This window comes from Rosa chinensis, chromosome 5 (genome assembly GCF_002994745.2).
Source record: "Rosa chinensis cultivar Old Blush chromosome 5, RchiOBHm-V2, whole genome shotgun sequence".
In the NCBI taxonomy this organism is placed as follows: domain Eukaryota; kingdom Viridiplantae; phylum Streptophyta; class Magnoliopsida; order Rosales; family Rosaceae; genus Rosa; species Rosa chinensis.
This window is the reverse complement of record NC_037092.1, coordinates 42,794,196-42,846,061: the sequence shown is the minus strand read 5'-3', so window position 1 is coordinate 42,846,061 and position 51,866 is coordinate 42,794,196. Positions and strand designations below refer to the sequence as shown.

General features: G+C 38.6%; 2 protein-coding genes across 2 annotated transcripts; one reads left to right on the top strand and one right to left on the bottom strand.

Moving 5' to 3' along the window:
• Positions 1–11,680: 11,680 nt before the first annotated feature.
• Positions 11,681–18,010, bottom strand: LOC112165804 (ABC transporter C family member 3). The gene is made up of 10 exons (XM_024302470.2): positions 15,402–18,010; positions 15,142–15,228; positions 14,394–15,041; positions 14,067–14,231; positions 13,383–13,677; positions 13,054–13,271; positions 12,652–12,957; positions 12,480–12,543; positions 12,126–12,365; positions 11,681–12,031 (listed from the first exon to the last, which is right to left on the bottom strand). The coding sequence occupies exons 1-10, from the start codon at positions 17,799–17,801 to the stop codon at positions 11,925–11,927; spliced, it is 4,530 nt and encodes a 1,509-aa protein (XP_024158238.1). The 5' UTR covers positions 17,802–18,010; the 3' UTR covers positions 11,681–11,924.
• Positions 18,011–43,821: 25,811 nt separating this feature from the next.
• LOC112166033 (protein WHAT'S THIS FACTOR 1 homolog, chloroplastic) lies at positions 43,822–46,593 on the top strand. Its single transcript, XM_024302783.2, has 2 exons — positions 43,822–44,053; positions 44,595–46,593. The coding sequence occupies exon 2, from the start codon at positions 44,601–44,603 to the stop codon at positions 46,164–46,166; it is 1,566 nt and encodes a 521-aa protein (XP_024158551.1). The 5' UTR covers positions 43,822–44,053; positions 44,595–44,600; the 3' UTR covers positions 46,167–46,593.
• Positions 46,594–51,866: the final 5,273 nt, after the last annotated feature.

Sequence of the window (51,866 nt, the reverse complement as noted above, 5' to 3'; positions counted from 1 at the left end):
TTGTTGTAATCCCTTGAATTTCTCCATGATAAGTTCAAAACGTCACCTTCTTGAATCTTCTTTTATTTTCATGGAAAATCATGTATTTATCCCCGAAAACTACTCCTTTTACCTCCAAGAGCCCTATAATATCTAGGGTTCTTCATTTTGCCAAAAATACTCAAGTATTCTAGAAGAATCTTGAGTTTTTAGACATTTGAAGCCACATGGTCTCCCAAGGCCCTCAAGTTTCCTAAGCTCATCAGGATTCCTAGTCAAACAAGGACTCTTCACATGAAATGTTCTTGAACCTTATGGAATCTTCTTTTGCTTTCCTAGTTCAACTGAGATTCCTTGTGTCTTGCTTTTGTCATCTCCAACGTCTCACATCCTTCTCATGTGTCTTTCAGCTCATTTCCTTGTCATTTTCTCCGATGTAAAGGAAATAACTACGCAAAATATAGGGAGTTAAATATTAAAACGTCGCATTAAAATGCTCCTATCACTCTCTCTCTCTATACCATTTTGATTGCTTTCAATTTTTCTCTTTTTTAAAAAAAAAAAAACTAAATTAACTAATACGAGCCTACCTTCCATTGTTTTGATTGCTTAAATTTTGAGCAGATTCATCTTGATTATCTTGAAGCTGGTGCAGATATCATAATCACAACTTCATATTAGGTAAGGCTAGTTTACTATTGATGATCATTCTTCATTTCCATTATTTGTGAGATTGAGCATATTGATTTTTGGTTCAAGCAACTATTCAAGGTTTTGAGGCCAAAGGGTTTTCAACTGAAGAGAGTTAATCATTGCTTAGGAAGAGTGTGGAGATTGATCGTACAACAGTGGCAGTGACAGAGCTAGCCAGGCAGTGGCTCGTCTCTTGGAGGTCGGTCCAATTTAGGCCTCATCTCCTCTCTGGTTTTTTTTTTTTTTGGGTAAAACGGGTGCAGAAGGCCTAGAAGGAAAGAAAAAAAAAGTTTTATTGTCTCCTAATAAAATATTTATTAGCGAGAAAAAACGTTTATTACCCCTAATAAATTTTTTGAATTGATGTGATTTTCTTGTTTCTTTTTCCTTGATCAAAGTTTTATTTGTCTAAATTTAGGGAGATTAGTTCACATTCCGGCGACCTAAAGGTTTATTGGGGGGTAATAAAGGTTCATTGGGGAGTAATAAACCTCTCTGGCAACCTATGAGATTTTCAACGACCTCTTTTGGGACCTCCGACGAGGTTTCATAAACTTTTGTTGCCCCCAATAAATTTCTTTTTGGGGGTAGTAAACCTCTCCAACAATCTATGAGATTTCCGACGACCACTTTGGGGACTACCTAAGAGGTTTTCAGAGAAGTCCGGAGGCCGGAAATCGGACTGGATTCTGGTGATAGATGATCGGAGTCTTGCAGCCGATGACCTAATTCGGGTGACCAGTGACTTGAGTCCAGCGTCTAGTGACCAAACTTCTGCGAAGTCTCCTATGGCTTCTCTCTCTTCCATTTTCTATGTGACAAAGGGGTGAGGGAAAAATAGTCTAAAAAAACAAAAACAAAAAAACTTAATTGGGCATTAAGGAAGAACTTATTACTTACTAGAGTCATTATGGGTTAATGGGAAAAAAAAAATAAGTGAGTGGTGTAAGGGGGAAAAAGTCCATAGAATTAGGGTAAATGGTCAAAACCCCTAATTTGTATTTTAATTTTATATAGTAAGTAGACGCTATAAAAAAATAATTTATAAAGTGTTGGCGAGAAAGCAGATTTCTAGTGTTGACGGCAACTTTCATCGCCAAGTGTAGCGTCAATCACGTGTGGGGCTGGCACGGGTTTTCAGATCATAGACTGCAAGGCTTTGCGGAGTGAGAGCATGTGGTTTTGGTGGTATGCAGCAGATTGGTGATTGACCTTAGTCAGGCTGCGTTAATTGATTTAGGATCAAGAATCTTGATCGGTGATCGTATGGTATCGACGCCGGTGGGTTTTGGATCAGCATTCCTTTCCTTCAGCAAGCGGGGTACATGTTGCAGCGCGATCAAGGAGGAATTTGCGGGTTTATATTGAGGCTTGTGCTAATTGCGTTTGTAGAAGACAGGCAGCAGAACTACAAATTTTCAGCCTTAAAGCGATGCTGGAGAGGTCCGCCACTGGCGGCAGCAACGATTGGCAAGAGGTACAGGGACATTGTCCTCCTGCTAGCTCTGGTTTTGTTTGGGACTGGGACTTTGGCCTTTGTCTCCAGCTTGGGCACCTGGGGTTTTTTGAGTTTGTTGTAGTGCTTTTTTAACAAGCCTTATTTAAGTAGGAATAATTTCTATCGGCTTTTCTCACATGTTTTTAGTTTTTATCTATAGTTCTATACCACAATGGTTTGCGGTGTTTTTGTGCAAGCTTTTGCTGTGTTGATATATTACCCTTGGAGCAGACTTAATTGCTGCTCTGGCCCGTAGCTCCAAAGAAGCTTGAATTCTTTGAAGTATATAAAGGAGAGGAAGAACCACTGGCGTCACATATAGGATTCTGCAATGAGCCATAAATATGATGAGGGAGAGGAATAAGAAGAGAAGAAACTGCCATCATGAAATTGTAATTCATACATTTGTTTTAGTGAAATCTGTTTAACCTGCAATATAGGAATGCTGATACAAATTTTGTGATATGAGTGATAGAAGCATTTTAATGCGACGTTTTGAATATTATTTCCTCATATTTACTTAGTTATTCTCTTAATTAAATCGAATTTTAATAAAAGTTTCCATTTTTAGGAATTGTAATAAAAGTTTCTATTTTTAGGTCCCATGGAGCATATGGAGCTTAAATGAGCTTAAAGGAGAAAAAGAAGCTCGAAAACGTTGGAAATGGCTAAGGCAAGGCGCAAGGGTTGCAAATGAGCTGAAAAGAAGAAATGAAGTTTTCCTGGTCCAGTCAGGAAATCTTGATTCAACCAGGAAATCCTGTTCAAAATAGGAAACTTTGTCAAAGCAAGACTCCTGAGTTAACTAGGAAGCATGGTCGAAAAAATGAAGAAAAATGGCGAAATGAGAAAAGTCCTGAAGGCACTAGGAGACCACATGGCTTGAAGATGACGCAAGAAAGCTCAAGATTCTTCGAGAATAATTGTGATTTTCGGCAAAAAGGAAGAGACCTAAGTATACTAGGGTTTCTTGGATGCAAAAGGAGTGAATTTTAAGTGAAATAATTTTTTTTTCCCTGAGATATATAAGGGGGTATAAAAAGTGACGTTTTGGGACTAAAAATATGTCCAGATACATTCCTGTTCCGTGAGATATATAAGGGGGTATAAAAAGTGACATTTTGGGACTAAAAATATGTCCAGATACATTCCTGGAGAATTTTAAGGGATTGCAATAAGCATAAAGGTCCAAAACAAGTCCAGATTCTTTGTCTACATTCATTCCTATTTCTTTGCCTGAAAATGAAAAGAAAAATCAGAAAAATCCCTATATATTTCGGCAATAATATATTTAAAGGATTATGGACTTTATTTTGTAGATTTTTGATTGGTTGGATGACACAACAGAGTTTACATGGCATTATGTGATTGGTCGAAGCTGTGTGGAGCATCCAGATAATTCTTGGGAAAAGTTAAAAGAAGATTCATGAAGCCTTGTCATCCCCTACATATACCCCCACACCCTTGGACGTTTTACACACCTTCTCCCCGTCGGAAAAATTCCAATGTCCAAACTCTCTCTCTCTCCATCCTCTACTTTCAAGTCTCTGCGTCTTTAAGTAAAGAGAAGAAGAGAAGAAGAAGCCGTGAAGCCTCCTAGCCGCCATCATCCACCTTGTGTCGTGAAGTTTTGAAGCCTTGCTTTCGAGATTCTAGAGTCCAACGTCTCAAGCTCTCCATCACCATCTCCATTCATGGTGTAATTCCATCTTATTCCTTGTAACCTTTTAGATTTTCTTTGTTTTGAATTCGTATGAACTTGATTTCTAGTTGACATAAACATTTAGGGCAAAGTTTAAGCCTGTTCTTATGTTTGAATAAAATTTTGATTCTTATAAGTTGTGATTCTAAGTTGCTTTTGTGAGTTTGTTCAATTGGTTTTGCTTGATTGATATCTTTTACATGTTTATCTTATTTGGGTCGACACTTATAGGATTTGCATGTAATTGATTTAGGTAAACAATTCACCTAATAGTTTTATAAACCTAAATCATAAGTAGTAAAGGTTTTGGACAAAAGTGTAAACCAATTGAAGAGGATTGCAAGTTGATGAACTTATTCATACTAGGTTGTGCACTCAAATTGACATCCTTTCTTTGTTCTTAATGCGTTGAACATGTTTTGATTAGCTAACTTTTTAGACTTTGATTGCATGTTTGATAGGATTAATTTAGGTGCTTTTACTTAGATTAATTAAATAAGGAAAGTAAAATATGGGTGTTGAGAGAAAATTGCACACAGTGAGCGAAAATGTCACCCAACATAATTTCACTTGTATTCATTTAGTGAATAGAGTTTTTATTATTTTGGGTTCGACCCATTCAAAACAGAATGTGTCTTTTAATTACAATCCCTTGTTATAGGGAAACACCATTTGATTCCATTTATTAAGAAACCAATTGATAGGATGTGTGTTTATTTGTTTTTGCGGCTGCACCCAGATATTTAAATGGGTTGCCTACGTACCCTTGGAGAGGAATCAAGCCACTCGTAGTTCAAGAGTTCCAATGGGGGAATGACTCATTGGAGGGCTTTTTTTTTTGGAATGAGAGTAGTGCTTGGGACGAATTTGGTTTAAGTGGACCAAGGATTCGATCTTGTGTTTAGGACGCGGTTGCATCTAGATAAATTTGGTTCTAGATTGCCTACATACCCTTTGTGTGATCAAACCACATGTAGTTCCGGCATTTGAGATTTCAATGGGTAGATGATCCATTTATTTTGGATTTGTGTTTGGGAGATTTGAAAGGTTTAGAGCCTTTGAATTTTGTGTCATTTGGGAATGATTTGATTTTCTGGTGCTGGGAGAATTTGACTGGATTCAGTGATCCATTTGGGATTGGTCGAATTTGACTGGAGGAAGAATCTGAAGAAGAATCTAAAGGATCAACATCTCCACCACCACAATCATATTATGAAGAAAAAGAAGACGAGGAAATGGGTGTAAATGCAAATCAATCCATTAGGGAACTATCTTCATCCGTGGTTCAAGGAGGACTCCCTACAAGTATTGTGTACCCTGTTGCTGCTGAAGGGAGGTCTGCGGACTTTGAACTTAAGAGTGGACTATTGCATAGGCTCCCTGTGTTTCATGGCCTTACTATGGAGGACGCTAACAAGCATCTCCAAGAGTTTCAGTTCGTATGTACAAGCATGATTCCACAAGGAGCTGATGAAAATATCCTTAAGTTGAAGGCTTTTCCCTTCTCCCTAGTTGACAGAGCCAAGGACTGGCTATATGAGCTTCCTTCTGGGCACATTACATCATGGGACGCCATGATGAAGGCTTTCTTGGAGAAATATTTCCCAACATCAAAGGTTATCATGCTCAGAAAGAAGATCAGTGGTATTGAGCATGCACAAGATGAGTCCTATGCCGCCTACTATGAGAGGTTCAAGTCCCTACTCGCCCAATGTCCTAAACACCAAATGAAGGACGAGAACCTACTCACGAGCTTCTATAAAGGACTCCTGCCTTTGGAATGACAAATGTTTGATGCTGCAGCTGGAGGACCTTTTGTGGACAAATCACCTGCTGTTTGGAAGGAATTGACTGCGAATCGTGCCTTAAATGCCCAACAGTATGATGGTGTGAGACAAACAACTCGTAGGGTAAATGAGGTAAGCACTAGTCCTGTTATTGAGGATAAACTGAATAAACTCACCCTTCTTGTGAATCAGGTTGTGAGCACTAACGGACAAGGAGGAGCCCCTGCTTGTGGGGTATGCTCTAACCAAGGACACCCTACGGATCAATGTCCTCAGCTAATTGAGAATGGTGGGTGGGAGTGTGTGAATACCATAGGAAGATACCAAGGAAGTCAAGGGGCGCCCCAATGTCCAAGATATGACCCATATTCGAACACCTATAACCTTGGATAGAAGGATCACCCCAACTTCAAGTGGACCAATAATGACAACATTCAGAACCCTCTTGGTGGCAGTTTCCAACATCCTCAAGGCTTCTTTCAGAGGCCTCAGGGTTCCTCAAAACTTTGCTTCTAATTCAAATAATTTTTCCAATCCTAATTATGATAAGATTATTGAGGCACTAACTAATTCCACTCAAGCCTTAGTTCAAGGACAACAGAACCATACCAAGGAAATTGTAGACCTCAAGAAGCAAATGGGACAAGTGGTGGACTTCATGACCAAGTTTCACGAAACTGGTAAGCTTTCGAGCAACACAATTCCAAACCCGAACGGAGGCTTTGAAGGCTCAACCAACTGAGGACAAGAGGAAACCCCGTTTAAGCTGAGAAGACGTTAAACCCAAGCGCTACTTGGGAGGCAACCTAATTCAGAAGTAGTTGTGAAGGAGTTTACAAACGTAGATTTGTTTTTCTTTCCCTATTTCTTTCTCTCCTTTGTTTTAAACTTGATTTTCGTAAATTCCATTCCTATATGCTTAATTGTTTCATTGCATGCTTATGATTGATTACATTGAGGACAATGCGAAAAATGTCAAAAATTAAAAAAAAATTTGTTGCTTTTATTTATTGAGTCAAAATGATTTTTTGGTGAAATACTTCAAACTAGGCTCATCTTATTAAGATGTGATGTCTAAGGTTTGGTTTGGATTCGAGGAGTGCTAGCAAAGGGTCTCGTCCCCTGCTAATCAAGTGAGCTGAGCTCCGCCAAAATTGGTCCCCTCCTCACCTAGTCATGTACCAAAGGAGTTACCGAAAGGAGAAATGAAATAGCCCTAGTCCAAAACCTTTTTGGTTTCTGTCTTAGTCCTTTGTTTTTATTTTTGAGTCATAGAATGCCCTTTCAACTGTCTAGGATGAGTCTATATCTCTGAAATTATGGCTAAAAGAGGATCACAATATTGAGATGATTTTAAATGGTATTTTTTGGTTAATTGAGATATATGGAAAGCATGTGCATATGTAGTGGATATGGATCTCGTGACCTTGGTACTGAATATGAGCATGTTAGGATGAGTTTTGATTCATAAAAGCTCATGTGAGATATTTGAGCCATGTCCCTTTTTCTTGGAGTGAAATATTAAAAATATATTCTTATTTTCTTGGCAATGTTTTGATGATCTCATTATTCTTTCATCTGATTGATTGCTTGCCATAGATTAAGTTTAATGGACTAGAGAATGCTAGAATTCACTCATGTGCTTGTTGAGACTTTTATGAATACATGTCCCTGATTCTGAAAATGATAGAGGTACCCTAGGAATTACCACCATTGCCAAATAAGCCTGTGTCCCTAATTGTGTGCACAAGATGTACACCTCCCTAGATAAACCCTTTGAGCCTACATTAAGCCTTTTCTTTCATCACCCTTAAAATCCTTAACCCTGAACCTTAGTATAGTTACAATCCTATCCTTTGTTCTAAAAACTTAGTGGAGCTGCCTTTTGAGACTTACTACATGGATTTGGCGTTAGGGATGAAGATTTAGAAGAGGTGAAAGTTCGAGTAAGGGGGTAGACTTGTCCATGAAAAGAAAAAAAAATTATGTGAAAACCGTGAAAAAGAAAATGAAAAAATGTGTACGGCAAAAGAAAAGAAAAAGGAAGAAAAAAAAAATGTTTATGGATTTTAGCCCCCCATACTTGGTGAGTTTGGAGATTGTTTTGAATTGAAGGCCCGTTACAGAAAATTTGGTCTTTATCCAATTCACAAGAGTTCAAAGGAAGTTCAGAATGAAGTTTGGGCCCAACATGAAAACATTAGGCCTTTTTAGTTTGCCTCTATGGGGATGATGTTATGTAAGTTTTGGTAGATCTCTAGAAGTCTCTCTGCATCTACATGAGCTCTACTAGGTTTTTAGGATACTTTGTGAAATTCCTTATCCCTTTGTTTCTTAAAACCTTACAACCTTAGCCCCATTTCAACCTTTGATGGGACAGTCTTTGATCTGTGGAGATGAGTTATAAGAGTTGAAATGACTTGGGTTCATTTGTTCAACTAGTTGATATCTTTCATGAGATCTTTTGAAAAAAATATATATATATTCACAAAATGCTTTTCATTTTTTATATAAGTGAGCTGTTTGATTGCCTCAAAATATTTTCTCTCACATATAATTGAGTGATTATAAGGTTTTAAGCATCGCCCTGATCTGAGAGAAGAAAGAGTGGATATACCTTGTGAGGATATGAATCATACTTATTTGAAACATGCTGAGCTCCACCCCATCACCATTGTTACAACCAATTCCTACTTGTGTATATATGGATTATTTGTTTGAATTAACTCTCGAATATCTAAATATTGATTCTTGGTTGAGTGTTAATCTTGATGTTGTGAAAGTAAGAGATTTCTGAGACAAAATGTTGAAAGGCAATAGAGTTATTGTATGTGTAGTGTCAGTGTTTTTCTTTCTTTTAGTTTTTGTTATTGTGTCTTTGTTTTGATTTTGCTAAGGGACTAGCAAAAGCTAAGTGTGGGGGAATCTAATAGGATCATTTAATGCGACGTTTTGAATGTTATTTCCTCATATTTACTTAGTTATTCCTATTAATTAAATCGAATTTTAATAAAAGTTTCAATTTTTAGGAATTGTAATACAAAAATTTAGGTCCCATGGAGCATATGGAGCTTAAATTAGTTTAAAGGAGAAAGAGAAGCTAGAAAATGTTGGAAATGGTCAAGGCAGGGCACAAGGGTTGCAAAAATGAGCTAAAAAGAAGAAATGAAGTTTTCCTGGTCCAGCCAAGAAATCCTTATTCAACCAAGAAATCCTGTTCAAAATAGGAAACTTTGTTAAAGCAAGACTCCTGAGTTAACTAGCAAGCATGGTCGAAAAAATGAAGAAAAATGGCGAAATGAGAAGAGTCCTGAAGGGACTAGGAGACTACATGGCTTGAAGATGACACAAGAAAGCTCAAGATTCTTCCAGAATAATTGTGATTTTCGGCAAAAAGGAAGAGACCTAAGTATACTAGGGTTTCTTGGACGCAAAAGAAGTGAATTTTAAGTGAAATAATTGTTTTTGCCGTGAGATATATAAGGAGGCATAAAAAGTGACGTTTTGGGACTAAAAATATGTCTAGATACATTCCTGGAGAATTTCAAGAGATTGCAACAAGCAAAAAAGTCCAAAACAAGTCTAGATTCATTCCTATTTCTTTGGCTGAAAATGAAGAGAAAAATCAGAAAAAATCCCTATATATTTTGGCAATAATATATTTAAAGGATTATGGACTTTATTTTGGAGATTTTTGATTGGTTGGATGACACAACAGGGCTTACATAGCATTATGTGATTGGTCGAAGCTGTGTGGAACATCCAGATAATTCTTGGGAAAATTAAAAGAAGATTCATGAAGCCTTGCCATCCCCTATATATACCCCCTCACCCTTGGACGTTTTACACACCTTCTCCCCCTCAGAAAAATTCCAATGTCCAAATTCTCTCTCTCTCTCCATCCTCTAGTTTCAAGTCTCTGTGTCTTCAAGCAAAGAGAAGAAGAGAAGAAGAAGCCGTGAAACCTCCTAGCCGCCATCATCCACCTTGTGTCGTGAAGCTTTGAAGCCTTGCTTTCAAGATGCAAGAGTCCTACATCTCAAGCTCTCCATCACCATCTCCATTCACGATGTAATTCCATCTTATTCCTTGTAACCTTTTAGGTTTTCTTTGTTTTGAATTCATATGAACTTGATTTCTAGTTGACATAAACATTTAGGGCAAAGTTTAAGCCCGTTCTTATGTTTGAATAAAATTTCGATTCTTATAAGTTGTGATTCTAAGTTGCTTTTGTGAGTTTGTTCAATTGGTTTTGCTTGATTGATATCTTTTACATGTTTATCTTATTTGGGTCGACACTTATAGGATTTGCATGTAATTGATTTAGGTAAACAATTCACCTAATAGTTTTGTAAACTTAAATCATAAGTAGTAAAGGCTTTGGACAAAAGTCGAAACAAATTGAAGAGGATTGCAAGTAAATGAACTTATTCATAATAGGTTGTGCACTCAAGTTGACATCCTTTCTTTGTTCTTAATGTGTTGAACTGTTTTGATTAGCTAACTTTTTAGACTTTGATTGCATATTTGGTAGGATTAATTTAGGTGTTTTCACTTAGATTAATTAAATAAGGAAAGTAAAATATGGGAAATCGTTTGCTTTTAACGTTTCACATGGTCAACTTCTCGCTCATGACTTAGATGATCAACTATAGGACTTGTAATTAAATTTGATCATATGAATTTGGTTTTAATCTTTGTACCTAACGTCCACCCTATCTTGTATATGTATTTTATATTTTTATTTTATTTCTTTTCAATTTTCAAACTCCTAATCCTAAAACCCCCTTTGTTGCGTTTTCTTGTACATATTCTTTATTTTATTTTTGTAAATTACAATTTATACTTTTATTAATTATTTATTTGTTTTACAATTACATGTGTACCCTCAATTCTCGGTTAGAACGATCTCTATTTACCATATACTAACTATGACATTTTTGAGGGTTAAATTGCGCGCTTACTTTTAGCGTATCAATGAGTGGACCAGTATTCACGTAGTCTTGCTTAGTAAAACAGCGTAATTAAAAGAAGAGATATCTAGAAGTTGCAGGAGCTCCATTATTGAGACATGTAGTCAGCTAGTCAGGGAATGGCTTCAACTACTCTTCTCATTCCTACTGTCCGAAAATTGCAGGCACATTTCTATCTTCTATAGGCTTACCAATTCAAAATTCATTAATTGATAATAGGATGGTAAATACAGATAATGGCTCACCTAAGATCAAAGACTTTTTTTTTATGCCATGGCTAGTTACTGAGCAAGTGAGCAATGAGCAGCGTGCTGCAACTCTTAAATTTTTTTTTTTTAAATGAATAATAATAATAATAATAATAATAAATTCAAGCATATTGATTTTGGAATGCGGCAAGCTGATCGAGGAATAGATTTTTAGAACTCGGAGTTGGTCACCGTCGAATTTTAAGTGCAAAATCCCAAGTTCCCAACTCCCAAGACAATATGATCTTTCGTCTATTTATCTGGAAATGCAGGTGCAAGCTGATACTTGATACTGATTCTAGTGTCAACTCAAGTGTCGTCAAATAGACCTCAGATTGTTTGGAAACTACCAAATATGTCTCATAGAATCATTTATTGAAGTTGATTGTGCAAATGTAGGGGATATTGTAGTGAGTACTGATTTTGTTTCACTTGAGTATTCACAGGAAGCTCAACATGGCTGCGGATTTGTTTGAGGGAATCATTGGTGGTACAGCTCCAGGTTTTTGTTGTTAGTTAGTCATTACAGCCGGAAAAAAAAAAGAACATAAAAACGTTCCAAATCATTTCAGGAAAGAACAGGACTGGATCAAGCAAATAGGGAGCATGTCATAGTAAGTTATTACGCCACTCACTATAATTTAACCTATTGACATTAGTCATTCATTTGTAGCTGAGACTAATTGTTGTATGGTAAAAGACAAGATTAATCTTTTTTTTTTTTTTGTTGGTTAGAAATGATTTATTTGCTTCATATGAATCATGACATAAGCAAGAAGCATTATCCCAGTAAACTACAGTAAAGAAACTGAATGCTGGTGAGTTACAACCAGACATTTAGACTCCATTATTTCAACCATTAAATATCACGGCTTGATGAAATTCACATGATCATCAAATTTCTTGAATGTACTAAAGCATCAAACATTCAAACATATTCCCTAAAATACAGTACAAACTGCAGCTTCTGTGGCTGTGGTTAAGCACAAGCCTGAATAAGAATATAGTCACCACTACTTTTCGTAATCATCGTCTGTCAAATTACTAAAGAGTGGAATTCGATCTCACTGTGTACTCCGCTACAAGTTGGGCAAAAGCTGATGACTTGTTTTCTAGCAATCTTGCAGGAGAATCACATTCCTCAAGAAGCCCTGAAACAGAAACAAGGACAAATTTGAAAAAAAAAATGAGTGTCAATGGTAACTATTAGGAAGTCAAAAGGATTGATCATATGGCAATACTAACCATTACTTAGAAGAAGAACCATGTCACTGTCAAGAACAGAAGATATTCTGTGCGCAATAGTAATGACGGTACAGTCTGAGAAGTGATGCCGAAGGGTCTGCTGAATCAGATTATCTGTAGCAGTATCAACAGATGCTGTAGCTTCATCAAGCACCAGGACCTTACTTTTCTTGAGGAGCACACGGCCCAGGCAAACGAGCTGCCTCTGACCCATACTCCAGTTCTCTCCATTTTCGCCAACTGCAGCAACCACATGAACATGAACAAAAGCATTTCTATTACCTAAGTTTTGGAATCAAATGCATCATATATTGCCTCTATGTTGGAATAGAGCCATAGAAGTATAGAACTAACCTGCAGAATCCAGCTTCCCTTCTTTCTTCCTAACTTCATCTCCAAGTTGGCACTTATCCAAGGCCTAAAAAAATTAACAGATATTTTTAGGTACTAGTGCCACGAGGTACCAGTATGAACAACATATAAAAAGAAGCAGCTTCCTATCATCCTCGTCCGAAAATCAACTGACCTCCCAAATTTGTTCATCTTTGTACTCTTCAAGTGGGTCCAGATTGCTTCTTACAGTTCCCTCAAACATGGTTGGGTCCTGAGGGATAATGCTTAGATTAGACCGCAGATCATGCAATCCAATAGAAGAGATATCGATGCCATCTATCAAAATCCGGCCAGCATCAGGATCGACGATTCGGAAAAGAGTTTGTATAAGAGTTGACTTTCCACTGCCAGTTCTCCCCACAATCCCAGTTTTCATTCCTCCAGGAATGGTACATGTGAGACCCCGCAACACAAGTGGCAAGTGTGGAGCATACCGCACCTATGTACATAAACATGGCATAAGATTCAGACATGAACGACTCTATATTTATTTCAAGAATATGGCCTGAATCTAGTAAACAAGAATATCAAGTACCTGCAGATCATGCATATCAACTTTTCCTCGTGATGGCCAGGAATGATCTGGTCTATTAGATTCAATTACCAGAGGAGGCTCACTTGGTATACTAGTAGTATATTGTAGTATTCTCTCCACTGATATTATCTTGTTCTCCATATTGCAAAGATTCCATATAAGCATAGTTTGTAAAGTGTTTAGGGTAAGTCCATATGTGACGGCTAAACCCGCAATGCCTTCATGGTAAAGAAAAATGCAAAACAAATAAGAGGTGGAGAATGTCTAGATGTCTTATACAATAGTATCCAAACTAAAAATTAATAATAATCCAGATGGTTATCACTTGCCTGGATCTATCACTCCTTCTGGAACAGACATCAAGAAAACTAAAAACAATGCAAATGTAATGGATGACAAAATATCCAAGCGAAAGCATAGCCATTGCATTGCACAAATAGTGTAGAAATTTGGCCGACCATATCCATCTATCAGTTCCATGTTGATATCTTGGAATCTAGATCCTTGGTCAAAGCTCCTAATAGTAGTTGATCCTGAAATTGTTTCGGCACAATGTTGTATCACAGGAGCTTTGCGTACTCCAATCAATCTTGATAGTTCTCGTGCTGAAGGTAGATAATATTGCTGCAGGAATATAAGTTTGTGAGGGTTTTTTTTTTTTTTTTTCATAATTAATACAATTACTAAATCTTCCAGGTTGCAGTTGCAGTTAAATGGAATTTTGATGGGATAAAAATTGACAATATTCTCTCTGTTCAGTCATTTAAGTAGCTCTCAAGAGAGGGAGGAAGTTTCCGATATTATTAATTTATCAAACAGAACATTTCAGTTGCTAAGGCAGCCAGCTAGGGAATGTCTAGGCCTGAACTGAGAATTAGGGAGCATGTACAAACCATGAACAATGATAATGCAGCCCTAACTTGAGATTATTAGTTCCATATTAGATTTCATGTGACATATAAATCAGCAGGACACACAAAGTAACAGAATTCTGACAAAGTCAGAAGTATTACCTGATACCAAACACAGGCTGTAATCACAGGTATAAATATGATGGAAACCTGCCATGCCACCTGAGACATCACTGCAATAATTCCTAAAAGCCGTATCATTGTGAAGGCAAAGGAGGCAACTTGATTTGATATGTTCATATCCAATGCATTTTGGTCTGTAGAAGCCTGCAAGAAAATTGTAACAGTCAGTATAGTCATCAGAAGGGCATGGAAACAGGATTAAAAAAAATAAAATAAAAATGTATATAAAAATTAATAAAAAGCAGAACACAAGGTTCATCTGATTCCTTTTTGCATCAGCCAATATTGTAAATATCTTTTGCTTACTCTGTTTAAGATTCTTCCACTTGGAGTGGCATCGAAGAATGACATGGGAGCACGGAAAATGCACAAGTGCATTTTATGGAAGAGTATAGTGGCTGTCTTGTACCCTGCCGTTACAAGAAGCAGAGCTCTGAAAAGGACACATAAAGAACTTCCAACAGCCAAAGCCACATAGACAAGTATAAGCATAGAGCTTGTAACAGGAGGTTTCACGTCCGCTGACACAGGAGTAGCCCAAGCCATCCAGTAATTGCTTCCAATTTGAAGAAGTTGAAAAAGAGTATGCGCAAGCAATATAAAAGGCACAAAAGCACCTCTGTACGCTGTGGTAATGTATTTCCAGTACACTGAGAACCCAACCTTACCTTTCTCTCTCTCTTCTTCTTGAACAAGCTGCCCTTTTGGCACACCTAAATCATCTATTTTACAATCCTCAACATCGTTGTTGTCAACTTCTTTGACAGCCCCATTAGTACTAGTCGAATTGTTGTCTTCCTCGCTGATGCTTGTTTTTTCACCTGGCCCTACCCCAACAGAATCAAGCACTGACAAAGCTTCATTGTGTGCTCCCACAAGATCTTTAAAATCAGTTCCTGAATACATAATGTCATTGAACTTTCCGGCTTGAGTGATCCTTCCATCTTTCATGACCTAATAACAAGGAATAAGTTTGAGTAGACAGAAACCGAACAGAGAATAACACATCTAATTACCAGTTGAAATCCCAACAAAAAACTAGAAAATTTCTCACCAAGATAATATCAGCAGCAGGTAAGAACTCCACTTGATGAGTGACATAGATTACTGTTTTGGAACTCAAGAGGGCCATCAAACATTCCTGCAATGCAAATAGCAAGTAAATTTTTCATTGTGAAGGTCCAACTCTTTCAAATTTTTTAAAGAAGCATTTATAGCTTGAGCTGCATAAGTCAGTAGTTCTAGGGAGTGAACAATTTTGAAGGCTCAATTTAGATTGAATGTAATGGCACTAGAATAGACAAAGTGAAATACCTTGAAAAGGTGGGATCCTGTATGAGCATCAACAGCACTAAAAGGATCATCAAACAGATAGATATCAGCATCTTGGTACAGAGCTCGCGCAATTTGTATTCTTTGCTTCTGCCCTCCACTTAAATTGATTCCCCTCTCCCCTATAATGGTCTGGTCACCAAATGGTAGAATTTCCAGGTCCTTCTTCAACGAACATGCTTCGAGAACCCCCTCATACCTTTCTCTGTCCATCACTTTACCAAACAATATGTTTTCTTCTATCTTGCCACTCTGTATCCACGGTGACTGAGAAACATAAGCCTTTGTCCCACACAACTTAAGAAGACCAGATATCTTGGGCACTTCTCCCAGAATACAAGAAAGTAAGGTTGACTTGCCTGAGCCAACAGTACCACAAACAGCAACCCTCATACCATGGCTAATTTTGAGATTTATATCCTTCAATGTGGGGTTAGGTGAAGATATATCCCAAGAGAAATTTGCATCTACTATCTCAATTGCAGTATCAGAACTACCTCTAGGAAGGTTCTCTATAACATCAGGCTTCAACTCATCAAGAGAAAGGAATGATGAAATTCTTTCAAGGGATACCTTTGTCTGTGCTATCATTGATATTGTTTGCGGAAGAGAGTAGATGGGCTCTTGAAGAATTCTGAAAGTTGCAAGCACAGATAAGATCTTCCCCGATTCCAGAGGGATCTCGAAAAAAAGCATGCAAGCAACAAAGGTGACCACAGACACAAATGTAGGGGCAGCCCAGAAGACAAATGAGGTCATGGCCGACGTGTAAAGAAACTTTTGTAACCATTCTGTCTCAATCTTCCTGAGGTCATTAATTTTAGACAAAAACTTCATCTCCCATGCTTGAAGCTTGAGAATCCGCATGTTCCTTAAAATCTCAGATGTCGCCTTCATCCTTCCATCCTTTGACTCCATTAGTTTCTTTTGAAACTTCTCTTGCCATTTTCGGAAAGGAACATTTGCCAACATAACCATTACAGTTGCAACAAAAGTTGCAATTGCACCAAGACCAAGATTTTTATACAAAATAAAAAGGGCCAAAGCAACTTGTAGAATGATGGTCCATGGTTCATGCATGTACCAAGTGAATTCACCAACCCTCTCAGCATCAACAGTCATAAAATTGATAATCTCACCACTAGTGTGGCACTGCTTGGACTGGCAGGACAGGTTTAAACCCTTATTATAGATCATGGCAACCAGTACAGCTCTTATTCTTACTCCTATCTGCTGCCCCCTGAAGAGCCAGTGCCTGTGACAGAGGCACTCCACAACCTTCGCCCCCAAAAATGCAGAAACTAAAGCATAGCCCTCATTTCTGAACTCACGTCGCCCATAGAGGTATTGCACAAAGGTGTCGATTAGATATGGGCCGACATAAGAAGCCATTGTGGAAAGCAGTGCAAACAAAGCTGTCCAAAGAATCTCTCTCCAGGCCAAGACGATTAATGCCTTCACCAGATGAAGTGTGGTAACTCTGCTAAGAGTACCACACTCTGACTCCAGCTTATTTCTAAAAATTGGAAGGGACCCAACTACACTATCAACCTTGTCTAGTCCAGGAACATCTTCAAGGTTTAATGTTTTCTTGTTGCCAACAGCGATTAAAGGACTCATCCAAGAAAAAGTGAGGATGCTGAAAAATCCAGCATTTGAATAAGGGGTTTTCACAGTTTCAACCCCTTTGGACTTATTTGATTCTGCAGTGTTACCTATACTAGAATTTGTTGTGCCACTCAAAAGGGGTTCCTCAAGAAGGGTATCTCTACCCTCTTTCGTCCCAATAAACCCCACATATATAAAGAACAAAGCAGAGATAAGGAAGGCAGCATCAGAAACTAAGGATTGAACGGGTAACGAAACGTGTTTTTGGTAAAGAAAAATGTCTACGAAAAAGCAATAGCATGAAAGAGAGAAGTAGAAACCCCACCAGACTCTGAGTAAGTATGGGAACTTTGATTCACCAGAATTAGAGAATTGGGTATGCAAGTAAACAAAAACTGCACCCCAACTAAGTGTTCTAATTGCTAAATCAAAAAGGGTCACTAGCTTTTCTTCAGACCAACCATATCTAGACCAGGAAAAGTAGTTGAATAAACAAAAGCCAACACTAACTGCAGAAACACCAAGACAACAGATTAAAGTGGGCTTAAAGTGCAAAGGTTCAGTTTTCCTAAAACCCTCTTTTGGGTCACCTCCTCCATCACCCCCCTTGAATTTCTTCCACACCCAGGAGATAAGCAACACAAATAACAGAAGCAGATGTAATGAGCCAGAAAACCCACGAATGAAAATGGGTTTAAGAAGGAAATCGGTACCTGAATACATGAATGAGAAAAAGGCAGAGACGGCGTGCATTGATGGATCTAACAGCTCCATGGTTTGTGTTCAAAATGAATGATTAGTGTGGCTTTTATAAGTGAACTGAGCGATGACTACGAGAGAGAGTGTTGACTAAGGGCGTTTGTGTAGTCCAAAAGTCTCTTGCTGTTTCCTCTTTTCCTTGGATAACGTAGTGCGCAAGATTCTAATGACGACCGTAAATCTACTCCAATGGCGTCAATCCAGGGAAAACGTGAAGTCAATCATACTGATGCACTGTTTTTAATTTTTATCTTGTATTTGATACAGTTTATCCAAGGAGATGTTCTATTTTAATTTTATAGAGTTAGTAAATTTTTTTTCTCCTCCATTAAATTTGATTCCAATTCATATATAGTTATCTTATTTGATTCTGATAATAGGTTGTCCTATTGCAAAATCCTGGTAATCGACACATAAGCCCTTCCCTCCTCCTAGTTGGCAGGCAATTGGATGAAAGTTTTCAATCACATTGGATGAAAGTTTCCAATCACATGTTTTGACTAAGATCTGAATAGTGTAGCCGAAAGATCTCACTTGGCCGCCAAACAAGAACCGAACATATCCTTTTCTTTTTTTGTTTTTGAGAAGGGAAAATACATTAAAGCTTAAAACCTCTTACAACACCATTACCACTAATGTCAAAAACAAAAATAGAAGAGACCGAAATAGGGAGCTCATTTTGCCAAATAAGCAGCTCAGGATGCCCTCTGAAGTATAATTGCATCTGCAAGAAAATTCACTTCACGAGGGATGTGGGTGAAGGAAATAGACTCAAAAGAATCAGCAAGACGCTGAATGTCTTTAACCAACATCTTGATTTTCCAAAGAGGGTCGCAAAGCTTGTTGATACAATCAATAACAAGCTTGGAATCGCCTTCCACCAACAATCTATTACAATTGCATTGTAGTGCATGGATTAAACCATATTTGAGGGCACTACATTCTGCAACTATAATGGTACGGTAGTCTTCCCAAGCCTTTTAGCTCCAGCAATGATTGGATACCGAACATGTCTTCCATCTTCCAACAATCACAAGATACTTGATGTGTTGGCATCCCTATACAAAGCACTAAAGAAGCCTACAAAGTTCATCAAAACTGATCTTGAAGAATTTCAGGTAATTGCATATCATGCATAATCACGGGATTGCAACATGTGTTGCAATCCCCGAGTCAATCCTAGTCAACCCTACGTTTTTCAGAGTCCAATTTTGGAAAGTATCTTTTGGCTTTTAGATTTTATTTTACAAAGATATTTTTCAACTTATAAAATCGTGCTTTTTTAGTCCTAGGTGATTTAGGATTTGTTTATTTTAATTGGATATCTTATATTAAAAGATCTTTCCTAATAGGAGTCCAATTAGGGTTAAGTCTTAATTGTTGAGAATTTATTTTCTCCTCAATATATTCAGAAAAGTAGTGTTGGTTGTGTAGGGATTTTGATGCAAGAATTATTGTGTGTCTTGCTTGCTTAGAAAGAGTTCCATAGGAGTGCATGAAACACTTGTTCCGTGTCTAAGTGTTTCATTGTTCATTCATCACTATGCCAATAAAGCCTTCAGACGACAGATGATATCTGTCGTTTGATATGTAAATTATCTGTTATGTATCCAGCTGCAGTCTCTTACGGCATCAGACAACAGATATCCTCTGTCGTCTCTTCTCACTCAGACAACAGAAGTTTCACAAGGCTCTGTCGTCTGAACAACCCAACACTGAAGGATTGGGGACTTTCTGTCGTTAATAATCACATACAATGACAAATTAATGTTGTTCAAATGAACTACAAACTACAGTTTTAATAAAATTGTTGTTGTCTGACATGCAATAAGAACACATTTATATGTCGTCTGAAGTTACCAAAATAAAGGCTTGTTTAACAATCTGTTGTCTGAATGCATTTTCAAAGACATTTAATTGTTGTTTGAAAATATCTTATAACTGGTTAAATTATGCTCATCTGTCGTCTAAATAGTTTTAAGACTTTATTTTTATGTCTTTTATCTTGTATTCCAACCACAGTTTTAAGTATTTATGTTGTCTGATAGACAATATAACTATATGTAATCATGTAGTTCTGTAGTTTGATTGAGGTCGAAAACTCACTCTTCTGTTGTGTGATAATTAAATGAACTACGCGTTTCTGTTGTTTGTTTGAAGAACTTCAGTTGTTTGATAATGAATTGAACTTCAGTTTTATGTTGTATGTTAGAAGTATTTCTATTGTTTGATAGTGAATTGAACTTCAGTTTTCTGTTGTCTGGTAAAAGTATTCTGTTGTTTGATAATGAATTAAACTTCACTTTTCTGTTGTTTGATAGTGAAATAAACTTCAGTTTTCTGTTGTTACAAGCATGAAGGAACAACAGAGAGATATTCTTTTATGTTGTTACTGTATTTGTGATACAACATATCATAAACCTGCATTTGTTGGATTTGAACCATATAGCAAACCTCATTATGTACACTAGTCATCAAAAAGGCATATTATAAGATCTGAAATCAGCAAATTCCTCATTGCATCTATTAACCCACAAAAATACATTCCCATCAGTAGCATAATACTAATTAAACTAGCTAGCATGCTAGCCTTTACATTAACCCCTGCCATTGTTGCATGGATCCTAATCTAACTAAGACAAAAACCTAGTAGCATCCATATAGTAGTTACAGCAACTGCATGCATTATATTGTTCAACACTTTCCATCAGTTCTATCAAAATGCACAAAAGCAGTTCCTCGACACTACTACTGCAAGTTATCAAGCTACCAGAAACAAAAGCAGATATATAGGTTGATACTTAATTTTCTGGAAACTTCAAAACATGCTTAGCCCATTCCGCTTGGATCTCATCAATATCCTTGTCTGTGTAAACCAAATTTGACTTCGTTGCCCACTGCAATAAGGAAATGCAGCAAATTAAATATGAAAGTTATATGCACAAAGCATGCACTATATCATTAAACAATAAAGTCCATAGGTAAGCAGTTGATCAATTTTACCTTAATACTAAAATCCAAGTTCTTGTCCTCCACAATTTCTTTCATGTAACCATCAGGTGCTTTTTCATTTCTACAAGAAATTACTGCAGCACCGACATTGAGAAACTTTCCCTTGGAACTGGACCATTTTGTCTCTCCTGCATGTGAGTAGGGGTCGTATGGGAATCATCTATGGACCCGTGAATAGGCTTGGTGCAACAAACATTGCAGTTGGCACAGCATATCACTTTTTTAGATTTATTTGAGCTCCAAAATGGTCGCTTGCGACCACCAAGATCATCTTTCTCAGATGTTGAATCTCGTTCTTCTGATTTGACATCTAAATATGCTATTTCTGCCTGATAGGACCTGAACAATACAGAAATATCATAAAGTTAGACAAGCTAATGATGAGCAAAACTAAAAGTAACAAAAAAGAAAAATCTTATTGAGCTATTTCATCTTAGAACTGCACTAAATATGAGCTCCTCCCTGCATGCCAAACATAATAGCTTATTATACACAACTAAAAGGCATTATGGAAGCATAGTTCTGTAAGAACAATATAAACAAAAATATTACATGAGCACAAGTGATGATATCAGATCCCACCTAGTTGGCTGTTATCCTCCTCAGTCCTAAGAAATTGCAACTGAACAATCACATTAATTGTTTTCTCCTACAACAATCATAAAACAAACAAAAGAGTGAAATAACATGGAAAATAGAGTAATTGCTAAAGGCATAGATTAATCCATGTACAGGGCTAACGTGTTTGTGCATAGGCCTTCAGGCAAACCCATCAACTTTTCATGTCCAAACAACCAAATTAATGCTCATTATAGAACAAATTAGAGTAGCTAATGCATGAAATCAATAACAAATCTTGCAATAGGTAGCCTATAACTCATACATTTCATTGAGAAGGCCACTAATGTCATGCCCCTGATTTTTACACAAATAAAAATCGATATATATATATATATAACCCCATAATTATATATGCGTGAATGTTCAGTCATCAATACAAATACCTGGAACATCTTTCCCTTAAAACAAGTACATACTGATGCCCTGAACCAATCCAAGTTAATATACACTCGCTCAACATGAGTTATATATTACATAAGCTTACGAATTAAATTGCCATCACAAAATAAAACGTAAATACTCCTCAGAATTCACTACAAAGCGGAAGTCATAACAATGGCAAAGCCAGATCAAATTTGCTTCCTACCAGTTCTGCTGCCAACAAGATACCTCAGCTTCAGCCACGATTTCCCTGACCTGCAAGGTTAACCCCTACACCGTTTGAATAGTGCACCGGGTTGTCACACAACAAACCCGGTAAGCTTTTGCAAGCCCGTATGAGTAACTCAAAATAACTCACACCAAATTACGGGATAAAAGCCCGCACAACTCACGCCAACACGAGGAAAACCTTTCGACTTGAGAATAAGGAAAACATATCATGCTTCCCAAAACAATACTCTTTTCCAAAAAGGAAATCACAAAAGTCACACCGTGACAAAATCATATAAATCGTTAACATAACAATTCAAATATGATTAATCGATCCAACCTGGATAAAACACATACGCACATCAATCATACCTATCGTTAACCTAACAAATAGCATATGATTCTTAGTCCAACCTGGACAAAATACGTACCCAGGAGTCATAAGTAACCTACTTAGATCCATGAGGTACCATGGCAGACATACTAGCGCTCTAGCGTATCGTAACCACTAGCCCGGCTAACTGCGTGATTCCTTATTTCTTGCCTTGGTCACTATCAGCGACCTGTCACCATCTGTGACATATGATCTTCAGACCCCATCAAATCTCGGAATCAACCACTGGTCACCATCTGCGACCTATCACCATCTGTGACATATGATCTTCAGACCCCATCTGGTTTCAGATCAACCATTAGTCACCATCTGTGACATATAGAATATGATTCACAAGTCCTCCCAGGACATTTAAAAGAAAGAATTCCCGAAACTCTCTTTTAAAAACACGTACTCATGAGCATCAGATAGCTCCCCACTAACCCCATGATGTACCAACAACAAATCAGCCCAACGTAGACACACAACACATCAACACAGATTCACCACGGAGCCACTAATACATGAATACGTATGTGTATATATATAAATATATATATATATCCCATAATATATGTGATGCCCCGGAAATTCGTAATTATTTTCCGAGGATTTTCCGGAATTAATTTTATAACTATTGGACGGTTTCGTGGCTCGTGGATGGAGCGGAAGTGTTTCGGGCGAATAATTAATTGAAGAATATGGTATTAGGGGGTTGCCAAAGGTTGACTTTTTATTCGTAGGGATTCTCCGAAAACTTCCTTCACGAAAGTTGTAGAGCGCGTCGATACGAGTTCGTGGACATGTGGAACGCGAGAATCGGAATTCGTATGAGGAAGTTATGGCCATTGGAAGGAATTTCCATTTTTGTATAAATAGAAGTTTCCCAAGTTGGAAACTTACTATTTTTCATTATTTCCGTTTCCGGAAATCCCTTCTCTCTCTCTTCTCTCTCGTTCGCACCTTCAGATTCGAAATTATCCGACTGACCCGACCCGGACCCGGTCGATCCGACCAGACTTTTCCGGCGGACTGCGGCTGTCTCCGGCGACGAAACTTTCCAGATAGCATCGTCTCCTCCGTCTGGTCGTCCCTCTGGTGTCCTCTAGCGCCGATTCTCCTCCACAGCGGCGCTACAAGGCGGTGCAGGTTGGTGTTTTCGGACCCGGCCGGAAAACACAACTCCGACGTCGGCAAGGCTTTGAGTTTCCTTAGTTGAGTTCAGAACAAGCTCGCCGATCGATCCTTGGTGGTTGTTTGGATCGATTCACGTGAAACTTCGATCAACTCAGTTGGGATCACTGTTCACGGCTTGTGAGGTAGTTTTCGATCCCTTAGGCTTGTTTTCTGACTTCGATCCTGTTATGAAAGTTCACAAGCATGCTTAGATGAAGCTTTTTGATGTTGGGAGTTTTGTGAAATAATGAGTTTTTGGCCGGCGGCGGTGCACCACCGTCTGTGGCGGTGTTCCGGCGGTGTTCCGGCCACTTAAGGAATTGGTTTTGGTATTATATATGTTCTACTCGTTGATACGAGCGTTTCGATATATAATATGCAAATTTTGGAGTTCGTATGGAATTGTTATGATTTTTGCAGTTTCATACCGATCGATTTATTCGATCCTTGAGGATTTGAGCGTCCGATCGACTTGTGGTTTGGTCACATTGATCGTGGACGTATTCCGAGGACTTTGGGAGGTCTCGGATGTGGTTTTGCCTCGATTGGCGCCACTTTGGGGGATTTTAGTTCAAAACAGGGGTTTCGGACTTAAAATTGGTTATGAATCGTTACTGATTTGAGATCATTGGTGAATAGGTGCTTCTAGAAGGTGAATTGGACGAGTTGTTGGTGATAGTGTACTAGTTCGGTTCTGTATAGAAGACGCAGCGGGATTCTGAGGTGAGTAATCTCACGAAGTTCATATCACGAACGGGTTGACCCTATTTCTTTGAGAGTTATTTAGTTAACTGCAAACTATGGATGGTGTTAGTGACATTTCTGAGTAGATGACTATGTGTGTATATATATATATTATGGGATGTATATATATGCATACGTATTCATGTATTAGTTGTGGATTTGTGGAACAATATGCATGAGTGATGCTTTTTATTGTTTTGGGTTGTGGCTTTTGGAAAACAATTGGTGGGAAATGGTATTTCTATTGTTTTGAAAAGTGTTTGAGGATTTGAGAGTCACAGGTTGTGATTTCTCCTTTTGAATTGATTTAACATGTTGATCTGACGACCGGTGGTCTGAGGATTTGAGAGTCACAGGTTGTGATTTCTCCTTTTGAATTGATTTAACGTGTTGATCTGACGACCGGTGGTCTGAGGATTTGAGAGTCACAGGTTGTGATTTCTCCTTTTGAATTGATTTAACGTTTTGATCTGACGACCGGTGGTCGGAGGATTTGAGAGTCACAGGTTGTGATTTCTCCTTTTGATTTGATTTGACGTTTTGATCTGAGGGTCAGGTTGGCCTAAGGATCCGGGGTTGCAGGTTGCATCCTCATGGCAATATTATATCGTAAGATTGAACCTTGGCCGGGTGACAGGTTACGATTCAGTTAGAGCTCTAGTCTGTCTGCCATCGTACTTTAAGGATCTAAGTAGGTTACTTAAGACTCCTGGGTACATGTTTTGTCCAGGTTGGACCGATTTGTTGTTTTGTCAAGGTTGGACCGATTTGTTGTTTTATCCAGGTTGGATCGATTTATCATATTCTACTTGTTAGGTTAACAATGGGTATGATTTATTTGTGTTGATGTTTTGTCCAGGTTGGACCTATTTGCCGTTCTGTCCAGGTTGGACCTAATTATTGTTTTATCCAGGTTGGATCGATTTATCATATTTGAATTGTTAGGTTAACGATTTATATGATTTTGTCACGGTGTGACTTTCGTTGTTTCTTTTGGGAAAAGAGTATTGTTTTTGGAAGCATGGTATGTTTTCCTTATTCGCGAGTTGAAAGGTTTTCCTCGTTTTTGGCGTGAGTTGTGCATGTGTGGTTTGAGTTACTCATACGGGCTTGCAAAAGCTTACCGGGTTTGTTGTGTGGCAACCCGGTGCACCATTCCAACGGTGTAGGGGTTAATCCTGCAGGTTAGGATAATCGCGCTGAAGCTGAGGTAGCGCCTTTGCAGCTTTACGGTAGGAAGCCAATTTTGTGACTTTACCGTTATAAGGACTTCCGTTGTATAGTTACTCTGAGTAGCCTTTACGTTTTATTTTGTTGTTGACAATTTAATTCGTAAGCTTGTGTAATATATAACTCTTTGGAGCGAGTGTATATTAACTTTGGGGGTTCAGGGCATCAATATGTGTGTAAGTTAAGGGAAAAAGATTTCAGGTATTTCGTATTGATGACTGGACGTTCACGCATATATAATTATGGGGTTATATATATCGATTTTCATGTGTGTAAAATCAGGGGCGTGACAGTTTGGTATCAGAGCGTAAGGTGCATATTTGGTGACAATCAATACTCCTCGAGTGATGGCCCGTCTGCAGCGGATCCCCATCTGATGCTCTTCGGTATTGATATAGTCATTGGGTATGCAATGAGCGGTGGATTGTGAGTTTTCAGGGTAGTGTTGGCTCGGTGAACGAAGTGTAGGAGCTTAAGGTAGCTTCTAGGAGTTTTAGTCTTTTGAGGAATGAGGGCCTTTAGATTTAACTCGAGATTTACGTAGGGGATAGAATTGTATCTTCCGACGTTGTGTGTGGTTGATTTAGTCATAACGTTGACTTTTACTTGTAGTTGGAAGTTGTACAAGTATTAATCACAGGTTGCTATGCTCTTTAGGTGATGGATTCACAAGGAGGCAGAGCGAGAGGTCGAGGTAGACCCAGAGGCAAGGGTGGAGCCCGAGGTAGGGGCAGGATTCCTCCACCTGTTGAGGAGATATTCGAGGATGAGGTCGATGCATCGAATGTTGAGCTGCCTGTTCCACCTGTTGTGGAGGTTGCGAATGTTGTGGATCCCACTCGTTTGTCGAAGTTGGCAAAGGAGATTTCGAGGTTGGGAGGAGTTCCATTCCAGGGAGGTACGGATCACATGTTGGCGGATCAATGGATCGAGAACATGAAGACCTACTTCGAGATGGTCGTCTGCGACGACATTGAGAAGAGGAAGATTGCGGCGTTTATGCTCCAAGGTGATGCACGAGTTTGGTGGAGCGGCACACAGAGAGTCATGGATGTGTCCACCCTGACTTGGAATGAGTTTGTGGAACTGTTCAGGAAGAAGTACTTTCCGCCTTCTGTGAGGGAGCGATTGGAAAGGGAATTTGTCTCGTTAGTCCAAGGGACTAAGAGTGTGAGGGAGTATGAAGCTGAGTTTTCAAGGTTGTACCGCTTTGTGAGACAGATGGATGCTGAGAGCTTAGCTTCGAAGTTTCAGTGGGGACTGAATGCTTCGATCAGGCGCGATGTCGCTGTTCTGGAATTGAAGACGGTAGAGCTCATTTTCGCTAAGGCCATGACCATTGAGCAGGAGAACCTGATCTTCCAGGAGCAGGAGTCGGCTGAGAAGGACTCCCGAAGGAAGGGAAAGGCAATTGCTGAGTGCGATGGAGGGACTGATAATCAGGGAGGGTCCTGGAAAAGGCGGAGGACTCATTTCCAAGCGCCGGCTAGGGAGGCAGCTGCACCTGTAGGGGCTGCACCTGCAGGGCAGGTGGCACCCGTGAGGTGTTTCAATTGTAATGAGATGGGCCATACTTCTAGGTTTTGTGCGAAACCGAAGAACATTGTATGCTTTAGATGTGGCCAGGCAGGGCATTACTCCAGGGATTGCACCCAAGCACAAGGAAGGGGACAAGGGAATCAACAGAGGCAACTACCTCAGGGAAATGCGAGGGTGTTTGCTGTTGGTCAGCAGGGTGCTAGGGAAGGAGGTACCTTATCTATTTCTACTTGGGTTGTTAGATTGATATGTGATAATTGTGTACTTCTTTCTGTGTGTTGTGTTGGGTTTTGCCTGTTGTCTATAGTTAGACTTTTGAGTATGGCATGTAGCATGGTGTGATGCATCCTTCATTGTTGTGGTAGTAGGGGATCTATACCACTTTAGTTGTGATTACAATGACAGGTGATGATATATGTGGGGGTCAGGCGGTGCCGGACCTTAGCTTGATTTTGTGTTCCCAGGTTGGGTAGGCACTTGTTAGGTTGTGAAGCAAAGGCACGATTTGAGTTGAAATGAAGGTTTCATTTTCAATTCTTGTAATGTAAGGTTTACATTAACGATAATGTGATACAGATACTGTCGTGATGACAGGATTCTGGACTCTTGTGTGATCTGTGTGTAGTGTTGCAGTCATAGAGTCTTTGTTGGGTAGTGTGCGTGGATGAGATCCATGAAACGATTGGGTGACCACCAAGTAGTGTGGTAAGGATTCCTAGTGTTGTGATACTAGGTAGGGTGCCTGTATCCATTATTGAGCTAGGTATGTTGTATAGTGAGACAAGAACAGGTTGTTGAGAAATGAGAATAGGATTTGAGCTTGGTTTATGCGTACTCGTGGGTGTGGTACGTGTAAATTTCGGGACGAAATTTCTTTAAGGGGGGTGGAATGTGATGCCCCGGAAATTCGTAATTATTTTCCGAGGATTTTCCGGAATTAATTTTATAACTATTGGACGGTTTCGTGGCTCGTGGATGGAGCGGAAGTGTTTCGGGCGAATAATTAATTGAAGAATATGGTATTAGGGGGTTGCCAAAGGTTGACTTTTTATTCGTAGGGATTCTCCGAAAACTTCCTTCACGAAAGTTGTAGAGCGCGTCGATACGAGTTCGTGGACATGTGGAACGCGAGAATCGGAATTCGTATGAGGAAGTTATGGCCATTGGAAGGAATTTCCATTTTTGTATAAATAGAAGTTTCCCAAGTTGGAAACTTACTATTTTTCATTATTTCCGTTTCCGGAAATCCCTTCTCTCTCTCTTCTCTCTCGTTCGCACCTTCAGATTCGAAATTATCCGACTGACCCGACCCGGACCCGGTCGATCCGACCCGACTTTTCCGGCGGACTGCGGCTGTCTCCGGCGACGAAACTTTCCAGATAGCATCGTCTCCTCCGTCTGGTCGTCCCTCTGGTGTCCTCTAGCGCCGATTCTCCTCCACAGCGGCGCTACAAGGTGGTGCAGGTTGGTGTTTTCGGACCCGGCCGGAAAACACAACTCCGACGTCGGCAAGGCTTTGAGTTTCCTTAGTTGAGTTCAGAACAAGCTCGCCGATCGATCCTTGGTGGTTGTTTGGATCGATTCACGTGAAACTTCGATCAACTCAGTTGGGATCACTGTTCACGGCTTGTGAGGTAGTTTTCGATCCCTTAGGCTTGTTTTCTGACTTCGATCCTGTTATGAAAGTTCACAAGCATGCTTAGATGAAGCTTTTTGATGTTGGGAGTTTTGTGAAATAATGAGTTTTTGGCCGGCGGCGGTGCACCACCGTCTGTGGCGGTGTTCCGGCGGTGTTCCGGCCACTTAAGGAATTGGTTTTGGTATTATATATGTTCTACTCGTTGATACGAGCGTTTCGATATATAATATGCAAATTTTGGAGTTCGTATGGAATTGTTATGATTTTTGCAGTTTCATACCGATCGATTTATTCGATCCTTGAGGATTTGAGCGTCCGATCGACTTGTGGTTTGGTCACATCGATCGTGGACGTATTCCGAGGACTTTGGGAGGTCTCGGATGTGGTTTTGCCTCGATTGGCGCCACTTTGGGGGATTTTAGTTCAAAACAGGGGTTTCGGACTTAAAATTGGTTATGAATCGTTACTGATTTGAGATCATTGGTGAATAGGTGCTTCTAGAAGGTGAATTGGACGAGTTGTTGGTGATAGTGTACTAGTTCGGTTCTGTATAGAAGACGCAGCGGGATTCTGAGGTGAGTAATCTCACGAAGTTCATATCACGAACGGGTTGACCCTATTTCTTTGAGAGTTATTTAGTTAACTGCAAACTATGGATGGTGTTAGTGACATTTCTGAGTAGATGACTATGTGTGTATATATATATATTATGGGATGTATATATATGCATACGTATTCATGTATTAGTTGTGGATTTGTGGAACAATATGCATGAGTGATGCTTTTTATTGTTTTGGGTTGTGGCTTTTGGAAAACAATTGGTGGGAAATGGTATTTCTATTGTTTTGAAAAGTGTTTGAGGATTTGAGAGTCACAGGTTGTGATTTCTCCTTTTGAATTGATTTAACATGTTGATCTGACGACCGGTGGTCTGAGGATTTGAGAGTCACAGGTTGTGATTTCTCCTTTTGAATTGATTTAACGTGTTGATCTGACGACCGGTGGTCTGAGGATTTGAGAGTCACAGGTTGTGATTTCTCCTTTTGAATTGATTTAACGTTTTGATCTGACGACCGGTGGTCGGAGGATTTGAGAGTCACAGGTTGTGATTTCTCCTTTTGATTTGATTTGACGTTTTGATCTGAGGGTCAGGTTGGCCTAAGGATCCGGGGTTGCAGGTTGCATCCTCATGGCAATATTATATCGTAAGATTGAACCTTGGCCGGGTGACAGGTTACGATTCAGTTAGAGCTCTAGTCTGTCTGCCATCGTACTTTAAGGATCTAAGTAGGTTACTTAAGACTCCTGGGTACATGTTTTGTCCAGGTTGGACCGATTTGTTGTTTTGTCAAGGTTGGACTGATTTGTTGTTTTATCCAGGTTGGATCGATTTATCATATTCTACTTGTTAGGTTAACAATGGGTATGATTTATTTGTGTTGATGTTTTGTCCAGGTTGGACCTATTTGCCGTTCTGTCCAGGTTGGACCTAATTATTGTTTTATCCAGGTTGGATCGATTTATCATATTTGAATTGTTAGGTTAACGATTTATATGATTTTGTCACGGTGTGACTTTCGTTGTTTCTTTTGGGAAAAGAGTATTGTTTTTGGAAGCATGGTATGTTTTCCTTATTCGCGAGTTGAAAGGTTTTCCTCGTTTTTGGCGTGAGTTGTGCATGTGTGGTTTGAGTTACTCATACGGGCTTGCAAAAGCTTACCGGGTTTGTTGTGTGGCAACCCGGTGCACCATTCCAACGGTGTAGGGGTTAATCCTGCAGGTTAGGATAATCGCGCTGAAGCTGAGGTAGCGCCTTTGCAGCTTTACGGTAGGAAGCCAATTTTGTGACTTTACCGTTATAAGGACTTCCGTTGTATAGTTACTCTGAGTAGCCTTTACGTTTTATTTTGTTGTTGACAATTTAATTCGTAAGCTTGTGTAATATATAACTCTTTGGAGCGAGTGTATATTAACTTTGGGGGTTCAGGGCATCAATATGTGTGTAAGTTAAGGGAAAAAGATTTCAGGTATTTCGTATTGATGACTGGACGTTCACGCATATATAATTATGGGGTTATATATATCGATTTTCATGTGTGTAAAATCAGGGGCGTGACAATATATATATATATATGTACACACATAGTCATTCACTCAGAAATGCCATCAATACATGAATACATATGTGTATATATATATATATATATATCCCATAATATATATGTACACACATAATCATTCACTTAGAAATGCAACCAATACATGAATACATATGTGTGTGTGTATATATCCCATAATATATATATGTACACACATAATCATTCACTTAGAAATGCCACAATACATCTATAGTCACAGTTAATTCCATAACTCCAAGACAATATGGTAACTAGGCTCATAACACAGATAAATCATTGGTCACCATCTGCAACCTATCACCGTCTGTGACTCTTGGTTTTCATACCTCGTCTGGTCTTAGAACCAACCGTTGGTCACCATCTGCGACCCATGCTTTTCAGACCCCATCTGGTCTCAAGTCAACGTTAAGTAAGTCACACCTGACCTCAAAACGCTACGACCATCTAGTTCCGGCTTTCCCCATCCCTGCTCATCATCTGTGACCCTTGGTACAAGGTCCAATACATTTAAAATGAGTCACGCTTAACTCCAAAATGTAACATCAAACTCAATACTTTTCAAACAATAGAAAACATCTTTTCCACAATATTGTTTCTATGAAAAGTCCCATTCAACAATAATATGAACCCATCATGCATATTATTCATCACACATCATCCACAAGAATATATATATATTTCACATAAATATATATATATACGTAGTCATTCGCTCAGGAATGCCTACTAATACCAACTATAGTTTGCAGTTAAATAATTAACGCCAAAACAATAATGGTAATTCCGTTCATAATGAACCTTGTGAGATTACTCACCTCGAAACTCCCGCTGCGTCTTCAATACTGAATAAGGCAGCTACACCACAAAACAACCGTCCAAGGATACCTCGTCAAGCACCTAATCACATACAGTTTCAACTTAGCAACAACCCACAAACGATTTAAGTCCGAAACCCCTGTTTTGAACTAAAATCCCCAAAGTGATGCCAATCGAAGCGAAACCACATCCGAGACCACCCAATGTCTCCGGAATACTTCTACGATCGATATGCCAAAATCACAAGTCGATCGGAAGCTCGAATCCTCACGGATCGAAACATCGAACGGTCTGAAACTGTAAAAATCACAACATGCTCATACAATCTCCAAAAATTACAAACAATATATCGAAATGCTCGTATCGACGAGTAGATCGAATCAGGAATAGAAACTATCCCTGAGGTGGCCGGAAACCGCTAGAAAACACCACCATAGTGGCGGCACCGCCGCCTGACCAAAGTCAGAATTTGACAAAACTCCCAACACCAAAGTTCTTCATCTCAACTCCAATTTAAACTTTCATAACTAACACAAAGTCTAAATCATAGCCGTTTGGCCGGAATTTACCTCGCAACATCTGAAATTCGATGAACTCTAGAATTTCAAAGCTTTGATTCGTCCTCCACAAGGGAAATCATCCCAAGCCACTTTGGGAGAAGCATCAACGTCTTATGGGCTTCAAAAGCCCTCAAGAAACACCAGCAAAGGTGGCCGGAATCGGAAGTTCCGATCTGGGTTCGAAGCATCGCCGCCGCCAAACTTTCCGGCCTTGCACCGCCCTCCACAGCTCATTTCATACTCCAATTCTTCCACAGACCTCAAGAGGGGATTGAGGCGAAGAGAACCCACTTTGAATCGCATCCTATGGTGGCCGGAGGAGGGAGAACGAAGCCGGCAAAAATGGAGAGGCGATTCGGGCTTGGGGAGAGAGAAAACTGAGCTGGGTTTCCCAAAATGGAAACCTGGCCTTTTTTGCAATTTCCGAAATTTTTTGTCCTTTTATACCAAAATGGAAAGTTTTTCCGAAGCCCATAACTTCTTCATACGAACTCCGATTCTCGCGTTCCGTATGTCCACGAACTTGTATTGACGCGCTCTACGACTTTCGTGAATGAAGTTTTCGGAGAATCCCAACGTATCAAAAGTCAACCTTGAACCCCCCCTAAAGTCATACCTTTCAAATAATTAATTCGTCCGAAACGGACTCCATCCACGAGCCACGAAACCGTCCGATACCCATAATTTAAATTCTGAAAAATCCTCGGAAAATAACTACGAATTTCTGGGGCATCACAACTAAAGTAGAGTAGTTAATACACATCACCTTGCCCATATGGTCTGCTCCAACACAATAATAGAATATGAACAATTCCAGCATATAATGTTATAAAGTCAAAAGACCAAATTCAACAGGGTTCTCATATCCAGGAACCATATAATGTTATCTTTTCAAAATTAACTTGAATGATGCAATGTGATTTTGCTAACATGGGTCACATAAAAGGTATTTGTCAGCTTATGTTTCAATATTACAAACTGCCTAAAGGAATTTGCACGTTCTTATAGTGTTGACAGGCTTTACAATGATTCAGATGAGCATATAGCTCTGAACTGATAAACTTGTAATGAGAAGAAGCAGTTCAAAGTGTGAAGTGAAAGATAAATTTCATTTAACAATGATTAACAATTAATATACTAAAATTTGCAGGATAGTATTCACATACCAGATCTATTATGACACTTACCAGATCCAGAGTGCATAAAAGGCCATACTCTTCTAAGGCGAATTCCACAATAGGCCATGTTCTTTACAGCACATCTGTGTCTGCACAACACAGTTCAAAGGGTGGTAATTGATAAATGGAGCTTTCCACTCCGCTATAATGAACAATGAGGCATGCCCAACCTTTACTATTCCACAATGAGGCTTACCAAAGAGATATTACAATAAGACACAACATTTCCAAATTTTATGATTTCATGTAACATATTTCCATCAAATTTTGCTTCTATCTTACACTTTTCTCTTTCACAATGATGAATGTGATCATACTTATTCAGTAAACTAAGGCTAATGTCAAATAAATACTTATACGAACAAATATCTAATTGACTGGAATTGGAAGAAGAAGAGACCAATTGCTGCCACCTCCACCGAGCTCGTGAGGCGCCGAAATGGAACTACTAGAAGAGACACATCATTGGGAAGACACACTATCAATATTGATATATTGCATGGGAACTTGCAATTACAATAACATCGTCCATAACTTCAAATGAAATAATGATCTTTTCAAATAGAAAAACTAAAAATTCAAATGGAGAAGCATCCTTACTTGCAATGCTGCTGTCTAGGTCAATTCCAAAATTTAAATTTTTAAACAAAGGGGGTCCACCAGGATAACCAAATTATGCATCACTGCAAATACATATAATCAACAACATAAGTACTCGGTCCATGGACTGAAGGTAGAAGTGGAATAATGAAAGGCAGAATAAACTTGAAAAAAAAAAACAAAAAAAAACAAAAAAAAACTTGAAGTATGCAAAGGATTTACTTGCAGAAAAGAAATGAAAGCTACAATTAAAGCACTCCTAAAACAAGAGTCCCCCGGGGATGGTGTGTGTGCACAACTAGGCCTATATGCTTTTACAAACCTGAAACTTATTATAGGAGCACCAGCTCTGTCGCCTAGAGTTGGGAATTCAAATTTATAGCTGCATGTGAAAATGCCAGAGCGATTAGTAAAGTAAAGCTGGAAAGAGAAACTATAAGAAAGTTTAATAAAAAAGCTGTTTATATGTGCCTCTTTGCAGTCAGCAATAGTACAAGCCGGAAATTTTATTGCAAAGCTTTTCTCAAACTCCTGCACATGGTATTTCACATGGTATTTTTCAAACTCAATCAAACTGAAATCATGAATTTAGTAACAGACCCTCAAGAAAGTTAAGTTCATTACACAAGCACAAAAGTTGCAATTGCCATTAGACTTGCTCCACGAAAACATAACATAATATACAACACAAATGAAAAGGGGTAACATAGAACCCCATATGGTTGTTCATATATACCCAAGTAAGTAGATTTCAAAGTTTCCCTTTGTACACATACACTATCAACAAAAACTGCAATTTACCACAATCTAGTCCTTCAACCGAATTTGCTCAAAATAATAGCTTAGCTCAACCAAGAGATAAGCTGCCAAAGAATTCAGAAGTCTTACTTCACCCAAAGCTCCACTTTAATCTACTAACCACCACCTGAAAAAGTTTGAGGAAAAAGGGAATGAGCATAAACGATGCCCAGTAGGGGTTTTACAGTAGCTGCTACCTCCATAATAGCTAGTGTGGTAATACACTCCTACAATCACTTATTGCTTATGTAAACTTGAATATCAAAAGTAGCATATATACCTGCATCCAAGGCCGCTGCTTGAGCATACCTTTCTATCTTCTTATTAGGATCGGCACCAAAAACCCGGACATCAATACAATATCTACGATTATAATCAGTCCTTGTACTAGTTTCCAACGCTTGCTTAGCTTTTCCCTTCAAGTCAGTGAAGACTTGTAACCTGCAATCTTGCCCATGGAATGAAATTGCAATTAAACAATGTAACACTAACATCAGTATTTATAATGCTACTTGGTACTTGCTAACCTCATCTTGATAAAATTGCTTTACCGATATTTAACACTGATGAATCCAACATCTCGTAAAGAACGAATTCAATTGTAGAAGGCTAGGGGAACATGTTGCTATTACTGCTTTCATGAACCACTTCTTCTGCACGAACAAAGGACGCTCAGACAGAGCAAATCGCGCACGAGTGACCCAGCCACTGAATTGGAAGCATCTGAGATGAATCGAATTCAACGAGAATAAGAAGAACGACCGAGGAGAAAGCCAAATTGAAATACCCAGAAAGAATAAGCCATAACACCCCAATTGAGCAAAACCCCCAAATCGATATCCCAACAAAACCCCAAAATCCAAAACGAATCGAAGTCGAAACCCTAAGAGGAAGAACGAGCTTACCATGCAATTAACAATACTGAATATAGTTCGGACTCCAGCTCTTGAAATAGAAGAACTCCAGTTCTGCTAAAGGAATCTGATCTGTCTCTTCTAGCTCGAGGTGAAAAGGAATCTTCTGTCTCTTCTAATAGAGAGGAATCAAGGGAATTTGGGTTGGGTTGTTGCTAATGGACGGGATGTTGATCTGGGTTGCTTAGGGTTGCTGCTAGGTCTAGAGAGAGCTAGGCGCGAGAGAATGTGTTTTTGATGTTTTTGAGTTTTTGACTAAGTGTGGGAAAAACACGGGGCCTGCTAGGGCATCAATTTGATGAGTTTATGTTGTAACAAAAAATAGTTTTTGGACACACAATGAGAAGTAATTTATCTTTTTCATTTAGACAACATAAATCTGTTGTCTTCTTTTTTCAATTAAAAGTGAGAATTTCTTGGTTTATTCATACAACAGTTATCTGTTGTCTGAATTTTTCAAAGCTGGAAAAAATGAACTAGTGTGGATTTTCATGCTATTCAGACAACACAATTAGTTTATTCTATCGTCTAAAAAACTTGAAACATGTCAGACGACAGAAAACTTGCATTATTGGCATAGTGTATATACATGCATTGATTCTCTCAAGATCAGTAAAGAAGATTGGTGGTGCAAGTGGAGCGATATTTGCATATCGTTCAAGTGAAGAAGAAGGTCAAGATTCAAGACAAGCACCTCTGTGAGTTTAGAGATTGTAGCCGCGTAGAGAGCTATATGTGTTTGTAAAGAACCATATCCTTCATCAATAAGTTGATTGATTTTATTTGGGTTCTCAAGAGTAAGAGCCCCACAGTGTTTTTAATCTTAAAATTGAGGTTTTCACTGCGTAACCAAAATTGTGCTTTTTGTGTGAATTTTTTTATTTCTGCCCAGTAAGGATTGCAACGTGTCTATCAATCCCTGAAACCCAGAAAAACATTTCATCCAAGTATTTTCAAGTTTTAACTCCTTTCCAAGACGTGAGGGTTTCATGCCTTCAGGGCTTCACCCACGTTTAGAAGCAGTTCTATTTCAACTACCTATCGCTTGAGTACAAAAAAGCCGCTGATGAGAGAAAATCTCAGGTATGTGCATGTAGACTAAACTGATTTTATGGAGTTTCTTTTGACGATTTCTCTCAAGAGCTTTGAATGATCCCAACCCATGTTGGCTTAGGCATATGACTCTTTTCGTATGTATTGCAATTCATTTTTGTATGTATGACTCTTTTATTGAAATAGTTGGATTAATTGAAATATATGACTAATCAGCAGTTCCCTTTAGTCATCGTCTATTTTGAGATATGATTTGAGATATGAGTAATTTAACAAGATGTTTGGAATATGATTACACATATGAGGGATTGGAGATTTTAAGAGATTGCGAGATGTTCTATTTTACGTGATTAAGATTGCAGTAAAGATGATGATTAAGAGTGTTTTCAAGATTGTTACTGCATGCGAGGTTTTAGAGAATAACTTGAGAAAACATTAAATTTCACTTATTCATTCGAAATTACTTATTTTTCGTCCACTCACTCTTACGATTTTCAAATGCTTTTCCCCTGAGCCTTTCGGTTTTAAATGCCCAGTTTGCAGGCTAGATTTTCTTGAGGTCGAGCGTACATGGGATTGAGGCATAGCTGTCATAACTTCCGCATTATAAAAGTATCGGTCCTTTATCTTGTATTCTATCTTATTATACGCCTGTACATTAGATTGCTCTGCTATTTGTTTTGTGGAATGGGAGATGTTGTGATTTAGGGAGCATGGCGGCTCCAGAAGAATAAGGGTGGATTATTTTAGAAGTGTAAATGTCTTTCTACAGATTTTGGGTAGTCCACTTTTAGAGGGAGTTCCGCCAAATTTTTTTGTAGAATTTCTTCTAAGGTGGGCACCGGAGGACCACTTCGGATTTCAAGGTGAAATCCGGGGCGGGACCTGTCAAATGCTCTATACAAAACCATCTTCACAAAGTTATTAATGGAATCAATAACTTCTTGTTGAATGGCTATCAGACAAAAGAATGGCACACCTAAACCTTAATCAATATAACTAATACTCTGATAGCTCAAAAATAGAAACTGATATAGCATGGGAGATGGCAAATAGATATAGAGAATATTAAAAGCATAATTAATTTAACATTCTGATTGATTATAAATCCAAATTATATACCTATCATTGCACCATTTCCATGCTTGATGAGAAACTTTACTGAAATCTTCCATTGATTTGGTGAATTGTCTCACAGTATTTTCCCTGGCTATTGCCCAGAAAATCTGCTTCAATTGCAACCCAGCAAATCCATCTCCCTTGAAATTGCTGTGTAAGTGTCTTACACAGTGCCGATGTTCTGCATGTGGAAAAAGTGTAGCAATTGCTTGTTCAAGTCCTTTCTGTTTATCAGATATGAAAGCATAGTGGTAACTATTCCAAAGTTCCAAATCTTCTTGAAGAAACTGTAGAAACCATGTCCAAGTTTCCTTATTCTCCAATTCAAACACTGCATATGCTATGGGATACATTCCATTATTGCCATCAATTCCAACAGCAGCTAATAACTGACCCTTATGCACACCCTTTAAATGATAACCATCCAAACAAATAACCTTCCTACAACCTGCCTTCCATCCAACTTTAAGTGCTTCTAAACAAATATATATTCTCTTGAACCTATAAATATCACCTTCCATCTCAGTGTGCATCCAAACAGAAGTTCCTGGATTTGTTTTCTTCAATTCATGGGCATAGCTTTCAAGCAAATTGTATTGTTGTTCAAAGCTACCTTGAGCTAGCTTCATTGCAATTCTCTATGCCTTGTAGCATATTTGATAACCAATGTCCATTCCAAAGTCCCTTCCAACATCATTTTGAACCCCTTCCCTACTCCACTTAGGATCATTCATAAAAAGATCAAGGTACTCATTAGCAATAAAAGGAGCATGACAATGGTATACTTTCCCAACCAGATCATTGCACATGTGTTGAGGCCTAAGAGTCTTAATATAAAGAGTAGGAATATTTTTAGATGGACTTGTTGCATAAATCCAAAAAGGACAATCAGGGGATGTCTTACAAATGACCTTCACTTTGTACCTTGTGTTTTTACAAACCGGAGCTCTTTCTTTGTCAAAACTACATGTTTTCTAATTGCATTCTTGAAGACAACAGAGTTGGGAAATGCCATGCCAAGCTCAAATGTTGGCCTCTTCATATCAAAGTGCTTGTTGAATTCCTTCCACTTAGAAAACCTCCTCTTAGACTTCACTTTAAAAATTCCTGCATCTTCAGCAGACTCATTTGAGGATCCATGATAACTTGCAAGCCCATTAGAATCCTCTCCCTCACCATCAGATATGTTCCCTCCAAATCCCATCTCATCATCTTCGTCAAAAAATTCCCAATCACTATCAACTATTTCATCAGCATATTCCGGATCATCTGAGCTAGATCAGTTATCTACTAAGTCCGCAGCATAAGAACATTTTCCTTTGAATCTTGTCTCATATCTCCTTTTTAATACTCTCTTGGGTCTGCCTACCTTCTTTTTTGTTACTTCCACCTCAGCATATTCCATCTTCTTTTTTTCGTTATCTTTTTGCTTATGAGAAATAGATGCAACTCCATTTTCTTGGAATGTAGAATCAATAGTTGGCCCATTAACATGATCATAGTAAGATCCCATCTCAATTGGGAAATTTAAACCAAGTGCATTTACCCCCATCAATGTGATCATCTTCAACATGCATCTCAATTGTGAAATTTTCACCAAGTGCATTTACCCCATCATTCATCAATAGTCCTAGATTATCTTCTAGATCATGAATGACATGCATGCCCAATATATGACAAATGGTCTACTTCACCATCATAGGCATCTAGTTCCCAAGGCTGAAAAACCTTCCTCTCACCCAAACAGACAATATGCACATCCAATAATCTTCTAGTACTTGAAATAAATTAAACCATATCCACAGCATCTGCATCTGTTGCAATTGGTAAATAGCCACTTCCTGCTTCATTGCCAGGTACCTGAAACCAATATGCAATTGGACATTGGGTAGTCATGTGCCCAATAGTTGAAGCCTATAAATGATAATTTCTCTGGAACCACACCATATCCACGAAAACAGCTGAACCACCCTGTAATGTCTGTTTACACCACCTTGGCTGTAAAACCTCCCCAACTGAACCACCCTATAATGTTTGTTTACACCACCTTAGCTGTAAAACCTCCCCCTATAATGTATTTTTATAGTAAATAAATTAGGACCTGCATCATTCAACATGATTTAAACCTAGCTAAGTCAATAACAATCAATAGTAGTCAACAATAGTTTGCTATAGTCATATTTAAACCTAATATACTCAACCCAATACACATGATGCCAACTGCATACTAAATAGACTCAATTCAATATCTCTTTTTTTTATGTTTGTCAGTCCAAATAAGTAGTGTGTTTTTTAATTGTACTAGTCCCAGTTTTCAAATGTTCAACATCAATGAGTTCAATACTTCACCAACCAAATTCAATGTTCAAATTTCTTCATCATCCACCAATATTCAAAGCTTTCCCCACATTAAACTCCATTCCGATCAATAATAACATTATAGTATGACAGAACATGACAACAGAAAACCCTAGAACCAAAACAAATCCTAGACATAAATTCTTCACTTTCTTAAACAATCTATACTTTCTACTCCACTAACAAGCATAGTACTGAGTTAGGGAGACAAAACCCTAAAAGAAAACAAAGTCATATAGAGGGACCCTTTGTGCATACCTCCAAATACAGGTGGATGTCTATCAATCCGAAAGTACCTCCAATAAATTGCTATGTCCATTCAGGATTTGGGATTCCCGAATCTAATTTACCGAGGTTTGATTGGAACAAAATCTCTTATTCTCTGCCTTTTTTCAGATTCACTTGAACATAGAGAAAGAGAGAGAGTGAGCAAGTGAGATTCTGATGGTGAGAGACCGAGAGAAGTCGTTTTGACTAGTTTTGGTTGTATGCACCAATGGATGGGGGGAAAAGATGGAGAGATGATTTTGCCCATTGAAAAAATCTGCCCTAACGGCGTTATTAACGGAAGGCATCGATATTGTGTCGGATTTCAATGTTGAGGTACCATTGTTATAGTTTTAAGATTGAGGTACTGAAATGATGAATGAACTTTGTTTGGGGTACTTTTTGTAAAATTTTCCCAAAACCTAATTATTTGAGCCAGGGATGGAACTGCCAAGCAACCATCCCCGCTTGAGATCGTCGATGCCCTGATGCCTCCATGAGCAAAGTAAAACTCCAACAGCCATCTTTGATTAAAGTTTCCCGTCTGTCTACACCAGATCGCTAAATCAACAAAGCCAAATCAAGTACCATAGATTGAAGACCATCTTAGACCAAAATAGTAGCCACCTTGATCTTGAAATCTTGAAACCGAGTGTCCCACACTAGAGAGCAACACCCCCGCTGAAACCTAAGTTGGTATGAAGACACAAACTTGAAACCGGGTCCAACACCATCTAAACATCTTCGAGGAATGAAAAGCATTCGCCGGCAAACACTATCGTTTGGTCCAATGCTCAAGAAGTGGTGGCAAAGCTAGCACTAGTGGTGGTTGGGGTGTGAATTGACGACAAAAGACGTCGCTGGAAGTCGAGCCATTGGCAGCTAGTTTTTGAGAGGAAGAGCTCTCATACCTAATAATTAAGGTTTTTTTGTTTTCAATAATTTACGATTGATCATTGTGCGTGTGTGTTATTTGTTTATTTATTTTTAGGATCAAACTCTTGACCTATTTTTATCTATACTGTATTATTAAGATAAGAGAGTTTGTCAATCAAAACTAAAAAAATTTACCAAAATATCCCTTAAATATTAAAAAGGGGTTGTGACCACTTACCCAATTTTTGGCCAAATATTGCCCACTTACTCCACCAAGAGTTTTTTAACCCCATTTACCCAATTTAACAGTATTTGACAGTATTGCCCTCATTTTAATTAACAAATTACACTCATATCTCTCTCTCCTCCCCCTCATCGATTTCTCTCTTTCTCTTTCTCTAACCTCGTCTCAGGCTCTCTCTCTCTCTCTCTCTCTCTCTCTCTCTCTCTCTCTCTCTCTCTCTCTCTCTCTCTATCTTTCTCTAACCTCATCTCAGGCTCTCTTTCTCTCTCTCTCTCTCTCTCTGAGCCACCACGCCCACCACTCCTCCGTCGATGTCGGCGTCCACCACCGCCGCTCTGTCCCACCGTCGGACCACCAGAGGATGACGCCATCTAATTCCACGATCCCAACCCCTCTGGGCTTCGCCGGTTTTGTTCGTCAGATGTCCGGGAAGCTCCACGCGGGAATCCGGTCTGGGCTTCGCTTGCAGGTCTCGGACGACATCAAAACTGTGGTCTATTAGGGGGTAATAGACAGATTATTGCCCCCCACTAATTTATTAACTGTGGTTAATTAATCACTGAAATTAGAGTTTTGATAAGTCTTATGTTGTTTTGAGTTTATTAAATTACAATAATCTGTCAATGATAGTTAAGTGAAGGGTTCTGACTTCGTATGAAGACATTATTTGGGGGCAGTAATGTGTCTACTGCCCCCCACTAAACCATTAAAACTTGCACCAGTTTCAAGGATTCATAGTGTATTGCACTTTATCACAAACAAAACCAAATTGATCATTTTATAATCAACAAGAGATGATTACTGTCTCCTAAGAAAGACATTATTGGGTGGCACTAATGTGTTTACTGCCCCCCAATAGACCATCAAACATTACACCGCTTCCTATGTTTCACAGATTATAGAAATTATTCACACTCAAAACAACAGATAATGTCTAAAAACACACATTATGAGGGTCAATATTCTGTCTACTGCCCCCCACTAGACTGACACAAACCACACAATTTTTTTCATTTATCGATTACTGCAATTTAACACTACATTTACTTTAGAATAACAGTTTTCAGTCCGTCAATAAATAAAGCAGTCATCATTGGCCCCTAATACAAAGTCTACTGGGGGGCACTAATGTTACAACTTTTATGGTTATGACTGCACAATAGCAGATAGAAGTTTTCAGTCCCAGATAGTAGTTTTCAGTCCGTCGTCGATTCCTTCAGAAGGTCAAACCCGGCCTCGCCTAGCTTCTTAGCGACGAAGACTGTCGGCTTGGCGTCGAGCTTGGCAGCGGAGAGCACGACGACAAGTTTTGGCGAGGCGATGGCGAGAGCAGGCATAGTGGGCGACCTGCTGGAGGGATGGAGGGAGGGAGAGAGAAATCCGATGTCGTCTGGAGAGAGAGAGAGAGAGAGAGAGAGAGAGAGAGAGAGAGAGAGAGAGAGAGAGAGAGAGAGAGAGAGAGAGGGGGGAGAGGGCAAAAAAGTCCCAAAAATAAATAAAAAGAAGAAAAAAAGAATTAATTGGGTAAAGGGGAAATAATCCCTTAGAGTGTTTTGGGTAAACGGGGTTAAAAAACAGTTAGTGGAGCAAGTGGGCAAATTTTAAGCTAAAATTGGGTAAATGAGCATTTTCCCTATTAAAAAACATTTGAACTGAAATATTTGAGAAAGACAAAATGGTTAATTCACAAATAGAAGAAAAACAAAAGAAATTTAACCAAAAAATTAAAAATTAAAAACAAAATATGTGCAGTAATTTTCTCCATATTATGTGGAAAAACTTCCCAATAATTATTTACACCCATAAAAGTGTGTTTGGAGTCTAATTCTAATCTTACTAAAACCCCTCGTGGATGAGGAATAATTGCAGGACTGAAGTGGCCCTACGAGGTCCACATTAGGAGAAATCATTCCGAATATTTAGTAGGACTTCCTCTAAAAAATGGACTACCAACACCTGCAAAACACAACTTAAAATACAATAAATCCAAACGGAGCCTGCCTGTTCTTCTAATAATAACTAAAATCTCCATATGAAATGTGTAATTCTTGATTTTTGAGAGCCTAAACCGGATATTTTGCTCTTAAATTTAGGACCCTTTTCTAATTATTAAAGATTACACTTCTTCTTTTTCTTTTGGGAAATGACCTTTTCTCTACATTATCACCCCAAATTTGTATTTAGAGTGTTCAACAGTAACTTCCGCCTATTCCCATTCTCAATTTCCCTCCTCTCCTCCTCCATCCTCGACCTTACTCAACTTCGTAACACCCTTTCTTCTTCTTCTTCCTGTTTCTATCTCTCACTCTCTCTGTTATAGAAAATAATACCTTAACCCTTACGAAGCTCAGTAATCCCTCCTATATTTCAATTTCTCTCACGCTCTTCTCTTCGTCTTCTTCGGTTGTGCCCTCACCCAAGGTTTGTTTTCTTCAATTTCGCTCTCTACAATCTCTTCTATGCTCTGCTTTTACTTATTAACCTGTTCTCTCATATCAGCTCTCGTTTTTTTTTTTTTTTTAAATTTCAATTTCAGAGAACTCAAGACTCTTTATAGATATCTCTACTCTTTTAATCTCTCTCCCTATCCAATCAGTCTAGCTTATGCAAAGAAATATATGTATGTTCAATTTTGCTTCTTATTGTTGTTTGGTTCAGTTTGAAGATTTATCAAGGGTTGAGCTCAATTGGGTTCTTGTTTTCTCTCCATAGTGTCATTTGATTGCGTTGGATTCATCAGATTTTGCTGGGTTGATTCAGTTGTATACAAATTCTCATTGTGCTACTGTTTGTTTAGAGTAGCTAGCTATTGCCATTTAGCTTAGTTCAATTAGCATTGGGTTCAAAATGTACTGTGTCACTGTTGAATGTATGAGGACTACTTTGTTCATGTGTATTTTAATGGATAATATGATGATAAACAACCTGATTTATGGGTTTTGATACATTTTAAATGATGCAGCTCTCAATGGAACCAAAGCTGTTGCTTTCTTCAACCACAGCCTTACCAGCCACTTCCTTACCCTGTTTTCTTTCATACAAGTCTCCTTTTCATTTAAGATCGAAACAGTCTGTGAAAACCCATCTCCCAATCTCAAGGATACAGCCGGAAAAATCAAACTTTTGGGGAAATAGTTTGGTTTTACCTGAGAGAGATGTTATTTTGGGTGATTTGAGACATGTCCCAGTTGGACCGATACGTGCTGCTGTGAAGAGAAGGAAAGAACTTCCTTTCGACAATGTGATCCAAAGGGATAAGAAGTTGAAGTTAGTTTTGAAGATTAGAAAAATTTTAGTGGGCCAACCTGATAGAATTATGTCACTTAGGGAATTAGGTAGGTATAGAAGAGAACTGGGTCTGCAGAAAAAGAGGCGGTTTATTGCATTACTGAAGAAGTTCCCTGCTGTGTTTGAGATTGTTGAAGAAGGTGTATTTTCGTTGAAATTTAAATTAACGCCCGAAGCAGAAAGGCTTTATCTTGAAGAGTTGCAGGTTCGAAATGAGATGGAAGACTTGCTGGTCGTGAAGTTGAGGAAATTATTGATGATGTCATTAGATAAACGGATTTTGTTGGAGAAGATTGCTCATTTGAGGACCGATTTAGCGCTTCCTTTAGAATTTCGTGATACAATTTGTCATCGATACCCACAGTATTTTAAAGTTGTTGCAACTGCGAGAGGTCCAGCATTAGAATTAACTCATTGGGATCCTGAGCTTGCTGTATCAGCTGCTGAGTTATCTGAAGAGGAAAATCGTGCTAGGGAATTAGAAGAGAAGGATTTGATTATAGATCGGCCTCTCAAGTTCAACAGACTAAAGTTACCAAGGGGTCTTAATCTTTCCAAGGGTGAGATGAGGAGAATATGTCTGTTTAGAGACATCCCTTATATATCCCCTTACTCTGATTTCTCCGGGCTGAGGTCAGGTACAATTGAGAAAGAGAAACATGCTTGTGCAGTTGTCCATGAGATATTGAGCCTTACTGTGGAGAAGAAAACTCTTGTAGATCACCTTACTCATTTCCGCGAGGAGTTTAGGTTCTCTCAACAGGTCAGGGGAATGCTGATAAGGCACCCTGATATGTTTTATGTCTCGTTGAAAGGAGATAGGGATTCAGTTTTCCTTAGAGAAGCATATCGTGACTCTCAATTGATAGACAAGGATCGTCTGCTGATTATAAAAGAGAAGCTTCGATCTATTATTGCAGTTCCACGGTATCCTAGAAGGGGTGCTCCCAATAGAGAGGCAGATGGTGCTGAAGGAACCAATGAGGCACAAGATGGAACTGTTGATGAGGGAGAGGAATGGTCTGATACTGATAACTTTATGAGTGATGAAGATGATGATGATGATGATGATGTAGATGATTGGAGTGATGAAGATGAAGATACGCCCCCAGATTTCAACGAAGATGGGAAAACATTAAACAATGAACCGAGCAAACCAATTAATCAAGAAGGCTATTTAACAGAGAATGATGAGAGGGTGCTTGTTCCAGTCTTGCCAGATGGTCGGCCAAGAGAGCGCTGGTAAATTGACATATCTGATCTGGCCCAAAGATATTCACTGAGAGTGCTCGTTACATTCTTTTGGCTCGAACTATTTGTGTTTGTTTTACTTGAAGGGGAATTCAACATAGTATCTCCAAAGCTCTGCAACCTGCTTTAGGTGCAAAGCCTATATCCTTTTCTCATCCTTGAGGTTCAGAAAAGTGTTTCTTGGAATACAAAGGCATCCGCATAATGTCCTGTATTCCTTTTGCCTTATGTAATAGAATTAGATTATTGTGTACTCTTAATTAAGTTAACTGAAAATTTTGGGGGAATGTAAAGTTGCAGCCAGTTTTAAATTGTTTCTTATCTTTTTGTGATATAATGATCAATACCCTCTGGAATTGGTCAACAGAAATTTTCTAGATTATGTTTTAATCTTATAATTAAGTCATCTACTGTTTCAGTTCTTTTCTTTTCCAACATTATATGCATGTCAAACTTCATATGGCACACACACCAGATGGACATTGTGGACTGGAATAGAGTTAATGCAGCAAACCACAAAGGTCGTCTGATTGCTGTTCAGGTGTCATGTACCAATCTACCAGCCTACCGGGGTTGCAACAATGAGGCAAAGTGTCAGGAGAGCTTGTGAGAAACAAACTACTGTATTGCTGAGGTGAGGCCAAGTCTTTTTCATACTCTTAAGAGTTATTTGGAGGAAATTTTCTTTGGCTATAAAATGTAGTCCCAAATGGTCAAACCTAAAAAATGATTATAGCATCCACTTAATAGCACCCTAGCTTAAGTGCCTGCCATTCTATGGTATGTTTTCCCTCAGTAAAGTTTTATTCTTACAGTCCTTAGTCGCTGAAATTAAATTTTTCTTCTATAAGTGAATTTGCAGACCTGATGATAAACCCAATTTTGTTACAAAACTAAGAATTTTTTCATCAGTCATGTCCTTGAAGTTAATTTTGAAACCTGAGAATTAACATTTCACTTGACTTCACCTAATTTCCAACTGTGGTGGACTATAGGTATTTGGTTGCGTTTGCGCTTGACATGTTATCTTTTGGTTCCTTTTCCAAGCAAATATTTATGATTTGGTATAGACCCAATTTTGTAATTGGCATCTCTTTATATGTTGGACTTTAGTTATTACTGTAGACTGCATACCTACCCTTGTAGAGCCAGTGCCACTTGTGACTAATGTTGAAGAATGAGAGTTCAGCACATCTGATGCTTTTTTTTTTCCTCTCTTTTTTAAATGATCAAAAGGCTTTGCTAATTTGCTAGTTGTGCCACATGAACTTGGTACTGATCTGGATTTCCCTCTTTTTTTTGGTCAAAAGGCGGTCCTTTTTCGCTTGTCAGATTCTGTTAAGGTTTGGTTTTTATGTGGATTCTTATGTTTTTCTCTTGCTTAGTTTGTTATTGTGCTCAGAGCGAGGAAGAATGGTGTGGTATCAATGAAAAATTGGCATTTACTGTCAAGTATCATGATATGACTGAAAAAGCAAGAATTATGGGATTTGAACCATTTATCAACTCAGGATTTCCTTCTTGCTGAATCTTATGAAATATCAAGTCTTAACGTTTTTTTTACTGTTAAAGTCTACAGTGTTAAACATAAATATGAAAGGAAATGAAATGTTTCAAAGACTTGTTTAACTACCTGTGACCCCATGGGAAGCACACAATTATAAACTGCCACTCTCCTCAAGAAGTTGCTGAGAAACAAGAGATCATATTCACATGAGATCAAATTCCAGGTGAGCTCCTAAATTCACTATGTAGCTCAATTTATTTTGATTATATTTTGGCACTTACTGGGGGACATTAACATTTGTAGCTTGCATCGGTAGTTTTGAGTGGACAAGAACAGTAAATAACAATTTTTTTTTTCCCCAACTTCCCTTGAATTGAAACATCCCTGACATGGATACTGATAGAACATGATCTTTCATGTATGGAGGGATGCTTGAATACGGTTTCTATTACTATTACAACCAAGGGCAGGCATAGAGGAAGCTTTGAGCTTCTACCCTGTAGAGGGTGGAGACAAAGGGAACCCGCTTCTCCTTTTCTTTCCACCCTATTAGTAGATGCACTAATTATACTTATGTTGATTAACTTATTTCATTTTCTACTGTGTATGCCCCAAGTAGCTTAATCTGATAGATTTGTAGTGAATAGAGGATAAATACAAATGTCCTATCGTCAATTTGATGATGCACCATTTCCTTCACCATGGGAAGAAGGAAAAGTTTGGTTACACTGGTCAGATTGTTCAGTTGTAGGACTTTATTACCTTCAAATCTTGGAAATAATATGCTAAAAATGTGATGTTGGATATCAACGTAGAAGGGGATAGGCAAGTGTCTTTAATCTTAATGACTGAATCCCAGTGTGAGACCGGTCAATGGCTGTTGGTTATCTAGATCATCCCTTGGGTGGAATCCCTATTGCAGTTACTTTTTGTCACCCTGTAATAGATAAAGGGTCCCTATCTATGGGCAATGCTGACCTTAATTCAATCTGTGTTTTGTAGCCTGCTCACCTATATTATCCATTTTTTGTGTTCGACAAGGGTAGCAGAGTGATGTAGGAAAACAAGCAATAAAGTGCACAAGTGGTAGAAGCTACTAGAATTACAATAGTAGGGTTCTAGGAATCACTCAGAGAGAAGAAAAAAAGTAAAAAATTCCAGCATCATAACAAAGGAGTCAAACCATGCTTCACAATCAAAAGAAAAAACTTCAAGAAGTTTTACTAATGACATCTTTTTCAGCTTAAAAGTAGCCCTTTATAGAACCATTGATACAGAATCATTTTACGGCCCCAAATTAATATACTACAGCATCATAACAAAGGTATCAAACCATGTTTCACAGTCAAAAGAAAAAAAATTCAAGAAGTTTTACTAATGACTTCTTTTTCGGCTTAAAAGTAGCCCTTTATAGAACCATTGATGCAGAATTATTCTACAGCCCCAAATTCACGGCACTTTAGGAACCAGGCTTCCATGGTAAATTTGGTAATTGGTTGTGGAGGCTTCGTCTGGAACAAGATTACTAGAAACAAAAATGGAGTCTATGCAAATGGGTGGGATTTTGGATTGTCAAAAGTGGTTCTCTCTGTAGTCCTGGGAAATAAATCTCCCATTGTTACAATTTCTTCTAGTGTGGAATTGACTTTTGAATTTGTATTTTCCTAGTATGTATAGAATTTCTTTGAACTGCAATGATACCACGCACCCGACATCATCACTCCTTGCTTAATGCTACCTGGTTGAACTTCAACACTTTTGTGTTTCTCCTAGATCTGTGGTTGCTGTTGGTTGTTTTGGGTCTTTGTTTTGTAGATCTGCCCATTTGTGGATTTCTTGTCCACTTTTTTATTGTATCTTTCTTTTTTGTTTAATGAAGCTGGTGTGTATAGTGTGTGTGTGTGTGTGGTGTGTGTGTGTGTGTGTGTGTGGTGTGTGTGTGTGTGTCTATATATATCTGTGATTAGGGGATTACAAGAGCTAGATTCATGAAAGATTCTGGTCAGTCAACTCATCTGGTCTTGTCACTGGCATTTGATCATCAATTATTGGATCCTCCCTTCCATCCTTTTAAGATGATTTGAACCACCAATATGTGCAAATTTTGGCTATCAAAAAATCAAGATGCAATTAGGGGAAGTCCCTTTGTCTTTTTATCTCCTCACCGAAGCATATCTTCTGTAATGAAGGGAAACTGTGGAACTCCCTTTTTTGCATTCTAGGCTTACAATTACAAACAAGGCCAGTGTGTTTGTGGTATTGTGGGTGTGGCTTAGAAACTGTTATGGGCTGCTGTCAGGGATCCCGGGGAGAGGGCCAACAAGAAATGATTACCCTTTGGAGGTTTGTTGGTTTGGCTATTTTGTGTTGCCTTTGGTTGGAACAGAATAACCAGTTCCTGAAGAGAATGGGAGGTGGATTTAATTGGAGTTATTTGCGATAGAATCGGATTCTCAGCCTCACTGAAGACCTCTATTTCCAAACAGTAGAGACACCTTCTTACTCTTCTTAATTGGGTACATGTTGCAGTACCTTCTTGCTGTACATGTTGCAGTACCTGTCTTTTCTTGGAAAGTGGATGATTCTTCGCCTTGAATGGAGTTTAGGCGGTTTATGTTGCCCAATTCTGTGTAATTGTGGGGCTGGTCATGGTTGTAATCTTTTTAATTCAAATATCTTGTTTTCCATCCAAAATAATAATAATAATCTCATGGCTTTTTTTTTTTTTTTGAAAATTAACATTGCTCTTTAGGAGGATGTTGTAAGTTTAAACGAGTGTGGACCACGTTCACTGGTTTAATCATCAATTGACTGGTAGCATTGATAATGTGAAGAGCATTCTACTGTAACATATCCAAGTGTGTTAAACTTGAGGCTACTGATCTGGGTTTCCTGTGTATACATCTTGCTGTGTTTGGAAATTGCGTTCCTGCTTAGACTTGAAGCTTATCACCAATAATTTACTGATCTTGAGAGTAGAAGTTTAGGTAAACTGGAGGTTACTTATTGTAGATGTTGGGGTTCCAGAAATAATTCTTCATGGGGTCCTGTTAAGGTTTCAAGGATCTATCCTGTGCTGTTATGTCATATGCTTGCACAATTGTACAGCTGATATGAACCATATTAGGTATTGAAAGCAACCTGGCCTTGCTTTGTAATTGGTTATGCAGGTTTTACTGAAACAGATACTTGCAAGCCTTTGTCTCATTAGAAACAAATATGGAGTCTATGTAAACAGGTTGGATTCTTGGATCGTTGAAATGGTTCTTTCCAAAGTTGTTCAAAATAAATCTCCAAAGGTCATAATCTATTCTTCTGTTTGATAAAGCTTGTTGCTGGAAATGAGGGTTGATCTCTTTTTTCTTTTTCTTTTCTTGTTAAAGCAATGGTGGATTGTCTTTTAAACTCCTATTTTCTGACTTTCAAAGATTTTTCTTTCTTTCTTTCTTTCTGAGAACAATGATACCATTCACCCCATAGCATCATACTCCTCCCTCAGTCTTTTATCTCGCATATCTTTTTTTCTGGCATTTGATCATCAATCAGTATAGGACAATTTGTTGAGAATTTGATAAGGATGGCTAGCAACCATATCTGGTTCAACACAAGAAATAGTCTTTGTAGTAGCTTCGTTAACAGATATGAGCATTGTTTGTATATTGATCAACTGGGAATAATCTCATCTAGGCAATCCTACAAAGATCAAGGATCACCCACAGGTCATTCCAAAAAAAAAAAAAACAAGACGAAGATCACCGACACCATTTTCACTGCACGCTTTGGAGCTAATTTCTGATAGTCACAATAATTTTGTTTGCGAGTACTTTATTCATCGGGTTAAAATAATTTTTTATTTTATAGTTAAAGACAAAGTACTTTTGTGCGTGAGCGTGTGTAGTGATTTTTAAGGTCGGTAAGGACCGAAGGACGATAGTCTTAAGTATGTTGAATGAGTCTTGCCCAAAGACACAAAAAGATGAAGCAAATGGGAATATAAACTCCTCATTGAACCTATACCAAGTACGACTTGTTGTCAACTCTTTCATTTACGGTACACCTGTCTTTATCTTACATTGCTTTCATGTTGACATGTTTACCTGATACCAAGACAGCAAGACTACTAAATTTGTTGTGTTCTTTTTTTTTGAGCGGATACTAGACTTGTTGTTTTGAAGGACACGTGATATC

Excerpts from the sequence above, each read along its gene's own strand:
- LOC112165804 (XM_024302470.2), bottom strand. The coding sequence starts at position 17,801 with ATGGAGCTGTTAGATCCATCAATGCACGCCGTCTCTGCCTTTTTCTCA. Across the intron at positions 14,232-14,393 it reads GTGGAAGAATCTTAAACAGA|GCTTCTACAGACCAAAATGC; the intron begins GTAAGCAAAAGA and ends ATTTTCTTGCAG. Across the intron at positions 13,678-14,066 it reads CAGCCTGTGTTTGGTATCAG|CAATATTATCTACCTTCAGC; the intron begins GTAATACTTCTG and ends ATATTCCTGCAG.
- LOC112166033 (XM_024302783.2), top strand. The coding sequence starts at position 44,601 with ATGGAACCAAAGCTGTTGCTTTCTTCAACCACAGCCTTACCAGCCACT.